This window comes from Carcharodon carcharias, chromosome 14 (assembly GCF_017639515.1).
Source record: "Carcharodon carcharias isolate sCarCar2 chromosome 14, sCarCar2.pri, whole genome shotgun sequence".
Classification (NCBI taxonomy): Eukaryota; Metazoa; Chordata; class Chondrichthyes; order Lamniformes; family Lamnidae; genus Carcharodon; species Carcharodon carcharias.
Genome location: NC_054480.1, coordinates 127,106,509 through 127,174,123, shown reverse-complemented (window position 1 = coordinate 127,174,123; position 67,615 = coordinate 127,106,509). Strand labels below are relative to the sequence as shown.

The 67,615-nt window shown below is 41.7% G+C and overlaps 1 protein-coding gene across 2 annotated transcripts; it reads left to right on the top strand.

The window, feature by feature from the left end:
• Positions 1 to 12,970: 12,970 nt before the first annotated feature.
• On the top strand, positions 12,971 to 64,176 carry LOC121286818 (hippocampus abundant transcript 1 protein-like). Of its 2 annotated transcripts, none has more exons than XR_005945071.1 (12): positions 12,971 to 13,166; positions 36,814 to 36,909; positions 37,951 to 38,013; positions 39,687 to 39,814; positions 40,976 to 41,090; positions 42,871 to 43,089; positions 44,538 to 44,651; positions 49,584 to 49,655; positions 49,863 to 49,975; positions 58,425 to 58,522; positions 58,719 to 58,907; positions 59,291 to 59,416. XR_005945071.1 is itself a non-coding variant. In XM_041203874.1 (12 exons), the coding sequence occupies exons 1-12, from the start codon at positions 13,086 to 13,088 to the stop codon at positions 61,382 to 61,384; spliced, it is 1,479 nt and encodes a 492-aa protein (XP_041059808.1). In that variant the 5' UTR covers positions 12,971 to 13,085; the 3' UTR covers positions 61,385 to 64,176. The 2 variants fall into 2 exon arrangements, 1 of the variants encoding a protein (XP_041059808.1); XM_041203874.1 differs by lacking the exon at positions 58,719 to 58,907 and adding an exon at positions 61,172 to 64,176 and having other exon boundaries at positions 59,291 to 59,457.
• The last annotated feature ends 3,439 nt before the right edge of the window (positions 64,177 to 67,615 follow it).

Sequence of the window (67,615 nt, the reverse complement as noted above, 5' to 3'; positions counted from 1 at the left end):
TTCCAAACCCAAGACCTCCACCATTTAGAAGGACAAGGGCAGCTGATAGATGGGAACACCACCACCTGGAAGTTCCCTTCCAAGTCACTCACCTTCCTGACTTGGAAATATATTGCCATTTCTTTGCCGTCGCTGGGTCAAAACCCTGGAACTCACTGCCTATCAGCACTGTGGGTGTACCTACACCACATGGGCTGCAATGGTTCAAGAAGGCAGCTCACCGCCACTTTCTTAAGGGCATTTGGAGATGAGCAATAAATGTTGGCCTAGCCAGCAATGCCCACATCCCATGAATGAATTTTTAAAAAATCTCCTGCCCGTTAGTAACTCTGCTAGTGAGAAACCATTTTGTAATGGTGAGGTTCGATAATTCAAAAGGGCTGGATTAAGGTTTTTGTTTTTCTTCAAAAAATCTTTGATGGTTCGTAACCCTCCCTCAGCTTTTCCATTCACTTGTGGATAGCGAGGTGAACTGGTTATACGAACTAAACCTTATTCGTTTACGAAATTGTGGAATAGCTCATTAGCAAATTGCAGCCCATTTTTGGACACTGCAATGTCCGGATGCCATGTGTTGCATAAATTCGCTTGAGTGATTCGGAAGACTGTTTCTTCTGAAATACTATGCAATCTGTTTACTTCAATCAACTATGAGTAGTGAACAGTGACAATCAGGAAGGTTTTCCCTATAAGTTCAAATAAGTCCACTCGCGTGCAGTCCCACAGTCTCCATGGAAAAGTAGAAGGTAATAGTGGTTCTTTTTTTTTCTTGGCTGCTTATAGAGCATGTAAGAAAGTTAAAAATCATTTCTTCAATACAGTGAGTAATGCCTGGCCACTAGGCTGATTGCTGTGCTTTAGCGTGACATTTTGCTATTCCTAGATGACCTCGGTGAAGTCTCTGCAGAATCCAAGCCAAAGTGCTCCTGGTATGACTATTCTCTCATTGAAGACCACTAAGTCCTCAATGACAGTGAGTGCTCGTGCTGTTCAAAGTACTGCCTTAGTATTGGGTTAGTGGGGTTATAGTCTGGCCATCCTTCTAGACAAATTTTTCGGACTTGGAGATATTCTTCATAGTTGCTGACTTGTTTTATTTCCTGCAACTTTTTTGTAGTGGCTGGTAAGTACTGAGTGATTAAGGGTGTATATGCCTTAACCTCCTTGATGAAATGTAATTCTTCTTGTTTGGTTCCTTCTGATGGGTATTCGTAACAGTGTGTCTGCCTTGTTTGATACTTTCCTTGCACACACTGTGTCATGGAATCATATCTTATCAATCTTAGTCTGAACCACTGGATTCTGGGCAGCATCTTCACAATTTCTTTGAGGTTCAGAAGGATGACTAGTGGCTGTTGGTCTGTATTGCTTTGAAGCGCAATCCCATAATGTAGTCTGAAATTTTTTTGCATGCCTACATTGCTGCCAATGTTACTTTTTCTGTCATGGTGCATCATTGTTCTGTGTTTGTTAGTGACCTAGAGGCATAGTAGACTGGTCTATCTTGCACTGTCTCTACATTTGAAATAAAACTGCCCCTAGACCTGTAGACGAAGCATTTGTTGCTACTATGGTCAATAATTCTGGGTCGTAATGTGCTGAGATTTCAGAAGAGATTAAAATTTGTTTAATCATTTCAAGAGTATTTTATTGGTCCACATTCCAGCACTACTGTTGACCCCATCTCAACAATTGTCTTAAGGATCATTGATCTCTGCTAAAAATTGATAGGAGGTTGCCTACTTGGTTGACCATCCCAAGGAATCTTTGGAGTTCTGTAATGTTCCTGGGTTGTGGAAATTCCTTGATGACTTTTGTTTTTTTATGGATCAACTGTGATTCCAGTGGCTTGTACTATGTGACCTGAAAACTTGATCATAGGTTTGGCGAATTCACATTTTTCATTCAATGTTAGGCCTACATCCTGTAAGACTCTCAGGACTGTAGAGCATGTGATCATGCTCTTCTCTTGTGGAGCCATGTATAAGTATGTCATCCATATGGCATGTTACTCCTTCCATGCCTTCTAGAGTGTGAGGCATATTTCTCTGGAAAATTTCTCAAGCAAACACTACTCCAAAGGACAATCTATTGGAACAATAATGATTGATTGGCATTATGAATGTGGTCAGCAATCTGGATTCTTTGTCCACAGGCAACTGCCAAAATCCACTGTTCACATCCAATTTGCTAAATAAAGCAATTTTGGCCAGTTTGGCAAGGCTCTTATCTACTGAGGCCATTGGGTCATCATGTTCCACTGATTTGTTTAGATAAGTTAAATCCTCGCAGATTCTTATGGAGCTGTTTGATTTTGGGATCGTAACCATTCCTGAACACCATTTTGTTAGCGTGATGACCGGTGAGATAATTCCTTGCTGGTGCATCTTTTCAATTTCACCCTTGACTTTATCCAAGAGTGGGTCAAAGAGGCAAATTGGTTAGGCACCAGCTCATATAGTCTTTAACTTCCCTAGGCCTAGTTTTGGAAATTCATTTTTGAAATGTACTGCTGTAGTTTTCATCAGCAACTTCATCCATTTTATAGATTAATTTCAGTTTTAGGCATGCCTTTCTGCTTAGTGGAGAGCACCCTTGATTTTGAATGACATAGAGTGGTTCAAGAATTTCTCGGTCTTTATATTCCAGTTTGACTCTTAAAGTTGTCCCACCAGGAACTTGTAATTTGATAGATGAGAGTTGCAATGTAATCTGTTTAAGCCATTTGACTTTATCTATAAAAACAAAAACGTCTGTTCCGGTGTCTAGTTTAAACTCTGTGTCCACTTTGAGCTTAGTACTCCAATACTTGTTTTCAGTATCATTTACCTCCCCCAGGAAGGGTAGTTCCATGCTTGTGCTTCTTCCACTTCTTGTATGTGGCTCTGTTTTAAAATTTTCTCCCCGTTTTTACAGGTTGTCAGTGTTTTCAAGTGAAACACAGTTTTGAAATGGTCTATTTTACCACAGTTGTGCTTCCGTCCTACCTTCCTCACCTGATCATAACAAGTGAAGTGATGCATTTTCCTATTTTGCACACTAACTGTGTCCAGGTGCTAAGGGATGGAACACTCTAACAGAAATTAACATCAAACACTCCCAGGACAAGTACAGCACGGGGCTAGATACAGAGTGAAGCTCCCTCTACAGTTCCAAAGGAGTGTGTGAAAGATGGATTGAGTGAGAGAGGAATCTAAATGGCTTCAATATGATGAAGAATTTTAACTGCAGGTGATCCATCCTGATCATAGTGCTTCTTGATAAGTTTCTGCTCACTGTGGGGTCAATGAATGGATATATTACATTCTGGATAGCTGTATATGATATGTATCTAGCAATAACCAGGCAGCCTTTGTGAGCTTAGTGAGCAGGCAATGTCATAATCACAAAGGGACAGTGATCACATCACTGTCTTGTGTTAGCTGTGGCTCAATTGGTAGCTCTCTCACCTTTAAACTGCAAGCTCTGGGTTCAAGTTCCACTCCAGGGGTTGAATGCAAAATCAAGGCTGACACTCCAGTCAAGTACTGAGGAAGCATTGTACGGTTAGAAGTGCTGACTTTTGGATGAGATGTAAAACCAAGGCCCTATCAGTCTGCTTGGGTGGATGTTAAAGGCTCTGGAGGACTATCTTGATGAAGAGTGGGGGATTTATTCCCGGTGTCCTGACCAATATGTTCCCTCAATCAACATGACAAACAAATAGATTATCTGGTCATTATCAAGTTGCTGTTTGTGGGATCTTGCTGTGCACAAATTGGCTGCCATGTTTCTGAAATTGCAACAGTGACTGCAATCAAAGTGCACTTAATTGGCTGTAAAGTGCTTTCAGACATCTAGTGGTTGTGAAAATCTCTATACGAATGCAAGCCTTTTTTTACTTTATAGCAGAACAAGAGAGCTGTTGTACATTTTGTTAATTGGAAAGCTAAAGAGGGATTCTGAGCCAATGGTTCTTTGACAATAGGACTGTCTTTCACGTCGAATTACAGAAAATTTATAGCACAGAAACAGGCCATTCAGCCCAACTAGTTTATGCTCCATACTGGCCTCTTCCCACCCTACTTTACCCATACACCAAAAAACTCTTTTATGTTATACAAGATCTGTGCTGTAGGGAGCAGCAAAATTACTTTTGGTTTGCAACTGCTGCATGGGACATGCACATTAGGAGCAATTCCAACTGACACAAAAACTCTTAGTACAATATAAAAGCAATAGTTATTATCTGTGTTTCTCTCTGTAATTGATGATGCCAATGCATTTTCTTTTTCTAATGTAATGAGGTGTCCAGTAGGAAACTAACCCTGATCAGAATATGGAAGAAACTAAGGCCATTTCAAATTTGTTTTCTGTTATGTGATTCATGTGAAAAAATGTGTACCGCACCAGTCAGACTTCCCTGAATATGTAGCTCAGTACCAGACATTGGGTACACTTACTGAGGCAGCCACCAGGAGAATCCATTCCCCATTTATCACTATAGGATGAGGGATTTGTAACTATTTTTAAGTTGGACATCATATAGCAACACATTTTTTTCCTGAAATTGAAAATAGTTCTGCTGGTCATGTATTATAAGTAAAAAAAGTGCACACAGTGGAATCTAAACCAAGCCAGACCTGAGGTGTTGGGAAATACAATCATGCACTCTTGTCAGTATTTATGAGGGGTCCCTGGGGAGTGTGTCAATTTGTACAGGGGGTCCCCAGGGAGTGTGTCAGTATTTACAGGGGGTCCTTGGGAACATCAGTATTTACAGAGGTTCCTGGATGAGTGGATCGGTATTTACAGGGAGCCCTTTGGAATGTGTCAGTATTTACTGGGGTCCCCAAAAGAGTGCTGGCATTTACAGGGGCTCTGTGGGAGTCTGTCAGCATTTACAGGAGTTCCACCACAGTGAAACCATACTACCCTGTCTGTGTTTGTGTATGAGTGTGTGTGTACGTCTGTGTGTATATGTGAGTAGTTGTGTGTGAATGTGTGTGTGTGTGTGTGTGAGAGAGTGTGTTTGTGTGTGTGTATATTGTGACAATGTGTTTGTGTGAGTGAGTGTGAGTGTGTTTGTTTGTGTGAGTGTGTGTGTATGTGTGTGTGTGTATGTGTATTTGCATAAGTGTGTATGTGTGAGAGTGTGTATTTGACTGTGTGTGTGTGTGGTTGTGGGTGCACATCCACCCTCTGGTGGCTAACTACAGGATAACATTGGCAATGTTCTAAGAAGAGTGAAGAACATAAGAAATAAGAACAGGAGCAGACAGATCATGTGGTCCAATAAGTCTCTTCCACCATTCAATAAAATCGTGGCTGATCTTTGACCGCAATTTCGCTTTCCTACCTGATCCCCATATACCTTAATTACCCCTAGAGTCCAAAAATCTATCAATCTCAGTCTTGAATATGCTGAATAAACGAGCAGCCACAGGCTCTGTATACAGAACCCCAAAGATTCCCTCCGAGTAAAGAAATTTCTTGTCATTTCTATCTTAAATGACCGGCCCCTTATACTGAGACTATAACTCCCTCTTCTAAGCTCTACAGACAGGGGAAACAACTTCTCAGCATCTACCCTATCAAATCCCCTGAGAATCGTATAAATTGCAATTAGATCACCTCTCATTTTTGTAAACTCTAGAGAATATTGGCCTAGTCTACTAACAGGACAACCTTCTCATCCCTGGAATCTCTCCCCTCTTTTTCACCTTTCATGCTTCTAAATTCCAGAAAGTATCAGTCCATTCTCTTCAACATTGCAAGGTGGGACAACCCTCTTATCCCAGGAATTGCTCAGTCTCCAAGGCAAGTATATCACTTCTCAGATAATGAGACCAAACCTGTGCACTGTCCTTGAGGGGCCAATCAATAGAGTTGTGAACCATCCAGGATTACCCTGGAGTCTCCGGGAGCTGAAGATTAACCTCCTGGACAGTGCTGCGAGAACATCTCAGAGAAAAATATCCCCGTGGAGAAAAAAAGATTGTGGATTTTTTTTAATGTTTATGTTCTTTGCATTAATATAGGCGAGTGGGTGCATTTTGACAGACAATCAAATATCATGCAATTGAATCATGAACCATCTCTTCGCTTTCCAATTGGTCAAAGAAGATGATGTGTCATAATGATGGATGTGTCAGGTGATCAATGGGGTGTGAGGCAGGGCAATAGGAGGAAGATATTATATAATAAAACCTCTAGGAATACATCCACCCAGAGTTGGCAACCCAGACCTAACAAAGGGGAATAAAATGTTAAAAGATAGGAAGTTGTTGTTTGTTCAGTAGCAACAGGTTACTACAGCAGTGCTCCCGATATTGCATGAAAACTAAGTTCGCTCATCAGCCCATACTTTTACTCATTTTTTGCCTTTGATGCTGCAGGCATAGAACCAACATATAATTCTGCAGCAGCAGCTTCTATCAGGTAGCCCAGTTGGTTACTCATTGTGTTTTGCAGTACTGTAAAGTGTGGAGTGTTCAGTCCTTTATTCATTTGAAACAGGCAGATGTTGAAAGCAGTGGCTCAGCAGGTAGCACCCTTGCCTCTGTATCAGGTGTTGAATTCAGGTCCCATTCCAAAGATTTGAACACAAAAAACCCCAGGCAGATACACCAGTGCAGTACTGAGCGACTGCTGCCTTGTCAGAGGTGCTGACTTTTTGCATGAGACATTAAAATGAGACCCCATCAGCTCTCTCAGGTGGACACAAAAGATCCCAGGGCCACAATTTTGAAGAACAGTGGAGTTCTTTTCTAAGTCCTTGTTAATATTAAGTCCTCAGCCAGCATCACTCAAAACAGATTAGTTAGCCATCACTGCATTGCTGTTTTTGGGAGTTTGCTGCGAGAAAATTGATTGTTGTGTTTCCCCCATTACAATGTGACAACACTTCAAAAATACTTTATTTCTATAAAGCACTTTGGAATGTCTTAAGACTGTCAAAGGTGCTATAGACATATCGACCTTTCTTTGATGCCACAAAAAGTCACAGGAGGGAAGCAAAGGAGGAAGTACAGAGGATAGATCTTTCTGGCCCAAGGCTGTGTGTAATGGTGGTCAGCACTGACACATGACCCTGGCAGATTGTGGGAAAGAGCATGATGCATCTAAAGAAATACTTTAAGATAAGGATGGGGGTGGGCCAGTGGGGTGGTGGTGATAATAACTCAACCTGAAAAGGCATGCAACAATATCAGCCTGCATCATATGTCCTGTCTGAGCAAGATCATCTAGATCAGTGGCTCCATAATTTTCACACTATTGGTACAAGCCTTGGGGGTCAAATGTTAAATGTGCAGTTTGTAACGCCAAAAGGAAGAGCATAGAATGAGAACAGTGTTGAGCTTGGCATGATGACCTCTGAAATAACCTGTTGAATGTCACTCATATTGTTTATACAGGAAGAATGGATACTTGGAATCCATACCCCAGTCAGAGTCAGAATCAGTGTGTATAGAACTCATACCCCACTGACCGTCAGTGTGCGTGTGAGACTGTGGGTGTGCCTACACCACATGGACTGCAGCAGTTCAAGAAGGCAGTTCACCATCAGCTTCTCAAGGGCAACTAGGGATGGGCAATGCGAGAGCCAATATGTGTGGAATCTGTACTGCAGTGAGAGTCACTGTATGTGGAATCCATATCCCAGTGAGAATCAGTATCTGTGGAACCCAAACCCCAGTGAGAGTCAGTGTGTGTAAAACCTGTACCCCAGTGAGAGGCAAATGTGTGGAACTTGTTCCCCAGGGAGAGTCAGTGACTTCAGGAGTAGGTTTTGGTGAAGAGATGTAACTTTTTTCTATTCATTCATGGGATGTGGAATCGCTGGCTGGGCCAGCATTTATTGCCCATCCCTAGTTGCCCTTGAGAAGGTGGTGCTGAGCTACCTTCTTGAACCACTGCAGTTCATGTGCTGTAGGTACACCCACAGTGCTGTTAGGGAGCAGGTTTCAGGATTTTGACCCAGCGACAGTAAAGGAACGGCGATATATTTCCAAGTCAGGATGGTGAGTGACTTGGAGGGGAACTTCCAGGTGGCATGCTACCATATGTCTGCTGCCCTTGTCCTTCTAGATGGTAGGTGTCGTGGGTTTGGAAGGTGCTGTCTAAGGTGGCTTGCTGGGTTGCTGCAGTGCATCTTGTGGATGGTACACACTGCTGCCATCAGTGCTGGAGAGAGTGAATGTTTGTGGATGGGGTGCCAATCAAGTGGCTGCTTTGTCCTGGATGGTGTCAAGCTTCTTAACTGTTGTTGCACTCACCCAGGCAAGTGGAGAGTATTCCATCACACTCCTGACTTGTGCCTTATAGATGGTGGACAGGCTTTGGGGAGGCAGGAGATGAGTTACTTGCCACAGGATTCCTAGCCTCTGACCTGCTCTTGTAGGCACAGTATTTATATGGTGGGTCCAGTTCAGTTTCTGGTCAATCGTAACCCCCAGGGTGTTGATAGTATGGGATTCAGCGATGGCAATACCATTGAATTTCAAGCGGCGATGGTTAGATTCTGTCTTGTTGGAGATGGTCATTGCCTGGCACTTGTGTGGCGCAAATGTTACTTGCCACTAGTCAGCCCAAGCCTACACGTTGTCCAGGTCTTGCTGCATTTGGACATGCACTGTTTCAGTATCTGAGGAGTCGCAGATGTTGCTGAACATTGTGCAATCATCGGCAAGCATCCCCACTTCTGACCTTATGATGGAGCTGCAGAAGCAAGTTCTTTAAAAATGTGTAAAGGATAGGTGATGTCCTGAGTTCTCTGAGATTCAATCTTCTGACTCAGAGGTGTAAGAATATAGGTCAAATTGGGATCCTTATGTTCAGCCACTCACCACCTTCAGAGTTGCTGGGTCATTCTTGGCCAGCATGTAGGGCAGTCAGTGACAAGAATTTAATAATGAGAATGAGTCTTTTCAAAGGAAAGCTGAAGTCCTTTTGCTCTGGCCCTCGAGATAAATTAAGCACAGAATGCTACATTAATTTATCTTGAATACTTGGCATAAAGTGATTAAGGCTTTCACATTAACAGGCTAGGATAACAGGACTACAACCAAGTTGGCCCAATTCTCCAATTGTTCTGCGCTATCTATTCCTGTCAGCTTTGTCCTGTCCCAAATTGGTACTTCAAGAAGGTCAGTAAGTTTGATTGGAATTTGGTTTCATGTCAGACTCCTCCACATTTGCAATTCATCCTCATATCTTGGCTTTCATTTTCTTGGCAATTATTTTAAATCTATGACCTCAGGTTAACAACCCTCCCGCTGTTTGGATCTTCTGTTTGTTATGAAAAGGGGGGTGTTTTCCTTTTGAAATGCAACAATACTACATGTCTTATCTGGGTTGCCATAGTCATGTGACCCCTGCCATGAGGCAATCTCTAAGCTGCCATTTTACATCAGTTCAATCAAGGCTCTCACTGAGAAAGCACTGGTGTCTTTGAGCATGAAACATGATGTCTAAAGTGGAGATAAAATGGAGGTTTGAAACCCTGAAAATGCCACAGCTCAGAAAGGCACACAGAAATGTTCAAATCTGCTAAAAGCTGCTGATAAAGGACAATGAAAAGCAAACTCAAACTGAAGGCTGCAAGTGAAAAAGGGTGAGTTAACATGGTTGTAAACTTCCCCCTCCCAGCTCCTGTCGAAATTAAAGGTGATAGGTGGCGGAACTAGCAGTTTTTCAGCTTGCAATGGCAAAACTATGAGCTGGCAATAGCTTTAATTAACAAGCCACATGCATATTGATGTCCCTCATCCCTGGGCGCATTCTGGTCAATCTACTGTGCACCCTTTCCAAGTGCTTGACATCCTTCTCAAAGTGTGGTGCCTAGAATTGAACACACTACTCCAGCTGGGGCCTAAAAGTTTACCACCACTTCCCTGCTTCTGTATATATGTCTTTTTTTTTATTTGGCTATTCCTAACACTGAGAAATTCTTTCTGTGAAACACAGATATTAGACATGTATCAAGCACAACATGTAGCCAGAGAGCAGAAAGAATATTGAGATGTTTTGGGGATGAAGCTATTTGCAGGTTATTCTCGCTATAAACTGCATGGGTTGCGGCAGCCAGCTATTATTACAGGTTTCTATATGTGAAGTTAATTAACTCCTCCATTATTCGGTGTTTTCCCTTTTAATCTCAATTACACAGATGAGTCCAATGTCAGGAATATTAATGGCTGTCATTGGGAGCCACATTTTCATGCAGGCAGTGATTACAGCTGTTAATCAGTAATAGGTTGGATTACGCAGCAAATTAATTACCAGAACAGTAATAAAATGTCAGATTAACTTTTCACATTTTTAACAACTTTCTTCTGAAATTCCACCTTCATTTCTGAAGACACTGACTTTCCCCGGGATATGGGTTCCGCGCACGCTGACTCTCCCTGGGGTACGGGTTCCACACACATACTGATTCTCACTGCTGTACAGGTTCTGCACACTGACTTTCACTGAGGTACATATTCTAAGTAACTCTTTCGAGTACAAACCCGTTTCCATCTGTTACAGATGAAGTTACATTGTTTCATAGTTTGCCATCGTGAGATTTGAACTCTTGATACTCTTTTGAGTAAACCTGTTTCCATCTGTTTCAGATGAAGTTACATTGTTTCATAGTTTGCCATTGTGAGATTTGAACTCTTGATCTTGGGGTTACAAACCCAGTACCATAACCACTTCATCCTATATCCCTTTAAACCGTTGGTTGACAAAAATCTATTCATCCCAGTTGTAAAGTTAACCACTGATTTAGTATCAATTGCTGTTTGCAGAAGAGTTCCAAAATTCTACCATGATTAAAAATGCTTCCCAATTTCACTTATGAAAGATCCAACTCTAATACTTAGGCTATGTTACCTAGTCCTAAATTTCCCAACCAGCAGAAATAGTTTCTACCTACCCTACTTTAACATCTTGAAAATTTCAACTTCTCCGTAAATAGACAGTTTGCTGTGAATTATGCCATAAGTCCTGCAGTGCCTCTAACTCATCAGGTGACATAGTGGTGTCCATAATACACCTTAAAAAGAGTCTATGAATTGCAGCAAACAGAACTCATGACCCAAGGAAGGATATGCTTGGTTGAAAGGATTGCAACAAAGGTTCACTAGATTGATTCCTGTGATCAGGGACTTGTCCTATGAGAAGAGATTGAGTGGAATGGGCCTATGCTCTTTGAAATTTAGAAGGAGAGGGGATCTTATTAAAACGTTTAATACTCTTAGAGGGCTGGACAGCATAGATGCTGAGGCTGTTAATCCCGGCAGGAGAGTCTATAATAGGGCCGTAGTCTCAGAATAAGGGTCGGCCAGTTAGGGCTGAGTGGAGGAGAAATTCTTTTCACTGAGGGTTGTGAATCTTTGGAATTCTCAACCCCCTAGACCTGTGGATGCTCAGTCATTCTCCAAGCACAATTGATGGAGGAATTATCCAACCATCCTCATGCTAACAGGGAATAGTTGTGTTTTATGCAGCCCTCTCGTTAAATAAACTGTTTTCTATGAGTCCTACTATAAGCCCTATTCTGCCTTCAAAACACTGGCTGACACAGTGATGTCAATAGTAACACTGGTATTGATGTGCCCTTCAATTGAATAAAACAATAGCTCAGAAAATAAACTGAAGATAAATGGTATTTGAGGAAGAGTACCAAACAACATAGGAGGAGATAGTTTAGGGACAATTACTTTATTGATGTGATTTATAGAATTAACAACTGGTTCAGTTGTGGAAAGGCATCTTGGACTTATGTCTGGCTTATCAATCTTCCTTAGCAGTTAGTTTGACAGCTTTTCCATAGCTTGTCTCATTGGTTAATCCCCACATGAGCAAATAGTTCCAATCACACTTACCCCAACCTGTTTCCATATTCCTTTAACCACTTTTATCTTCATCCATCTTTACAATCTAATTTTGGCATTGTTTCTGTTTTAACTACTAACTTTGGACGTGAATACTGGAAAGCCTCACAACACTCCCTCTGTGTGAAGTTTCTCTTGCTCTGTCCAATATCTCTTACATTTAGCCTTGTTGCTGAGACCCCTTGCTCTTAACCCCTGCACAAACAGAAAACAGTTTGCTTCTATCTCTTTAATGGCACACTTGATATTATTTCTGGTGGTACACTGGACTTATTTTACATGCCATTCTGGCCATGCCTGTGTACATGGATGTCATGAGACATCTCGCAAAAGGTAGCTTTGGTCTGCCATTCTTCAGTTTATGTCAAACAAGGCTGGCACAGAAAGATGCCTCAAATAGACACGATGTAAGAGCCATTGAGGGAGCTGACATGCACCAGTGTGAGTTGGTACTGGTGATTAGATACTGGTCACACACAGGATAAAATCTTTATCGGTTCAATTGGGCTCAGCAAAGGCTGCAAGAACCCTCAGTGCCCATGAATGGCCTCCACTCTGTGACACACTTGTAGAATTGTCTTCTCACACTGTGCCTGGTCTGTGGTAAAAATGGTAAGGTTTTCAAAGAATCAAACATCACAGAGGCCATTCGGCCCATTGTATTTGTGGTTTGCTAGCTCTTTGAAACAGTTATTCAATCAGTCCTCTTAGATGGATGTAAAAGGTGTCAGAAAGCAGGTGAGATGACCCCAATGTCTCAGCTTTTCCCCCATTGGAAGGCTTGTCCTTTCCCAAAATGGCGGCGATATGACGTCATTGTTTAATGACGTACCATTGTCGTTGCCCACTTACTTTCCAGTCCAGGGGCGCTGGGCCGGTTCTCGGTGATTGACGTCATTGCTGACCAATCAGCATCTGAGAAGTTCGGCCTAGCCATGGCATTGCGTGATCGACGCGGGCCAATAGAAGTGAAAGAGGGCGGGGTCGTGGCGGCAGGTAGGTGGGGTTAGGGCAGCGTGCCAGCAGGTTAGGTTGCGACACGCACGTAGGGGCCGGGAGCTGTGTGTGTGAACGCGGCTCGCGATTGGACGACCGGCGAGGTTTGGTTGAGGCAGCGGCTGACTACGGAAAATGGCGGCCGGGGTGTTTGGCGCCCGTCCGCTCCGGCCGTTTCTATGGCGATGAGGCGGGTCGGGCCGGCTCGGGCCTCGTGAGCGAAAAATGACCCAAGGGAAGAAAAAGAAGCGGCTGAACCGCAGCGTCCTGCTGGCCAAGAAAATCATCATCAAGGACGGAGGCACGGTAAGGATCAGGGTGTGGAGGGGCGGCGACACCTGGGGGAGGCCCGAGAGGGGATATCGGAGGTGCGGGGTGAGACTAGGGCGAGGGGACGTATGGGATGGAGGAAATTTGGCGAGGGGGAGGTGTTTTGTGGTGGCAGTGGGATAGGATATTTTGGGAAATGGTGAAGGTGGGATATGTATTTTAGGAGTAATAGAGGAGGTCGGTTACGTTGGTGTCTGAGTAGAGGGTATGAGGTATTTTTGAGCTGTTTGGTAGGAACGTGGTTTATAAGAACCTGAATTGGGAGGTCGACATATGCTTTGGGGGGAGCAGTAGAGTGAGTGCATATTTGGGTGGGGAGTTAAAGGGGATGAGATATCTTAGAAGTTGATGGAGGAGGTGGGATATAATGTGGGGCCAAAGAGGAGACGTTGGAGTGTGTAGGGGCTAGATAGGAGGTGGGGTATGCTTGTGGGTGGAGGGGAGTGGAATCTGTTAAAGAAGATGGATTTTTTTTTTGGTGAAGGGGTATAATGGGGAGGAGGAGTATTGGGTTGTGTGCAGATTCTCAATTGGATGATTGTGGGAGTTGGTGACAGTAGGATTTTTTTTGGGGGTGGTGAAGGGGTGAGATATATTTTGTGATTGTGGAAGTTGGATATATTGGTGCCTGATTGGAGTGTGTGAGGTATTTGGGAACTGAAAAGGAGGGGTGAGGTATAAGGGTCTTATTTAGAGGTTTGGCATTTGTTGGGGCATTTGACTGGATGGGTTGTTTTGGTTGGTGTTGAATGTCATGTGATATGGATAGGTAGGCGGAGTGCAGTATATAAAATATCAATTGCAGCAGGGGTGTGGCATCTAAGGGCTGGAGTAGAGTTCGTACTGGAAGCTACCGCAGCTAATAAAGTTTTTAGAGTTGGGGCTGCAAGTGCTGAGGGTGTGGGATTGGTGGTGGAATGGAGCGAGTCAAGTGAAGACAACAAAGGAATAGAAATGAGTAACAGTGGTCAAAGAGAGTGGAGGTCACGAGGCAAGTGCAGGGAGCTGAGGCAGAACAATGAAGACACTGAAAAAGTAAGGATATGTTTGCACCCAAAGGGACTGAGGGGGTAAAGATGGCACAAAGAACAAGGCAAAGGTGGCTTTTGAAGATGAAGGTAGGCTGAGAAGTAGCAGGCAAAGGAATATAGGGAAGGCCAGGCCAGAGTGAGCAAAGGAACTGAGAGGTTGAGCTGGTAACAATGCATGTGAATTTGGAATGAGGGGTACAGAGAAATGGGTATGTGGGTTTAGTGGTGAATGAGCATAAGAAAGTACATTGGTGGACTTGGTACAAAAATAAAAATTGCTGGAAAAACTCAGGCCTGACAGCATCTGTGGAGAGAAAGAATTAATGTTTCAAGTCCAGATGACTTCTTTAGAACTAAAGAGAAGTAGAAATGTGGTGAAATATAAGGGGGGGGGGTGTTGGGACAGATGAAGCTGGATAGAAGGCCAGTGATAGGTGGAGGCAAAGGAGAGATTGCAAAAGGTCGAAGGGGTGTTGATGATGGTGATACTGGCTAAAGGAGGTGCTAATGGTGACATTAAGAGTAGAAAGCAGAATGAGCCAGTGACAGATGGCCCTAGTGGGTGTGTGGTGGGGGAAGGGGACGGTGTGGGAGCAAGGATCAAAATAGGCTGGAAGGTGGGGATAAAGCAGTGAATGGAAATAAATTTTAAAAATAATAATAGAAATAGGTGGGGGGGATGTGTATATATATAAAAATTAAAAAAAATAAATATTTGAAAAAAGGAAATCAAAATGGAGTGAGGATGGAGGAGAGAGTTCATGATCTGAAGTTGTTGAACTCAATGTTAAATCTGGAAGGCTGTATAGTGTCTAATTGGAAGATGAGATGCTGTTCCTCCAGTTTGCGTTGAGCTTCACTGGAGCATTGCAGCAGGCCAAGGGCGGTCTTGAGAGCAGGGTGGTGCGTTGAAATGGCAAGCGACAGGAAGATCTGGGTCATGCTCGCGGACAGACTGAAGGTGTTCCAAACGCAGACCACTTTGCGGAACACCTTCGGTCTGTCCGCAAGCATGACCCAGACCTACCAGCCGCTTGCCATTTCAACACCCCATCCTGCTCTCATGCCCACATGTCTGTCTTTGGCCTGCTGCAATGTTCCAGTGAAGCTCAACACAAACTGGAGGAACAGCACCTCATCTTTTGATTAGGCACTGTACAGCCTTCCAGACTTAACACTGAGTTCAACAACTTCAGATCATGAACTCGCTCCAATAACTTCAGTTCCTTTACCATGTGTACCATTATCTTTAAGAATTCAAAGTCTTACTGTTCTTTTTATAGCTAAACATCTCCTTCACCTCTATGCTCTTTATCTCTTGTAAGCCTACTAGATTTTGGCTTGTTAACTTTGTGGTTTGCATATTCCTTGCCTCTGGACCAACATGTTAGTGAGGGTGGTTGCACATAGCAGCTCATTAACTTTTGACTTCGTGGAGAACACTGTTCCGTGTGTTAGGAAATTGCATTTAGGAATATTTGATTCCTGCTTTTTTGGAATTTTGTGATCTAAAAAGAACGATATTCACTTATATGTAGTAGCGCCTTCCATAACCTCAGGACATCACAAAGCAATTTACAATTAATGAAGTACCTTTGTAATGTAGAAATCGCAGCAGCCAAAATGCATTTAGCAAGCTGCTACAAACAACAATGACCATACAATGTCTTAATGATGTTGATTGAGTGATTTGATATTGACCAGGGCACTGAGGAGGACTCCCCTGTTCTTTGAACAGGGCCATATTTTGCATCCATCTGAGAGGACAGACAGAACCACAGTTTAATGTTTTGTCTGAAAGAAGTATTACACAGCAGGCTGTGGCCTGGTATGTGCTGCCTGAAAGGATGATGGCAGCAGAGTCAGTAATAACTTTTGAAAACAGAGTTAGATAAATAGTTAAAGGAGAAAAATTAACAGGCCTGTGGGGAAAGCAGGAGAGTGAGGTTAACTGGATTGCTCTGTCAAAGAGTCGGCACACTGAACTGCACAGCCACCTCCTGTACTGTACCATTCTATGATTCTAGTCTTGTCTGAGAGCTGGATAACCTGACCAGTGATGACTCTAAGAGCCTGTTTGTAAATAGTTTTGTGTCAGGATCTACTACTAGAATTGCCAACTCAGGTTGCATTATTGTTTAATAAGAGCAAAGGAGGATATGCTGATCAGGTGGGAGGAGGCTCATGTGGAGCACCTAAACTGGCATAGACCAGTTGAGTGGAATGGCCTGTTTCTGTGATGTTCAAACTATATATTGCATATCTGATTTGGAGTATATATTTAAAGAAAACTAAGGTTATTAAGTACTGAAATTAAACATGCTAAGTACTGGAAGCATCCAGCTGAGGCAGCATTCGAACAAATAAAAACAGTATTTTTAATAGTACCATTTTATAATAAGGAAAAGGAAGCAGTGCTGTAGGAATAATTTTTTCTCATCCTCTAGGGTGACGTATTTGGCCTCTATCTCCCAACAGTGGCATGATTAAACTTTCAATGTAAAATATTCCATATTTTCCTGCATCACTCAGCCTCCGTAATAACTAATAAACTTGGAAGGAAACACCTAGGCTAGTAGATCTGGTAACACCTGTGGAGAGAGAAACAGTTAACGTTTCAAGTCCTTATGACGCTTCTTCGGAAGAAGGGTTATACCGATTCAAAACTTTAACTCTGTTTCTCTCTCTCCAAATGTTGCCAGAACTGAGTTTTTCTAGCATTTTCTGTTTTATTTCAAATTTCCAGCATCTGCAGTATTTTGCTTTTTACCTAGCTCGCAGATGTGTTTTGGACCTGCTTGTCCCCCTATTTTGCACCATGGTTCCGAACTGAGAAGCCTTTTTAGTGGTGTCATAGATGAGTTCAGTCACTGTGTGGATTAGCAGTAAACCAGCGGGGCTGCATTTGTGTGGGTTGCTAATGAAAAGGAATTCCCGCAAGCAGGATTCACTACTGACCCAATCTAGTCTTCAGTCTATATGCCTTGTACTAGGTTGCAACTTATTTTCTCTCTCTCTCTCTTCCAATTAAAGATCAAACAATTAAAGGGAATTCTGATAAAGGCTGATGGTCTTTGTCTATCTGAGGTTGTTTTTAATATTGTGGTTTAGACAATTCTGTACTAACAGTGTAACGGGATTCAGTTAATATTAGATGAAAACAAAAAACTGCGGATGCTGGAAATCCAAAACAAAAACAGAATTACCTGGAAAAACTCAGCAGGTCTGGCAGCATCGGCGGAGAAGAAAAGAGTTGACGTTTCGAGTCCTCATGACCCTTCAGCAGAACTGAGTATTAGGACAGGGGTGAAACGTAAGCTGGTTTAAGGAAACCCTTAACTCGAAACGTCAACTCTTTTCTTCTCCGCCGATGCTGCCAGACCTGCTGAGTTTTTCCAGGTAATTCTGTTTTTGTTTCAGTTAATATTAGCATAGATGAGGTTATTCATGTGGTGTGTTGCAGTTTTGTTATATCAGTTCCACAACCTGTCCAGTTGAATATTCCAACAATCTCTTCATCACCCTTGAACAAAAAGATGCGTAATAAATTAAGCGACAGGAAAAGTTCAAGTACATTAAAATTGTTGTGAAAGGGCCATGTTGATGAGACCCCCTCTGTGTTGGAAAATTCAAATATTTAGTTGCTCCATTGGGATCAGGTAGGGGAACAGAAATCTTTTATTTTGGGTGGTGGTGGAGAGGGATGTCGGGTGCAGGAATTGCCACTGATTTAGAAACAAAGCAGACACACTCAATAAGTTGGATAAAAACAAAAAAACTGTGGATGCTGGAAGTTGGAACCTGTTTCTGCTGTTGATGTTGCTGCACAGCATGGAGTGATGCTTTGCTTCATCTTGCTATGGATGTTGGGTAAAATTGCCTCATTGTTGCTGGTATTGTACTCTCTCATTTACTCCAGATATCGGGTTCAGATTAAAAATATTTATCCATTTGTTTTACTTAATCTATTCATTCCGGGGTGCCGGCATTACCCTGCTCCGCATTGCCTCTTGAGAATGTGATGGTGGTGAGCTGCTCAAGTCCATGTGGTTTAAGCACACTCACAGTGCTGTTACATAGGGAGATCTAGGATTTTAATATAGCCATGATGAAGGAATGGCTGAGGTATAAATAAACCAAGATGATGGACTTGGAGTTTATGTTCCCATGAAGCTCCAATGCCCTCATTGTTCTAGATGGTGGATGTTGTGGGATTGGGAGTTTTAGTTACTTGGCCTAAAATCTGCAAAAAGCAGTACATCACAGTCCTGCCTTTTGATAGATTTATAAAACAACCTGGCTATGCTCCATTACTGTGGACAGTATATTGCAAAACCATGAACTTTATGCAAAAACACCAACAACTTCCACATTTACGTTGATGGCACACAACCAGACTTCACCACTATCTCTCTGCACCCTTTCACTGTCTGATTTGTCCAACATCCAGACCCAGATGAGGTGAAATTTCCTCCAGCTAAATATTGGGAAGACCAAAATCATTGCCTTCAGACCTGTCACAAACTCAATTCTCTAGCCATTGACTATACCCCCTCTCATGCCACTGAGGTTGAAGCAGACTATTTTACTCTGAACTGAGCTTTCATACACCGCTCCGTTGCCGAGACCATCTATCTACTTCCACCTCTGTAACTGCCAGCCTCCATCCATCCCTCAGCTCATCTGCAGAAACCCTCATCTATGCCTTTTTTTAACCTCTAGTATTGACTACTTCAGTGTTGTCCTAGCTGGCCTCCCATCTTCCACAGTCCATAATCTTGAACTTATCCAAAATCCTACTGTCTGTATCCGCATCACCCCAATGCTTACTGAATGGCATTGACCCCTGGTTAAGTAACATCTCAAGATTTTCTTTTCTGGCTTTCAAATCCTTCTACAGCCTTGCCCCTCCTTATCTTAAAAACACCTCCAATGTGCCTTCAAATTCTCCACAGTCCTTCAGTTTTGTTCTCTCGGGCCTCCTTAGTTTTCATGGCTCCACTATTGGTGACTTCAGCTTTCTAGACCCTAAGCTGTGGAATTTACTCTGTAAATCTCTCTACTTCCCTGCTCCTTTGAGACACTCCTTAAGCTTCTTGACCAAATTTTTTTTTATCACCCATGCTAATATCTCTTCATGTGGCTCTGTGTCAATTATTTTTGACAGTGTTGCTGTGAGGAGCCTTGGAATTTTTTGCTACATTAAAGATGCCATATAAATACAAATTGTTATGCGTTGAGGGGCTTAGGAATATGACAAGCAGCTTACATGGTCACCCTAAGCTCCACAAGGATATTTCCACACAATAAACTGTCCGTACCCACACCCAACTGTCCCTTTAAAGGCTTTGTTCTTGAATTCTGCCTGAGACCCATTCAAGCACTAGGAGGCACAAGATGATAGTGGTGGGGGTGGGGGGTGGTTGCAGGCAGGAAAGTGGAATTAAGGCACAGTCAAATCAGCCATCATAATGAATGATGGAGCAGTTTCGAGGGGCTTAATGGCCTACTGCTCCGATTTCTTATGACCTTAGTATTATAATGCTCTGCAAAAGTGTACACATTTCTGGAATGACAAGGGCCTTTGGCTAAACAGTTCTACTTACTTTTAATTGATCAAGCATAATACCTAATTTCCTCTCCAAAAATTATCTAATTATCTATTGAGCCAAGTTGCACTGTCTGCTTCAATAGATTTCCTAGTTATCTATTCAGTAAATCCTCCTGGCTCTGATTATTCTGAAGTTTCTGACTTTTTGAAAAACAAATCTTTCCCTTCATGGGAAACAACTTGGCTTGCTTTGCTTTATCAATTTCTTTCCTAACCTTGAAAATCTTAGCTCACATCTAAGCTTCCCTTATACAAGGAAAAACCCATTTTAGTCCTGATTCCTGGAGTTGTTATCGCTTGCCTCTGCTTTCTAAAAGGCGGTGATATTTTTCCCATGATTAGGTGATTGGAATTGCATGTAGAACACTGTATTGGGTCTTGCCAATCTTTAAATCTTCACATCAGGTGCTAATATTTGCAAAGAGCCCAACCTGATTTCTCATGCTGTAGGAAACGGTCGTGACTCCACCTAGCATCTGCTGAAGTGGTTAGCGTAGGTCAGGAACTAAGCACGCTGGAATTGAACCCATGCCCTCCTGCTCAGTGTTACTTTTTGTTTTTGCTCCAACTCTCAGTGCTGCCCATATGTTGAACAGCCTTGAACTCCGTCCTTAAAACAAGACATTTTCAAATAATATTTGCACAGCTTCAACTTTGTTTTCCATTGGAGAATCAACATCAAGGTTCTATCTCGCTGGTCACTGGGGCCAAACTGGTAGCAAGAGGGGATATGTTTAAACATGAAGCTAGGCATGCTCCAATTGACTGATATATGGCAAACAATTACAACTGTCTAAAGAGCCATGAATTTCTCTGCAAATCTCTCTTAACTCGACCACTGAATCTTCTTGAATCACATCTCATATCATCTAAATCACCAAGAAAGTGACTTTAACACTACAGATATTACAGTATGCCACTTCATAATAAAGAGCTCCATTTCAACCAAACTCTTACTCTGCCAATAAATTTAATAATTTTCCACACAAATGTGTTACATATGCATAATGAGTGGTAGAGACTGAATGTAAAATTCCTGAATACCAGGATTAACACTCAAGTTAGTTGTGAATTATGCAGTTGCTTTTTCCTAATCTAGACACTGCAAGTTAAGTGCTAAGGGAGTTCTACATTCTCAGAGGCGGTATTTTTCTAATGAAGCATTAAACTAAAGCACCCTCTCTGCCTGCATGGGTGGACCTTAATGATTCCATGATACTATTTGAAGGGCATGAAGTTCTTCTGGTGTCCTGGTCAGCACTACTGCCTTGGCAATGTGCGTGGCAACCCCCCCCCCCCCCCGCAAAAGTAAAAACAGATCAACTGCTGTTGTGGGACCTTTCTTGTTTAGCAACTAAACAACAAAAATTGGCACTTCAAAGATCATGAATTGGCTGAGAGCTGCTTTGGGAGACCTGATGGTCATGTAAGATATTGGAGAAGTGTAAATTTGTTGCTTGCACTCTTCACCCCGCTGCACCCATCCCCCTCCAAAAAAAAACCACCACCACCAAAACAAAATTTTATTTGAAGAGCCTTTAACGTTTTTGGAAGCTGTATTGAAGCATCATACAAAGACAATTTCTTGATTTTTTTGCTTCCTTCCAGAATCATGTTTTTCATTGTGACTAGGGTGAAGGGCCATGGATGGAATGAGTCAATAATGCCATGGTTGTATTTAAAAAGCCTGAGTTACAGAGTTTTGAGGAAAGAGTAAACTAGAGTAGGAAGCAATGAGGATGCAGGGAAGACTGAATATGACATGTTTGGAGCTTACAATGAACAAAAGAGTTCCAAAGAGCACTGAACATTGTCATGTTCTGTCTTAGGATAATTCCTATCTCTCGTACATGATTCTTAAGCCACTTACTAAGCAAGAGTAGCCAAAGTTATTTCCCCCTGCCTCCGTCATGGTTTTTTTAAATCTTGTGTCCCTTCACCCGTCTTGGCTGCAACCAAGATTAAAGAGGAGGCAGTGCCATATTGGTATTGTCACTGGACCAGAGACTCAGGGTAATGCTCTGGGGACCTGGCAGATGTTGAAATTTGAATTCAATAAAAATCTGAAATTAAAAGTCTAAATGATAATCCTTAAACCATTGTCAATTGTTTGTTGTTAGTGGAAATCTGCTGTCCTTACCTGGTCTGGCCTACATGTGACTCCAGACCTACAGCAATATAGTTGACTCTTAACTGCCCTCTGAAATGGCCTCTCAAGTTGCAATTGTATCAATCCGTTGAAGTCTAAAATGAATGGAACCGGACGGACCCCCGGCATCAACCTAGGTACCGGAAACAACAATACCAAACTCAGCCTTGTCAACCCTTACTAACATCTGGGGGCTAGTGCCAAAATTGGGAGAGCTGTCTCACAGACATAGTCATACTCACAGAATCATACCTTACAGACAATGTCCCAGACACCATCACCACCATCTCTGGGCATGTCCTGCCCCAATGGCAGGGCAGACTCAGCAGAGGTGGCAGTATACCTACCCATGCACCCTTAGCTGATGAATCAGTACTCCTCCATGTTGAACATGGTTTGGAGGAAGCACTGAGGCTGTCTTGGGTGCAGAATGTACTCTGGTTGGGGGACTTCAGTACAAGGCAACGAAGTCCAGTTTTCACATTGAGGATACCCTCCATCGTGTTGTGTGTCGTTACCACCATGTTAAATGGGACAGATTTTGAACAGATCTAGCAACTCAAGGCTGGGCATCCATGAGGTGCTGTGGGCCATCAGTATCAGTAGAATTGTACTCAACTACAATCTGTAACATTATGGCCCAGCATAGCCATTACCATTACCATCAAGCCGGGGGATCAACCCTGGTTCAATGAAGAGTGCAGGAGGGCATGCCAGGAGCAGCACCAGGCATACCTAAGCATGAGGTGTTAACCTGGTGAAGCTACAACACAGGACTACTTGTGTGCCAAACAGCATAAGCAGCAAATGGTAGACAGAGCTAAACGATTCCACAACCAACAGATCAGACCTAAGCTCTGCAGTCCTGCCAGTTGTGAATAGTAGTGGGCAATTAAACAACTCACTGGTAGAGGAGGCTCCACAAATATCCCTATCCTCAATGATGGGGGAAGCCCAGCACATCAGTGCAAAAGATAAGGCTGAAGTATCCTCAACAATCTTCAGCCAGTGGTGTGGAGTGGATGATCCATCTCGGCCCCCTCTGGAGGCCCCCAACATCACAGATACCAGTCTTCAGCCAATTCGATTCACTCCACGTGCTATCAAGAAATGGGCCCTGACAACGTTCTGGCCATAATACTGAAGACTTGTGCTCCGGAACTTGCTGTGCCCCTAGCCAAGAGGTTCCAGTTCAGCTACAAGAAGTGTTACCTACCTGGCACTGTGGAAACTTGCCCAGTATGTCCTGTACACAAGAAGCAGGACAAATCCAACCTGGCCAGTTACCGCCCCATCAGCCTACTCTCGATCATGAGTAAAGTGATGAAAAGGGTCATCAACAGTGCTATTAAGTAGCACTTACTTAGCAATAACCTGCTCATGGATGCTCAATTTGGGTTCCATCAGGGCCAGTCAGCTCCTGACCTCATTACAGCCTTGGTTCAATCATGGACAAAAGAGCTGAGCTCCTGAGGTGAGGTGAGAGTGACTGCCCTTGACATCAAGGCAGCATTTGACTGAGTCGGGCATCAAGGAGCCCTGGCAAAACTGGAGTCAGTGGGAATCATTGGCGGTTGGGGGTCAGAGGCTAGGAATTCTGCGGTGAGTAACTTACCACCTGACTCCCCAAGGCCTGTCCACCATCTACAAGGCACAAGTCAGGAGTGTGATGGAATATTCTCCACTTACCTGGATGAGTGTAGCCCCAACAACATTCAAAGAAGCTTGACACCATTCAGGACAAAGCAGCCCGCTTCATTGGCACCCCATCCACAAACATTCACTCCCTCCACCACAAAGGCACAGTGTGTACCATCCAGAAGATGCACTGCAGGAATTCACCAAGCTCCCTTAGGCAACACTTCCAAACCCATGACCGCTAGCATCTAGGGCAAGGGCAGCTGATAGATGGGAACACAACCACCTGGAAGTTCCCCTCCAAGCCACTCAGCCTCCTGACTTGGAAATATATAGCCGTTCCTTCACTGTCGTTGAGTGAAAATCCTGGGATTCCCTCCTTAACAGCACTCTGACTGCAGCGGTTCAAGAACGTAGCTCACCGCCACCTTCTCGAGGGCAATTGGGAATGGGTGAAAAATGTTGACCCAGTCAGCGATGCCCACATCCCATAAATTAATTTTAAAAATGACAAATTTACTTAGCCATTTTGCATTATAGATGTGGATACAAGAATGTGTAATAAAAATATATAATAAAGTCAATAAATATGATTTTAAAATGGGATTTAAATTATGCCTGTGTTCCCTGGTTCAACTATTCCTTATCACCTAAGCTCAATTCATCTGAAGCCAACACCTTGATCTGCTGTTTCTTTGTTTGCCATGGGAAGTTGACTAGTGCTGCTTAAATCTTTTGAGTTTTATTTGCAAGGTTTATGCTGATGTGCATACTGCCACACCATGCTGGAATGGAAAGTGGCCAAACCACTCTTATCTAAAATGTTTATTCCTCTGCATTGTTTGAATATTGGATAGGGATTATATTATAATCGGCTGTGTGTCTTGAGGCTGTAGTACATTTGAGAGATTGAAGCTGAAGTAACTTTGTGCTGACTCCCCATCCTCCTGAGCAATTTACAATCTTGGGCATACTCCCAAATATTTATTGTTTGAGAATTATCCTTTTCTAGATTCATTGAGACCGAGGAGCATGTATTTGTATTTTAATGTTTTGAAACAAGAAAACTGATGTCTTCCAACTAGATATGAGTGAGTGAGCTGGCAGCAAGTGCAGCTTTTGCAGAGAAATTATGTACTCTGACGCTGTTAATACTTCCCTTCATATTAAATGGAAGATGATATAGATACCTGGAAGTGTAATTCAGGGATGTGTCAGATTGTAAACTAGAAGAGCAAACATTTGAATGGTTTGTAGCTGTCATCTGAACCTGCAGATTGGATTTCTGCTCTCGAATTGCTGTAGGTTATTTATTGCTTTTGACAATCTGTGAATGCTATAGAGCGGTTTTATTAAATTCTTCGGCTGCTTTAGTGGTGGCAGTGTGGATATTGGCTCTTCAATGTTGGTGTGCTGTTATGTTTGTACTGAATAATTGCTAACCACAATACTTACTGGAAGCTTAAGCGCAATGGATGGTGAGAGGTCATCGACCCGAAACGTTAACTTTGTTTCTCTCTTCACAGACCCTGCATGATCTGTGTATTTTCAACATTTGTTGTTTTTGTTTCTCTGATTTCCAGAAACTGCAATATTTTGATTTTGTTCCTTTGTAACCTGCTCATGTCACCATGCCCTTATCTTCCTGTAATATTCCTCCACTGAGATATCATATGGATGATAAGAGCCTAATTTTTATTTTGGGCAGCCTCTGAGCAAACCTGAAGTGGCTTAATGTTCTACCTCAATGGGAAAATGGAGTGGGTGTGCAGTACAATTTTTAATCATTAATTTTATGCTCCCTATTCTTTCTGAAATTGACTGAGTTATAGTTCCATGGTAGCTGGTTACTTTCTAGAAGTGGTCATTATTCATATTTGCATGCAGACAGTGTGTGATTGCAAACTATTCAGATCCCAGCAATCCTAACTGAACCAGGACTATGCTGCTCTTACTCAACATTAAAACCCAAGAGTATGTACAGACTTTTTGTCGCAGAGATCATTGCATATGATTTGGATCTTGGGACCCTGACAAATTTGTACCCTTCCTGTCCCAGAGCTGTTGAAGCTAATTTAGCATTCCTATAGTCCCCTGAACAACAACGGCTAATTGAGCGTAGGTCAGGGATTTAAGTTGGGACTTTGCTAGTACTTGAGTCTCAGTTACTTACTGAGTTGTTGGACAGGTAATTTATTTTTGGTGTTTTAAATTGAGAGCGAATATAAATTGAACTACTTCTGAAGCTGCAGTGATGGACGAAACTGGAGGGTGACAGCATAGGCTCTATATCCTTCGCTCCACTGCCCTTCTCATCTTGGTCATGCTGGTGTGTGCAAGCAGAGGCCAGAAGGGAGGCATGCTTGGGTGCCCTTGCATTCCTACAGTCAGTGGTCAGTTCAAGTTGGCATTGATGAAGGTGACTTCACCCTTCTAGACTGCAGATGCTGTGTAGTACAAAGGATCAAGGGAGAAAATTAAATATAGCGAAAAATTGAGTAGGGGGGAAAGAAGAGTAGGATTACATTTTTGAAGGGGGGAGAGTTTAAAATAGCAGGAATTTATGCAGATTTTTTTCACACCGATTTTAGGCAGAAAGACTTGCATTTGTAGAGCTCCTTTCATGACATGAATGTACCAGGGAGCTTTACAGCAAATTATGTACTTTTGAACTATAGTCTGATGTAATGCTGGAAACAAGGCGACTAATTTTTACACGACAAGAGCCCAAAAACAGTAATGAGCAAAATCATGTAATCCTTTTCCTAGTATGGTTGGTTAAGGGATAGGTATTGGTCAAGAAACCCCTGAGACCTCCCCTGCTCTTCAAAACGCGATCTTTTACTTCTAGCTGAGAGAGTAGACGGGGATTTCCATTTAGTATCTCGTCTGAAAGACATTTCAAATAAGTAATAACTGTATTTAATATTTGTGATTTTCTTATTTTGTTTTTAAAGATGCAGCACTCTGAGATAATTATGAAAATTCAAGTTGCAAAGACTGTCAGTTTTAGAAATCTAAAAAGAAAAAAAATTGGGGGAGGATTTTAAAATCCAGAAATCTATTGGTGATATAGTTTTTAAAAACTCAATGAAAAAACATGGGCTCCAACTACCCAGTACATTGTTACAATATAGCCAAGGATAACATGGGAGAGTGCATTACAAAATTGCTGTGTAGTGGTTTTAAGCTTGTAATACACTCTGCAGGACTTCATAAATACATCAGTAATTTACTGTGAGTTGTATAGTTTTCCTCTCCAGATTCAGGCAGTGGTTCTCTTCACCTTGGAATCAGTGCCTTAATGGTTAATTAATTTTTAGTAATTGTGCTACCATCAGCTGTAACTCACTCAGAATGTGAAACTCCTCTACTCCCTTAGTCTCCCTGTCCTTCTACCATCCACAGACTTTAAAAATCCACACTTGGCATTACTTATTCACCACTCTTGATTTACTATGCCCTTTGACTTAATCATTTCATCATTATAATAGTCATGCAGTAAATTACTTTTGAAGTGCACCGACTTATTCTGGCCCCTTGCACATCCCCAATTTTAATCTTGCCACCTTGGTGGCTGTGCCTTCAACTGCCTGGGGTCCAAGCCCCAGAATTCTCTCCGTAAACCATACAAGACTTCTTAGACAGTGCAGTACTAAGTTAGGTGCTGTAGCCTGAGATGTTGGTTAAATCCATAGAGTTTGGACCCAAAGGTGGAAGAGCTGACTTGAGCTGATACATGACATTCTCTATAGTGAGCTCTGGATCTTTGCCTGACTTAATCAGTTTCAAAAGAGTGTCTTTCCTTGACCATTTGAATTATTGTACCATGCATGTGCCTGAATGAGGATCTTATTTTGGTTCATGATTTACAATAGGTGATTGGATGACAGGTGTGGCCAGTGATACCTTTTCTCTCTTTGAAACCCCCCTCCCTCTCCAATGTTCTTGTATTGGTGCTCTCTTTGCAGATCTGGTGTTTACTGAGCTGTGATCTTGCTGCTTCAGACGAAGAGCTCATTTTGTGGGAAATTGGTGTGAGCTGCAAGTTTTTGATATGGCATCTAGGAGCTCCAAAGAGTTGCCCTGTTGTTTTGGGCTGTTCGTGTGAGCCGTACTTTAATTGCTGGTGTACTATACTGCTGAATGATGGCCTTTATGGAAAAATATAAATGTAGAGTGAAAGACATTAATTTGTTAGAGGTGCTGACCTTCAAAATCCAACATTTTTATAAGTTTGTTAGTAGATTCATAAGCTTCTGTTTTGCTGCTTGTTGTTATAAATTAAAGTAGAATTTCTTCCACTTTATACACTGCACCACAGTGATTTTACATGTCAATATGGAGGTGCTGCCAGCAGTTTCATAAAATAAGATGCTCAATTTGTTTCATGCACCTCCACTTTCTACTTCTGCCCTGAAGTCACTTGCTTGCACTGGGGTATTATTTAATAGACACTGGCTACAATATCTGAACCACGAGACTGTAGTAATCATCGAAGACCCCATGGCGATTGAATGTGGGAGCTTCTCGTCTATACAGTTTGATATTACTTATTTTGGTATCAGCTGTGGCTCAGTTCGTAACATTGTCATCTCTGAATCACAAGGTTTCAGGTGCAAGTCCTACCCCAGGGCTTGAGCACAAAAATCAAGGTTGACTTTCCAGTGCAGTGTTGAGGGTGTGCTGCTCTGTCTTTCGGTTAAACGGAAGCCCCATTTGTCTTTTTGAGTAGGTGTGAAAGATTCCGTGTCAGTTTTTCGAAGAAGAGCAGAGGAATTATCACAATTTTTACCCCTCAATCAACATCACAAAAACAGATTATCTGGTTACTATCATTGGCTGTTAAGCACTTTGAGACATTGTGGTCAAGTTTTTTTTTGTATGCTGGGTATCTCATTTAACAATACTAACATTGAGTATTTCTAGAAATTGTAAAATATGCATTTGTAATTGAAATGGAACGTGTGACTTTTAAATGTTGAGTATAAAATTGATGCCACTCGGAGCTATTCACCTTAACACTCTTTCCTGTGCCCATGGGAATTATATATTTGGTGATCAAGCACAGTATTCTATTTACTGTCTGCAAATACTTCAGTCTGCAGTGGAATTAATATTATGCTGATTAGTTACAGCAAGCAGCATGTAAAGTTGTTTTCCCTTCTAGAACAGGAGCGCTGGTTGATTTTAATCCCATCCCCCTTCAGTTGGTGGAGTGAGAGGCCAGTTGCAGCCAGCGACCTCTGCATGTACCAGGGATCAAACCATTATCTTGTGGATATGTATGGCCCAGTGTCACACCATGCAGAGGATTGTTTTAATACATTGCAAACTGAATGTTTTTGTGTAATTCTAGATTCTGTTACCTGAAAGGTCTAACTCGCTTGCAGAGACACTTGAACTTTTGTATAAAACTACCTTTCAGCTGTAACTTAGGGTATGTAGATGGATAGAAGTTTGTTAACACCAAGGTGTTGGATAAATTTACCTATAAACTGTTCCACATGATTTTTTAAAAATGCTTTAGTATTTCTAGGGGGGTGTGATTCTGCCTGTTCTTCACAACAATTGACTGGGACATCGGGCAGTTTTGAAACATTTTGTCGGAGGAAACAAAAGTTGTGATATGCCAAAGAAATTTGAAAGTTTTTTTTCAGATTTCTCAGCTAACAAGCTGTACCCATTTTGAAAATGTATGCCCCTTTTCAAAAAATAACTAGCAGTTTTTATGTAGAACGATATTAGAGGAAAACCAAATGTTAGCATTAATGAGGTTTCACTGAAGCAGAACAGTGCAAATACAATAGTGATGGTTGCTGTTAAGTTTTTTTATATTTATTTCACTTTTTTGCTCAGATTTTATTGAATCTGCTTGTCTGTGCTGGTTCGTTGTTGGAACTGACTAAACTAAAAAAAACCCAAAGTAAAGAACCGATGTTAAGTTTTAGTTGAATTCTCTTTGACCCTTTGATTTGTTATTGATTATTTCTGTTCAAGAGCAAATGTCCAATCTTAGTTTAAACAGAAATGAACTGGCTTTATATGACCTGTGAACTGATTGTTTAGAAGTCAGGATCCTTCAATCATAGTGCAATGCACCTTTACTGGTGCATGTGAACCATTATAGTGCATAGGTGGATTCCTGTTGTTGGCTTTTTACTCTGTAAAGACACTGTTGTGTCAGCTAGCTGCTGTCATTTATCAATGTTTTCATGGTTCAAAATGTCAGAGTGAATGACCTTTTTTGCAATTTCCAGCACAATATTATAGAGGTAAAACATGAAGAAAAATGGCTCAAGCATAGCTCTTTCACCACTGTGACCTGAGTTCCAATCTCGGTCGAACAGGAATGATGAAAGCTCTGAAGAAGAGTCATATGGACTCAACATTAACTCTGTTTTACAGCATTTTCTGTTTTTGTTTTAGATTTCCAGCATCCGCAGTATTTTGCTTTTATATTATTATGATGAAAGTCTCCCCTGTCTGCCTGATGTAGGGGTTGCTTGACACTAAATTTGTCATCCCAGACCACAGAATGCTGATCTGGGAAATACTAAACTTAAATTCCTTTGGCTGAGGAGTCTAGAGTTAAGAGTCACAAACACAGGATAAGAGGTATGGCCAATTAGAATGAGAATTTTTTTTTCACTCAGGATTGTGAATTTTTAAAATTTTCTGCCCAGAGGTCTGTTGATGTTCAGTCATTTGAGTATATACAAAAGGGGTCAATGGATTTTTGGCAAGAAGGGAAGCAAGGGGTAGGGCTGGAAGATGGAGTTGTTGTGGAACATCAGCCATGATCCTATTGAATGGTGGAGCAGACGCGAGGGGCTGTATGTCCTACTCATTTTATGTACTACATTAAGTTAATTTTCCATTATTATTCTTGTGCTTCAATTTAAATTGATTAGTCAACTCACAACTTGAAAACCAGTTTTCTTTATAATTGGAATATAGTTATTTGTACCATTTGCTGTCTTTTTTTAAAAAACTCCTTATTGCTGTTCAGACTTTTTCTCCTCTCCCTGCACTTCGCTCACCCATTTTTCTAAACTAATCTGGTCCTGTTATCATACTGACTTTTCCTTTTTTTAGTTTTAAATTAAACCTTTATTGTTATCGTGGTCACTGCTCTCAGATTGCTCACCCACATTTGGCTCATCTGCTTGATTGTTTTAATTTCTCATAAGCACATCTAACAACACTTGTATTCTGTGGGCTGACTAAAATACTGCATGAGGAAGGATTCCTGTACACGTTTTAGGAATGCATTCCCCTTTCTCCATTTCCTCCCCCTCTATCATCAAGTGAGTAATTAAAATCTCCAGAACTTTTATTATTCCCACCTTTTCTTCAGTCTCCTCCCTCTTTATAACTACTCTCTCCAGCTAAATTTTCCCTATCAATTTCTTCCTTTGCTATTCACCTATCCTGGTTGATTTTATGTTCTGAGGCCCCAGCCATTTAAAATACCCTGTTACTTCCCTAATTAACCTTTTTCGCAAATGTTAGCACCCTCCTTCAAATGTAACCCACCTTTTCAGAATAACTCCCAGAATTGGTGTCAATGTCCACCTGAAGTGGCATCTCTCTTCCTGGAAGCACATCTTTAGCCAGGTGTTAATTTTCCCAATCTTACTGTTCTAGCGAATGACTGCGGATGTAACCCTGAGATTACCAGCTATGCAGTCCTCCTCCTGCAAAACATAGGAAATTTACAGCACAAGAGACCATTCGGCCCATTATGGCAGAAAACTAGCTATCCAACCTAATCCCACTTTCCAGTTCTTGGTCTGCAGTTCTGTAGGTTACAGCACTTCGAGTGCATATCCAAGTACTTTGTACTTTGATAGTTTCTACATCTATCATCCTTTGAGGCAGAGAGTTCCAGACCCCCTGATCAGTTTTGATGAAAAGAAATTACTCCTCAACTCCCTTCTAATCCTTCTGCCAGTTAATCTATACTCTCTGGTTAATGACCTCTCTGCTAATGCAAATAAACCCTTATAATCCTCCCTATCTAGGCTTATCATAATTTTGTATATCTCAATTAAATCAGTCTTCGGTTTGCTCTGTTCCAAGGAAGACTACCCTGGCCTGTCCAATCCTTTCTCATCACTAAAATTCTTTATTCTGTGCACCATTCTTAAACTTGCTTTGTGGCCTCTCCAGTGCAATCACATCCTTCCTGTAATGTTCTGACCAGAATTATATGCAGTACTCTAGCTATGGCAGTTCTGGAAGAACCTCCTTGGTATTATATTCTACGTCTTAGTTAATGAAGGAAACTATCCTATAGGCCACCTTATCTACCTGTCCTACTTTAGGGATCTGTGGACATTCACTCCAAGGCCTCTTTTGCTCCTCTGTACTAGGTACCTGGGAAGGCATTAAAGGCAAAGAAGTTTCAGAATTTAAACTGAAAATGCTGAGGCCAAGCATCATCTGTATGGACAAAGACTAAAGTTAGCTCTTTCTCTCGCCATAAGTGACTTACCTAACCTGCTGAGTAATTCCAGAATCTGCAGCATTTTATCTTCACAGAAGCTAAAGAAGTGAACCCTAAATGGCAGTGTAGAGGGAAAAGGACAAACAATCGTCCAGAGTGCAAATGGTTAGAGAAAATTGTTCAGTTATAGGACATGTCGCTGAAGTGATTTGAAAATCAGGATAATGACCCTAAAACCTGTGTATAGGGGAACAGGCAGCCACTGGAGCTTGGGTGGTGACTGTGTAGGACTTTGGGAGATGGAACTTGGAGACATGGAAATAAGTCACAGTTTGAATGTTTGTTTTTATTTTGGGACAACAGATTTTATTTTGCACCAATTTAATTGCTTAAAAGGAGAGATTTTTGGTTCCATTTCACAATAACCTGTTTGTGGTCTGATTGTTGTAGCTGGGCTTACTGGGTTCTGTTGTACAGTTCTGTTTCCTTATCTTGAAGTTCCTGACGTTTGTGTAACTTTATAACTTTATAATTTAGTCTTTTAGTATCGCTATTTAAGTTGAACACTTATAAAACTTGTTGAACCCAGGAAAACTCAAATCTCCAAAGCCTGTTTGATGGTGAATCTGTGACTCAATTATTTATGGCTTGTGAGGAAGGTGGTGTTTGGTGAGGTGCTTATCTCTTACAGAATGTGGTTCTATAAGGCATGCCCTGCACTAAGAAAAGAATAATATGATTAAAAAATCCAGCAAATAGTTTTAAGATAAATAGTGAAGATTTAAGTTGATTATGGACCCCCCCCCCCCCCCCCCCCCCCGATTTATGTAGGACTGTGCTGTTGATTCAAGCTAATGGACAGAAAATGACTTTCTTGTGATTAAGTCAGCTGCCAAGCGCATGAGCTGCTATTGTGCGCATATTTGAGTTGCTTGTCTGGACCCTGTTTGGCAGAAAGATGTTGACCTTATTGCATAGACAAAGCAATTTTTTTTTGTGTATGTTCTTGTTTTACATTCTTGCGGTAGCTCGTTGCCAGACATGTATTCACTACTGAAAATAGGAAGCCTGAATTTGCTTAGATCACTGCTTAGTCAAATTGCTAGCACAAGGATAGAGTGCATTCAGCACTCTACCATTGATGTGTTAGGGATTTAGCCTTGCTCTGACACTGCACCTATAGAATCTGGAGTTAAGGGCAAGCCTGACCAACCGAAGTGAAACAGAATGACTTTACCTGGAGGAGGGAGCCTCGTTCAACTGCATTTCAGAGTTGTAACAATTGAATTGCACTTAAAGGATTAGCAGCGGTGTCAAGCTGAAACTGCTTATAAACTTGAAATGATGATGCATCATTAGTGTCAGAGATTGACTGCAGCAATGTCATTTCAACTCTGAAAAAAACACTTGATGTAAGCTCAATTTTTTGGGGCCTCTCCAAAAGCTTGTCATTCATGAAAGGTGACTAGTTCATTTAACTTGTGCAACAAAAAATAGTTTTGTCACTTTTTCAATAATTCAGTAATACAGAATTAGAACTGGGAAGGCCATTCAGCCCCTTGAGCCTGTCCTGTTGATGTTTCTTAACTCCATCCATCCAGTTTGTTTCAGTTCTTTTAATTTTTGCCCAACAAAAATCTATCAACAGAATTACCTGGAAAAACTCAGCAGGTCTGGCAGCATCGGCGGAGAAGAAAAGAGTTGATGTTTCGAGTCCTCATGACCCTTCAACAGAACAGATCAGTCTGATGCTGCCAGACCTGCTGAGTTTTTCCAGGTAATTCTGTTTTTGTTTTGGATTTCCAGCATCTGCAGTTTTTTGTCTTTAAAAATCTATCAATCTCAGTTTTGAAATTTTCAATTGATTTTCAGTTTTAACAGAATTTTTGGAGGAAGGATTCTAGATTTTCATTACTTTGTGTGGAGAAGTTACTCCTGACATCACTTCTGATCAGCCTGGCTCTAATTTGAAGATCATACTCTTTCATCTGGACTCCATCACCTGCAGAAATAGTTTCTCTCTAACTACCTTCGCGACTGCTTTAAAAATCTTGAACCTCTCAGTTACATCACCCCTTAATCTTAAATACTCAAGGGAACTTTACTAAAGCCAACTTTATGCAACCTCTCTACCTAGTTTAACCATTTCAGCTCCAACAGATAATTCACTTAAAAAAAAAAATCCAGCCTCATTCCAGGTCAGACTGGATATGCTACCATTGGGCCATAACTTGGCAAAGAGTCGATCTCTTCCGAAGAGGGAAGAAAATTCTTTGAGTCTGTATTGTTCAGCAGTTCACCATAACACCAATTCTGTTCACGTTAAATTTATTCATTCATGGGATGTGGGTGTCGCTGGCAAGGCCAGAATTTGTTGCCCATCCCTAATTGCCCTTGAACTGAGAGGCTTGCCACACTATTTCAGAGAGCAGTTAAGAGTCAACCACATTGCTGTGGGCCTTGAATCACATGTAGACCAGACCAAATAAGGATGGCAGATTTCCTCCCCTAAAGAACATTAAGTGAACTAGATGGGATTTTACGATAGTCGACAATGGTTTCATAGTTGCCATTACTGAGACTAGCTTTTTAATTCCAGATTATTAATTTAATTTAAATTCCACCAGCCGTAGTGGGACTTGAACCCATATCCCCAGAATATTAGCCTGTTCCTCTGGACTACAAGTCCATTGAGATTACCGCTACGTCATTGTCTTCCCCAGAGTGAGTTCATGTTAGAGTGTTGCGCCTGTGTGCAAATGGCATCTAAAAATAAACAACTGTGAGAAATTTGTCTTAAATATAAGCATAATTTTTGCATGTGAGTAGTTATTTTGTGGGCAGTGTCAGAAACCCTGAGAATTGGAATTGCAAAATCGGGACATGACAAAACGTGGTCACCAAAAAAGGATGAAAAAAGGCTTTGCAGTCATAGTTGCAATAGCTTATTGTGGGAGGCGATTGGGTGAGAAAATTTAAGAACCACACAGGTTTACGAGACAGAAGGGGACCTTTCAGTCCTTAGTATCTGTGCTAGCTTTTCCAAGAAGAATTCAAAACTAATTTCGCTGTCCCACTCTGTCTTCGCAGTCTTTAATCTTGCTCTGTTTCAAATATTCTTTAAAAAGGTTGCTTCTGCAACAGATACCCATGGCAAAGCATTTTCTGTTTCAACACCCCTCCATAGCAAAATTCTCCTAAGCCCTTTCCTCACTACGTGATTGACAATTTTAGTTGATGACTGCTCGCTACTGACTCTCAAACCTGAGGAATTGGCTCTTCCATATTCATTCTAAGAAAGATGTTCATAGTTTTAAAAAGCTCCATTAAATTCCTTGGGTTTCTCTATTTCAGTGCAAATAGCCCAGGTAACTTGAGACTCTCCTCATAACTCTAGCTTCCCATCCCTGACTTTACCCTAGTGAAATTCCCCGTCCTACAATGGATAGCCCAAAACTTCACCCAGAAATTCAGCTCTGGCCTAATCAATGTTTTGTACAAATTTATTATTCTTTAATCTTGTACTCTTGATAAACCGTTGCCTTTTTCAACGGCTTTATTTACCTGCACACTCGCTTTGGCAGAATCACTCGGTGTCTTTGTTCATCTGCACCCTTAATTGTCTTTCTGTTGAGAGTATGCTTACCTACCTTGTTTCACCTCTCACATTAAATTGCACCTGCAACTTGTCTGCTTAATTCTGACCCCTCTGTAATCCTCCTCGTCATTCACCAAAGCAAACAGCAACTTCTGTTCTCCCTATACCCAAGTCCAAATCATCTCTACCAACTGAGAACAAAACTGGACACAGAACTTGAGATCCTACTGCAATGCGGACAACTCCCACCCTATGTCTTTAATTCTTGTCCATTAACCAGCATCTTGAGATACCTTATCTAATGCCTTTTTTAAAATAACCTATATATACTACACCTATTGCATTCCTTTTTTCAGTTACTTTTCCCCAAAAAAACTCCCAATTTGTCAAGCATAACTTGCTTTCAACTGAAGCAGTTTGGCAAAGTTTCATTAACCCATGCATTCTATATGTGCCCTAATTTTATCTAGAATTATGGATTCTAAGAGTTTACCCGCAGCTGGTATTCAGCTTGTTATTTTTCTCTAATCTTTCTTCTCCCATTTACCTTGAATGTGTGTTACTTCAGCTGCTGTCCAATTCATCGGCACAATTTGCGGATTTAAGGAAGATTGAAAAATTGTGGTCAGTCTCTTTGCTGAATCTCCTCTCACTTCTTTCAACAAATTGCTGGCTTCTTGGATTTACTGGGAGGGTGTCACTGGGAATATTTCCTGTTTTAAGTATTTTCATTGTATAGTTCATGTTTGTAGGACCAGTTAACTTGGTTGGTTAGAGTGTGGCACTTGGTAATGTCAGTGGAGTGGATTCAGCCCCCGTACTGGCTGCAGTGGTTCTTGGGCCCTGCCCCTTCTACTTGCCCCAATGTGGTATCATGGCAATATTGAGCCATGACTAGTAACCCTCAAGATAATGAGGATATTGCATGACGAAAGAGAGAATTCACATTCCTTAAGCCACCAAACTGGCAGAAGGGGCTTCCATCAGCATTGCACTCTTTCATTCTTGGATGTGCTGTTAAATTATATGCCAGTCTGAGGCTCTTGACTCCAAGCAACTTGTGACCAAAGTTGATGTTCCAATTGGGAGTTATGAAAATTGTGGTGTTCCTTTGGATTGATTTTTATTTTTCTTTTGTTTTCAGCCGCAAGGGATAGGTGAACCGAGTGTTTATCATGCAGTGATTGTCATCTTTTTGGAGTTCTTCGCTTGGGGATTGCTGACAACTCCTATGTTAACTGTGAGTACAATGTTTACCATTTATTTTTCTTTAAAATGGTAACCCCCCATTCAATGGTTCAATGCAAAAATCCCTAGCAGGTTGTTAACTAAGCCATGTGCATTTAGCAAGCCCCATGTTCCATCTCTGGTTTCTCAGCTGAGATGGAGAGCTATTTGCATCCTTGGAGAATTGATGCCACTGATTGCTTTGCCCCAACTTGACTGCTGCTGAAACATGCACAAGTAACCAGCTAGCATTCACAGACAAGACTGGGGAAGAATGGTGGGTTGGGTAAGTACTGATGGGCTATCGGTGCCTGTAGAATTACACCACAGTCTTATTTATTCATTTTATTTTAAGCACCAGTGGCTGTATGTAACTAAATTGCTACAATGCAGCTGCCCATGTTGGGATGTCAAGTTTTCGAAATCTCTCAATACTGTGCACCAGCCCCTTGTGTCAGCTGGCAGAGCGGTGAAACCTGTAACTCAAGATCCTTCCACTCCCAGCCACTGTTCAGTGATCCCTGACGGAAAATGCATTGTGATAACTGCTGGGAATGAGAACGTAAACTGCTGTGATACCCCCTCTGTGGATTCTTCCACAAACTGTCAAATAGTGCTTCAAGAAAGATAGGGAGAGGAGAAATTTTGCAGTGGATTTGAGGGGGGTTAAATGCTAGAGGTAATATTTTGAAAAACTGTTATAACTTGAATGTTTTGTCTTGCGTCACCCTGCCCCCCAGAATCCGTTTATTCACATTGTAGAGTAAAACTTTGAGAATAGTAATGCTCTGACTCCTGTCTTTTGTTAGGAAAAAGAAATCTGTTACACAAGTGCAATCTGCTTCTTACTCGTGTTGTGTTCATCTAGTAGCAGCACCAAAGTACACTGACAGCCTTAGTTAATGTGGCAAGGATACTTTGATTTTACTGTTGGCTGCAAGAGCCCTGTGTGTCGTCAGATTGTATCATCACTATATAAACGTGACTTAGCAAAGAATTATGCCCCTGCAACCCAGCATTATAACTTCATGAGATAACATTTAGTTTTTCTTAGGTTTTGCATCAGACATTCCCTCAGCACACGTTTCTAATGAATGGACTTATCCATGGGGTGAAGGTAAGAACTACAATTGCACATCCTTTACTGGAAGCAAAATATATTGATGTTCTGTTTGACTCAAATGGCTAACTCCAAACCACACTTGCCTTATCTAAAGAACCAGCAGCAGCTTTTTGTTGGCTTGCACATGTGAAATTGCAAAACAAAAGCCAGCCCCCTTGTCAGTCTGTCAAGTTTACCTTCACACCCAGTGCCATTCTGCATCAGACCTCAGTAGTGTCAGTGAATCTGGCAGAAGCTCACAAGACAAGGGACACAGTGAATCTCTGCTGCTGCAGGAACCGGAAGGATCAGAACTTTATATTTACAACTGTAGTGAAGCAGACATTTATCATTGGCTGTGTTTTTATAAAGTAAATGTGCCTTTAGTGTTACTTCTAACAAGCTGTTTTGATGCACTGTCATTGAATGTACCTTTATCCCCATGGATTGCAGCGATTAAAGAAGGTGGCCACCACCTTCTCGAGGGGCATCTAAAAGTGGGTAATGAATGCTGGCCTTGCCAGTGACACCCATATCCTGACAGTAATAACTAGATGTTTCTTACATACTATTCAGGAACTGGAGTGGGTCATTCAATCCCTTGAGCCTGTTCCTCCATTCAATAAGATCTGATTGTAGCCTCAACTCCACTTTCCTTCATTCCCCTTATACTCTTGATTCCCTTGTCAATCCAGAATCTATCTAATTCAACCTTAAAAATGTTTGATGACCCTGCTTCCACCAATTTAAGGAAGAGAATTCCACAGACTCGCTATCTTAGAGAGAAAATTTCTCCTCAACTCTCTCTTAAATAGGAGACCCCTTATTTTTAAGCTGTGTCCCCCAGTTCTAGTCTCACCCACTAGGGTGAACATCCTTTCAGCATCCTCCCTGTCAATTCCCCCAGGATCTTTTATCTTTCAATAAGATCACCACATTCTTCTAAACTCCAGTGGATACAGACCCAACCTGTCCAATCTTTCCTCGTAGAATCAATCCCAGGAATCAATCGAGTGAACCTTCTCTGAACTGTTTCTAATGCAATTATTCCCCTTTCATAAATAAGGAGACCAAAACTGTACACAGTACTTGAGATATGGTCTCACCAATGCCTTGTACAACTAGCGAAACACCCTTACTTATAAATTCCATTCCCTTGTTATGTGAGAAAGTAGAAAAATCACAGTGCAGCTACTCAGTCTTTCAGTTCAAAAGACAGGAGTAGTGACGGCCTTAAAAAGGGACTTTCCATCAATGACCCTTTATCTATAGGACATTTGTTTTCTTGCTTTCAAAAATAGTTTTATTTAGGAAGTTGGCTGAGCATGATGATACGAGCAAACTTAATTAATTGAGATGCTACCATTGCCCTTGAGCACTTTGGTTGTAATTCCATAAACACATTCAGAGTTCCCTAATGTGGTCAGGTCAATAAATCTTCCCAGCAGTGGCATACATCCTTTGCTTCTGCTGTATCACTGCTTTGGATGGGTTCTAGTGAAGGATTTCCTGTCTTTGCTCTATCCTGTTACTGACAGGCCTACTGTGTGCTTCCAGCATGTTCAGTTTTTCTGTTTCAGATTTCCAGTATTTTGAGCCTTTGTTTGCAGTCTAGAAACAGCTTCTCTGATAAAACCGCGATGTGCATAATATTTTAATTACTTCTAATGACTTGTTTTGATCTGCAGGGAATATTATCATTTCTCAGTGCTCCTCTGATTGGAGCTTTGTCGGATGTTTGGGGCAGGAAGTCCTTTCTTCTCTTAACTGTGTTCTTCACCTGTGCCCCAATTCCTCTCATGAGAATAAGCCCCTGGTGAGTGTCTGCAAGTTGCTGTATTACATTACAAATCAGAGCAAAAACAAAAAAAATCTGTCTGAGACACCTTTAGCAGGTTTCCAAGGCATAATGTGACAGTAAGTTCACATCTGATTTCAGGAAATAAATAAAATTAAAAAGTCGATTTTGAAAACTTATCCTGCACTTCAAATTGTTACGGTTGACAACTAAACTCCCTTCTAGCTGCATCAAGAGGGTGGTGAGATACAGGCTTATGCCTGAGTCTTTTATGTAGCATGTTCCTAATCTTGCCTTCCACCATCGAACCTGGAGTTTGCTGGCTATCCACTTATGACAAGGTCATTGCGGGTATCAAGATCTTAAATTACAAGGGAAAGCCAATGATGTTGCACTTGCTTTAGAGGCGATTTTGAGTTAACGTAATTGAAGTTTTCAAAATTGTGAAGAGAATTGACAAGTTGAATCAGGTAAAATTGATGACTCTCTAAGGTGAGTTCAAACTTGATTGGAAAAATAAGGAGGATAAGATTTGGAGAAGAAGTCAAATGAAACTTGTTCTGTGGGACATTAAAGCCCACAGTACAAAGGGCCTTGAGCCAATTAACTGTTCTTTTGGAGAAAGAAGGGAATGAAGGGACATGGTGAATAGGTGGACCTGGGGTAGATCCTTGATACAGGGACAGGATACTTCAAGTTCCTCCGTTAATACAAGTTTTTCCCCCATCTCTACCTTTTCATTGTTCACCACATATTCCTCCAACCAAATTTTCCCCCTCTTAAATGCTATAATTTGTGACACTAGTGTCAGTCTTCGCGTACTTCCCCCAAGTTGCCCATTCTTCGTATATGAGTATGGGTGCTAAGTATCCAAAGGCTGTCTGGCTAGTGGGGGGATCTTACCACTAAACATAACTCTGTCCCCCACCCAAAGCCCAGATGTTCTCAGGAGGGCTCAATGGGCAAAAATTGGAAGCCATAATCCTGCCTCAAATTATGTCTAATACACTTCGAGCTAAAGTTATTCCATGTGTGGTGCTGCTTGTAATTGTATATTTATAGCTTATCGTGCTGAATGTCGTTCATTTTCAAAGCCAGCTGTTTTTCTGTTCTTCCTTTTGTATTTGGAGTTCTAACAATCTGAAAATTAGTTATTTCTGTGTTTGCTTTCCTCCACAGGTGGTACTTTGCAGTGATTTCTATGTCTGGAGTATTTGCAGTCACATTTTCAGTGATCTTTGCCTACGTAGCAGATATAACTCAGGAGCATGAGAGGAGCACAGCTTATGGACTTGTAAGTCTTAAAACCGGAGCTAAAGAGGACATCTCTTATTCTACTGTGATGGTTTGTTCATGATTTAACCCACCAAGGGCCCTTGGCTAATTATTATTACTGGCAATTCAACTCTTATCTCTTCTGCGGCAATGAACACTTGTTCAAGAGCTATCATTCTGGCATTCTGAATCAGAAGGTTTCAGTTCATGGACTCATAGAAACTTACAGCATGGAAGGAGCCCATTTGGGCTGCCGTGGCTGTGCTGACTCTTTGAAAAACATTTGCGCTTATTCGCATTTTGTCTGTTACCCTGTGATCCTCGAGTACCTGCCCAACACTCTTGTTAAAATTGTTTGTGGAATCAGCTTTCAATTAAATCATTCCTGATCCCAACAACAGTGAGTGGGAAACATTTCTCTTCGATTTTTTTTGCCAATGATTTTAAATCTATGACCTCTGATTATTGACTCACTTACCAGAAGGGATAGGTTTTTCTATTGAAGCCTCTCATCATCTTTTAAAAACTTCTTTTTGTTCGCTAAGCAGGACAACAGTCTTAGCTTTGCTGACATTTTCTCATTAATGAAGCCCCACGCATGCCTACAGCATGTAATCTAAGTCAACTCTCCAAAGCAGCATTGGAAGAATATTATGTTCTCCAACACAGCATTCTTTAGATGAGATTTTAAACCAAGGTTTCCTCTCTTCCTTCCTTATCTCTCTCCCCGCCCCCCAAACCCAGTTAAGCAGATGTTAACAATTCTATGACATTACTTGAAGAGCAGGGACCTCTCCCTTGCGTCCTGGCCAGCATTCCTCCATCAACCAACAGTGCCAAAATGACTAATCAGTTGATCGTTAATCATATTGCTGTTTGTGCAACATTGCTGCTAGTGGTCTGTGAAGCACTTTGAGGCATTTGAAGTGATAAGGCATTACATAAATGAAATTATTTGTTATTGCTCTATCGGGTGTGACATTTGTAAATGTTGATGTTTCGAGGGACTTGGGACTTGCACAGAAATGCTAAAAGTTAGCATGCAGGCACAGCAAGCAATTAAGAAGGCAAATGGTATATTGGTCTTTGTTGCAAGGGAATTGGAATACAAGAATAAGGAAGTCTTGTTACGATTGTACAGAGCTTTGGCGAGACTGCATCTGAAGTAGTGTGTGCAGTTTTGATCTCCATAATTAAGGAAGGATTTACTTGCCGTGGATGCTGTAAATGAAGGTTCACTAGATTGGTCCCTTGGCTGAGAGGGTTGTCCTATAACAGGCTGAATAAATTGGACCTGTACTCTGAGTTTAGAAGAACTTGTTGTGGAAAGGCAGCACCTAAATGTATTAATTGCTGCTGTGTCACTTGCTGGTGTTAGATTTTTTAATCTAATTGAGCAGCAAGTGTCAATTTACTCCATTCTCGCTTGCTCATCCCTTTGTGGTACACTGAATCTTTTATTTCTCTCCTCATGTTGACTGGGCAAGTAGAAACTCAGCTCATGGGCCTCAACCAATGCTGTCCTGAAAAAGGCATTGGAAAGTGCGCTCCTTTTCTCTTCTCCCCATAGTGAAATGGCTCTTAGTTTAGTAACTTTGTGGTGTAGGTTGATTGGATTTGAACTGTACATTCTTTCAGTTTCTCTAGTTCCCTATTAATGTTAGTTTGGTTGAGCTAAAGCAATGGTGCTTTGAGGAGCCTTAAATGGAAAGTCTGAATGAGCTCAAAATTTACCCAGATATTTAAAGAAAGTCTCCAAAAATGGAAATTAGTCAGAATTTTTCTTCTCCCAATCACAGGTATCTGCAACGTTTGCAGCTAGTCTTGTAACCAGTCCAGCCATTGGAGCATACTTGGCTAGAGCGTATGGAGACAACCTTGTGGTAGTTTTGGCCACTGCTATTGCCTTGCTGGACATCTGTTTCATTCTTGTGGCTGTGCCAGAATCTTTACCAGAGAAGATGAGGCCTGCTTCCTGGGGTGCACCAATTTCATGGGAACAAGCAGACCCTTTTGCAGTAAGTAACCGTATTAATTCACCCGACCATCCTAATGTTTTGGTATTGTTCTTTATCTTGCTTTTTGTTGATGTCGTTCCAGACTTTCATCGTTGGCATCCTATCCTACCATGGTGTGCAGATCTATTATACCACTGGCTCCCTGCGCCCATTGCATTGATTTCTGTCCTCATTCACAAATCCTTTCATGGCTTTGCTGCATCCTCTGGCACTACATTAGCCTGAAATTTTCAGCCTGAGCTCCGCCATCTTCTCATGTCTTCACTTACCTTGAAAAAGCTTGACTTCTGTTCCTAATCACACCTCCAGTGCGCATTGGCCTGGAATTCAATTAATATTTTTGATGAAGTGCTTTGGGAAATTTCACTACTTTAAGATGTTAACCAAAAGATCTCATCACCTCTTAATCCTCTCCTCTCCTGAAGATAGCACTTCATATTGGGCTGCATTTTCATATGATGGCAGCCCTTCTGGATGTAACTTGAGAGATTGCTCTTCACACGTAACCCTTGACATTGAGTGTCAGCATGCTGTTTGACCACGGAGTCTGAGACCAGTCAAACCTCATCCTCACCTCCATCGCAGTCTACATTCACTTTCCAGCATAGCTGACTGAATACTATTTTGGCAGGAATACCCCCTGCAGCCCAGGGATCCCTTGGCTATTGTAGCACATCTAACTAATTGGGCAAACCAAGAGGTTAAAACTGGGTCTTGTATGGCCTGCTTAACTCAGCCTCAATCTGACCAGTACCTTTGCCATCAGGAGAGCTCGTTTGGTAGCCATGAATCTCTTGGAGATGATGATGCATATAAAGCATCCACTGCACTTTGTGTAGACTCCGCTGAAGTACTTTGGGGGAGTGGTAATGTCGCTGGACTAATGATCCAGAGACCCAGGCTAATTCTCTGGGGACATGGGTTCAAATCCCACCACGGCAACTGTTGGAATCTGTTATTACAGATAATAAATCTCGAAAATAAAAGCTGGTCTCAGTAATGGTCACCATGAAACCATCATCGATTATCGTAAAAACCCATCTTGTTCACAGATTTCCTTCCCTGAAGGACATTAGCCATTCTTACCTGGCTGGGCCTACATGTGACTCCAGACCCACAGCAATGTGGTTGACTCTTAACTGCTCTCTGCAATGACATAGCAAGGTCAGTTCAAAGGCAGTTAGGGATGGGCAACAAATGCTGGCCTTGCCAGCAATGCCTACATCCCATGAAAGAATAAAGGAAAAAAAAAGTATTATCAAAATTGTTTTGAAAAAGTATAAACTTTCAATGGGGTACAATTGTCTTTGGATACTGATTTCTTTCAACTGAAATTGAGATCTGTAATTTTAAAAAGGTGGAGTCGTCACACACTGATGTCCTTTGAAAGGATTTGTCTCAGTTTATAATTTTCATTAACTTTCTCTCTCTATCCCATTTTATTTCAGTCTCTGAAGAAAGTGGGTCAGGATTCAACTGTTCTGCTGATCTGTATTACAGTGTTTCTCTCGTACCTGCCTGAAGCAGGCCAGTATTCCAGCTTCTTTCTTTATCTCAGACAGGTAAAGTGGCCCTGTAATATATAAAAACAATCTGTTATCTCTGAAGCAAATGCTAATGGTTTAATGACAAGAGATTTCTTCTCTCTCTCTCTCCTTTTCTCTCCTCACTGTCATATTATTTTCTCACTTCCCTTCTTGCTGAGAGTGTTGATCTGCTCTCAGGCTGATTCCACATCAGAATCACCCAAGGTAACTGTTGCTCCTGTTTTATCCTCTGCCTGTCTTTCCCTCCCTGGGAAAGATAACTGACTTGTGCTCCCTCTCCCCCATTGACAGATGAGTAGATGAAATCAGAAACTCACCATAGAGAAACAGGAATGCAAAACTGCATACCATCTCAGTGGTGTAGTGTGTTAGGACACAACCGTGTTCCAAAGCTACTGCACAGTCAATGCTCCATCTGTTGAGTCTACTTAGAAATACCTAAAGCAGATTTAGGCTGTGAGGTAATTTGCCCAGAGGTTCATTTCTTTGAGATGAGTGTTGGTTTGTATATGTACAGGTTTGATAAGAGTACTTTGGGTTGATAATGCTTCCACCCCATCAGCTCTCTGAAACTTGCTTTGGAATGTTTTGCTGCATTAAAGGTATGGGTTAAGTGCAAGAGAGTTAGTTTTCATGCCAGAGGCTGTTGACCATATGTGCTGGAGGGTGAGTTTTTGGTTGCAGGATTTCGACTGTGATATTGGGGTGGGGTGTAGAGATCAATGTCTGGAACAACTTGCGCAGGTCATTACAAGGATTGCAGCTGGAGAACTTGGGATGGGAGGAAGTGGAGTAGAGCTAACTGCTGGTTGGGGGAGTGGTAACCTGGGAGGGAACAGAGATTGGACAGAGTGAGTAAAATCCATAGAACCCACAGAAAAGTTATGGTGCAGAAAGGGGCCATTCAGCTCGTTGTGTCTGCGCCAGCCAAAAAGAGATAAAAGAAACCAGCTGCTCATTTTAATCCCACTTTCCAGCACCTGGCCTGTCCCTTTTTGTAGGTTACAGCACTTCAGATGCAGATCCAGGTACCTTTTTAAATGAGTTGAGCATTTCAGCCTCAACCACCAACTTAAGCAATGAATTCCAGATGCCTGCCACCCTCTGGGTGAAAAAGTTCATGTCCCTTCTAATCCTTCTACCAATCACCTTAAATCTATGCCGCCTCGTAATTGACCCTCAGGTGGAGGATTAACAAACTGTATGGGAGTTAAAGCAATGGAATTAGGTTGAACTTTCTCCACCTACATTTTTTTATAGATCAATATGCCTTTAACACCCAAGTCTGAATTGCTGTTAATTTGTTGATGATTTTGGAATGGTTTTAGGACCAGAAGTAGTAAAACCAGTTGTTTCAAAATTGAAGAGCAAGAAATTCGAGTTGGAGTCATTGAATTCTAAATGCGGTTTCCTGAAATGTGTCCAGATCGATGTCCTTGATGGTTGTTCTGTGGGATTGTCTATTGCTTCATTAACAGTGCAGTTCAGATACACTGGGATCTCCTTGTAGTGTATCTGTTCTTTTATTGCCGCTGCTAGCATGTCTAGCCTCCTTCAATCTGATCACAGGTAGCCTTTGTTTTCCTCTTTTTATGTTGGCTTGGCTCAGTGGGTAGCACTGTCACTTCCAAGTCAGAAATTTGTGGGTTCAAGACCCCACTTTGCATACGCAATCCAGGGTGACATGCCGGACAGGACTGAAGGGATTAAGTGCTGTATTGGCAGATGTGTCTCTCTGGTAAGAGTCTGTTTGCTTGTTCAGTTAGACATAAAAGCCCATGGCACTGATGAAGAATAGCAGTCTCTCTCCCAGTTCCAGCCTATAGTCTCCTGGAGTACTAAAATAAAAACAAAAAATGCAAGAAAAGTTCAGGTCTGGCAGTTTTTTTGGAGAGAGAAACGGAGTTAACATTTTGAGTCTGTATGCCTCTTGAGAGCTAAAGAGAAGTAGAAATGTGATGGATTTTATACCTTTTGAGGGGGTGGAGCAGACTAGAAGATCATGGATAGATGAGAGCACAGGAGAGATTGACAAAGATGTCATGGACACAAGACAAAAGGAGTGTTAATGGTAGTGTAAAAGGCGAAAGAAGGTGCTTCTGGTGGCATAATGGTAAGATAGCAGAATGTGTTAATAGCAGAACAAAGGTCAGGTTCTGTGAAAGCACAATATAGCAACAAGTGGCAGATGGCCCGGTTTTTGTGGGGGAGCGCTTGGGGAAAAAGAATTAAAAATTTAAAAATGAATAAATAAATACAAAAAATTTTTTTTAATGGATTTAAAACAGGGAAAGATGGAGGAGAAAGTTCACGCTCTGAAGTTGTTGAACTTCGTGTTGAGGCTGGAAGATGAGGTGCTGTTCCTCCAGTTTGCGTTGGAACATTACATGGATGGGCGTGTGGGCCTGAGAGCAAGATACTGAGTTGAAATGGCAAGCGACAGGAAGATCTGGGTCATGCATGCGGGCTGAGCGAAGGCATTCCACAAAGCAGTCACCCAGTCTGTGTTTAGGCTCCCCAATGTAAAGGAGATTGCATTGGGAGCAGCGAATACAGTAGATGAAATTGAAGGAGGTGCAAGGAAGCACTGCTTCACCTGAAAGCAGTGTTTGGGGCCTAGGGTGGTGAGCAGGGAGGAGGCAAAGTTGCAGGTATTGCACCTTCTGCAATTGCATGGGAAGGTGCTGTAGGAAGGGGATGAGGAGTTGAAGGTGATGGAGGATTGGGTCTCCTACAACTGGAGTACTGTATGCACATTTAAGAAAAGATATACTTAGGAGGCTGTACAGTGAAGGTTCACTAGCTTGGTCCCTGGGATGAGAGAGTTGTCTGATGATGAGAAGCTGAGTAAATTGGACCTATAGGGCAGAATTTTCTGCCTGGTGGGCGGGCCCAACCCAATCTTCGGCGGGCAGGGAGCCAATCCCTGCCGCTTTTTTATGTGGGCGGGCCAATTAAGGCCCACCCAGTGTGATGTCTGCAGGGAGGGGATTCCCAAAAAGCGAGAGTGCGCTCTTCTGCGCATGCACACGAAAGAGCGCACATCTCCCTGAGGCTAAGTGCTGCCTCAGGGAAATCGCTGACACTTTTTAAAAAATATTAAAAATAGAAAAAAAAATTCTTAACATGTCCCCCTCATGAGATGGGACATGTTCATTAATAACACTAAAACTTTAATAAACTTTTAAAATCCCTACATGGAACCTCATCCTGCTGGTGGATGAGGTTTCATGTTTTTTCTATTGCCCACTGGGGCTCCTGGCCTGCCCGCCAACCGTAAGGTTGGATGGGCAGGTCCTTTAATTGTATCAATGCTCCTGTCAATGGCCTCAATTGACCATTGACAGGTCGGCGGGCCCGCAGTTGATTTTGCTGTGGGCCTACCTTCCTGAAAATTTAAATGGGGCGGGATGACGTTGGTGGTTCTGCCCAACGCCATCCCGCATTGGTGAGCGGACCCCGCCCCCTGCTCGCCGACGGCAAAATTCAGCCCATAGTCTCGAGTTTAAAAGAATATGAGAGATGATCTCATTGAAATATACAGGATTCTGAAGGGGCTTGACAGGGTAGGCACAGAAGTTCTTCCACTCGGGGAATCTAAAAGATGGGGGCACAGTCTCCAGATAACGGGTCAATCGTTTAGGACTGAGATGAGGAGAAATTACTTCACTCAAAGGGTTGTTAATCTTATCTTTGGAATTCTTTACCCTAGGGAGTTGTGAATGCTCTGTTGTTGACTATTTAAGGCTGGGATAAGGAGATTTTTGATGTCTCGTGGAATCAAGGGATATGAGGTGCAGGCAGGAAAGTGGAGTTGAAGCCCAAGATCAGCAGTGATCATTTTGAATGGTGGAGAAGACCTGATGGACCATATAGTCTACTCCTGTCTCTTGTGTTCTTGTCTATCCATTCCTCAAACAAAAACAGATTAACTGGTCATTCATCTCACTGCTGTTTTTGGACCCTTGCTGAATGTAAACCAGCTGCCATGTTTGCCTATAAGTTCCTTCAAAAGGTAACTCACTAACTATTAAGCAATTCAGGATGTGCTAAAAATGTGAAGGTTGTTCTGTAAGGGAATGTTTTTTTCCCTTTTCTTGAGGGCTGCGATCAACACCTCTTGGAACGTGTAACTTGAGTTTGATACCCATGATGTGCTCAGTTAACTACTGTCTGGTGGCTGCAGTAAGGGTGTGACAGTTGGCCTCAGTATTTCTGGACTCTGCAAGGTTTAAACATTTAATTTAAAAAGACAAAGAAATTTAAGTTAAAAGCAAAATATTGCGGATGCTGGAAATCTGAAATAAAAACAGAAAATGCTGGAAAAACTCAGCAGGCCTGACAGCATCTGTGGAGAGAGAAACAGAGTTAACGGTTTGAGTCTGTATGACCTCTGAAGAAGGGTCATACGGACTCGAAACGTTAACTCAACTTTGTGGAGAGAGAAACAGCCCTCAGTGTAGTTCTGCCTTCTCCCAAGTAGGCTGAAGTGTTTGATGGCCTGAGTTAAGAATCCATAACAACTCTGAATTAGCACATCCTGTCTGATATGAATTCAGCTCCCCAGCAGTAATGGGCTCTAACTCCTGGCTTGACCTCTGCTGACGTGAGCAGTGAGCTCTCTTGATGAATGGAGTTATGATTACAGAGTCACCTGACATGTTCCATGTAAGAGGTGGTTGGAAACTGGAACTCGCAGCCACAAGGAGCAGTTGCAGTGAACAGCATGGATGTGTTTAAGAGGAAGCTAGATATGTGCATGAGGGAGAAATGAGTAAAAGGATGTGTTAGCAGGGTTAGATGGAGAATGGTGGGAGGAGGCTTGTGGAGCATAAACACCACCTGTTGCACTGGCCTGTTTCAGAACTTTAAACACTTTAAGATGCATGTGTGTATTTTTTAAAAATTATTCATTCTTCTATTTATTGTGATTTTTGTGTTCTCTAGGTAATTGGATTTTCCTCAGAAACTGTAGCTGCCTTTATTGCAGTCGTGGGAATCCTTTCCATTTTAGCTCAAGTAAGTGCCTGCTACTTAAAATAGGAGTATTTTGAGTGTGATCTGCTTAGAGCGAGTCAGCTGTGAGAATACTGTAGTTAACTTCGTCAGCAAATAATGGAGGAAATAAGGATTATATGCTGATGCCAACTGAGTTTTTCCAGCATGTATTTAATTTCTTTTCCTTTTACTGATCAAACGTTCATTTCACTTGTATTTGGTTTGCAGACTGTGGTGCTTGGCATCTTGATGAGGTCCATAGGGCATAAGAACACCATCCTCCTGGGCCTCGGCTTCCAAATTCTCCAGCTAGCTTGGTACGGCTTTGGATCTCAGCCCTGGTAAGTGTGTGTTTCCTTTGAAGGATCACTCGAACATCACTCGAGCAGGCGAATGCTATACACCCCCTCAAACCTGCTCTGTCATTCAGAAAGACCATGGATGATCTTTGACCTCATCTCACTTTCCTGACTGACCCCAAATCCCTTCATTCCTTTAGAGTCTAAAAATCTATCGATATCGGCCTCAAATAAACTCAACATCTGAGCACCCGTAGACTTCTGGGAGAATTCCATGGATCTACTTCCCGAGTGAAGAAATTTCTCATCTTGGTTCTAAATGGCCGACCCTTTATCCTGAGACTATGTCCCCAAGTTCTACACACACACACTCCAGGCAATTGTCGGTGTCCTGTTTATAAATCAGCATTTTTTCAGTGAGGATGCCCTGAAGATGCAAGCAATTTCCAGTTTTACTAGTTTAGCATTTGCATGGAGATCAGAGAGGCTTTTTTAGGGTTCGAACCATAGAAAAGTTATGGTGCAGAAAGAGGCCATTCAGCCCATTGTATTTGCGCTGGCCAAAAGAGAAAAAAGATACTAGCTGCTCATTTTAATCCTGCTTTCCAGCACCTGTTCCATAGCCTTGCAGGCCACAGCAGTTCAAGCGTAGATTGGGTACCTTTTTTAATGAGTTGGGCATTTCAGCCTCAACCACCAACTTAGGCAGTGAGTCCCAAACACTCACCACCCTCTAGGTGAAAAAGTCCCTCACTTTCTCAACCCCTCTCAATATCTTCCCATTTGAGTATTCCCTTTCTTTGTTTGCTCTCCCCAAATGCATTGTGTCTCACTTTTCCGGATTTAATTCCATTTGCCACTTCTCTGCCCACTCAGCCAAACCATTGATAACATTCTGGAGTTAACAGCTATCCTCATCACTATCAACTACAAATTTTTGTGTCACCTGCAAATTTCCCAATCATGCCTCCCATATTTAAGTCTATATCATTAATATCTACAACGAACAGCAAAGGCCCTAAGCACTGAGCCCTGTGAAACCGTTTTCCTTTGCAAAAACATCCATCGACCATTACCCTTTGTTTCCTGTCACTGAGCCAATTCTGGATCCAACCTGCCACCTTCCCCTGTATCCCATGAGGTCTCACTTTCCTGAGCAGCCTGCCATGTGAGACTTTGTTAAATGCCTTACTGAAATCAATGTAGACATTATCCATTGCATTACCCTCATCAATCCTCGTTACTTCCTCAAAGTTGGTAAGACACGATCTTCTCCGAACAAAAGCATGCTGACTATCCCAGATTAATCCGTGTCTTTCTAAGTGACAGTTTATCCTGTCTCTCAGAATTATTTCCAGTAATTTTCCCACCACTGAAGTCAGACTGACCAGCCTATAATTTTCTGGCCAATGCCTTGCACCCTTTTTAAATAATGGTACAATGTTCACAGACCTCACCTATATCTAGTGAGGATTGGGAAATGATCCTTGGAGCATCTGCTATTTTGTCGCTGGCTCCCTTCAACAGCCTGGGATACAATCCATCTGTCCCTGGTGATTTATCCACCTTCAAGGATGCCAGTCCCTACAGTACTTTCTCTCTCACTATGCTTTTGTATCTAATATTTCACACTCCTTTTTAACTAAAATGTCTGCAGCATCCCTCTTCTTAGTGAAGACAGAGACAAAGTACTCATTGAGAACCTTGTCCACATCTGCATCAATCCCCAAGTTACCATCTACATCTGATAGGCCCCACCTTTTCTTTAGTTATTCTCTTGCTCTTAATGTACTGGTAAAACATCTTATATTTATATTATAACATATTAAATTATTAGGTTATAATATATATTATACATTAAAAATTATTAGGTTATATAAATTATAGAAAGCTGTATGGAGAGAGTGGAGAGGAGATTGCAGCTTTGTGCATGCAGAAAAAGTAGGGGATGTAAAGGTAGTGAATAGCTCTTCAAAGCCAACATAGGCACAATTGACTGTATGACAGCTTCCTGTATCATTCTATTTATTAGAATAATACCAGGGGTTCTGTGGAGAAACTAGAGAAGTTGGAATTTTTCACCTTGGAGCAGAGAAGGTTAAGGAGACATTCAGTGGAATCATAGAATGGTTACAGCACATAACACAGCCACTTGTGCCTCTAATGTCTGTGCTGGTTCTCTGAAGGAGCAATTCACTTACAGCCACTCACCTGCCATATCCCATAGTCCTGCACATTCTTCCTTTCCATATAATAACCCAACCTGCCTCCACCACACACTTAGACAGCACATTCCAGATCCTAACCATTTGCTGCATGAAAAAGTTGTATCCCTCATGTCTTCATTGCTGCTTTTGCTAATTACCTTAAATTTATGCTGTTTGGTTCTCTAGCCGTCACCAGTGTGAACAGTTTCTCCCTATTTACTCTGTCCAGGCCCCTCATGATTTTGAATACCTCTATCAAATCTCCCCTCAATCTTCTCCAAGGAGAATAGTCCCAACTTCTCCAGTCTATCTGCGTAACTAAAGTTCCTCATCTTTGGTGAATTTTCGTGAATCGTTTATTCACCCTCTCGTCTTCACATCCTTCCTAAAGTGTTCCCAAAACTGGCCGCAATACTCCAGTTGAGGTCGAACCAGAGTTTTATGCAAGTTTATCATAACTTCCTTGCTTTTTTACTCTATACCCCTATTGATAAAGCCCAAGATGGCACGTGCTTTATTAACCATTCTCTCAATTTGTCCTGCTACCTTTAGTGGCTCCTGCGCCTCTTTTAGAATTGCACCCTTTGATTTTCTTGTGTCTGTGTTCTTCCTACCAAAATGAATCACTTCACCCTTCTTTGCATTAAATTTCATCTGCCAATTGTCTGCCCATTCTACCAACGTATATGTAAGAAGTTCTACACTATCCTCCTTTCAGTTCACAATATTTCCAAATTTTGTATCATATGCACATTTTGAAATTCTGCCCTGTACTCTAAGGTTTAGTCCATTAATATATATCAGGAGGAGCAAGGGTTCTAACAGCTGACCCCTGAGGTGGCACTCTATAAACCTTCCTCCTGTCCGAAAAACTGTTTACACCCTTTCCTGTCACATGATTAATCTTATATCCATGTTGCTCCTGTTCCTTTTATTCCATGAGCTCTAACTTTGATGACAAGTCTGTTGCGCAGTACTTTATCAATGCCTTTTGGAAGTCTAAGTGCACTGCATCAACAGCATTGCCCTCAACCCTCTCTTTTACCTCGTCAGAAAACTCAAACAAGTTAGTTAAACATTTGCCCATAACAAATTCTTGCTGGCTTTCCTTAATTAATTAATTGCATTTGCTCAAGTGACTATTAATTTTGTCTTGAATTTTCTAGATGCTTCCCCATCACTGAGGTTAAACTGACTGGCTTGTAGTTGCTGGGCTGATCTTTGCACCCTTTGTTGAACAATGAAGCAATGTTTGCAATTCTTCAGTCTTCTGGGACCACCCCGAATCTAAGGAAGACTGAAAAATTATGGCCAATACTTCCGTAATTTCCATTTTCACTTTCCCCAGTGTCCTTGAATGCACCTCACCTGGTCCCAGGTAATTGGCTTGAAGCACAGGCAGCCTATCCAATATCACCTCCTTATCAATTTTAAACCCTTCAAGTGTCTGAATTAACTACTCTTTAACAGTGACTTGCACAGCATCTTCCTTGGTAAAAACAGATGCAAAATGTTCATTTAATATCTCAGCCTTGCCTTGTAAATCCCCTTTTCGACTGTAATTGGCACCTCCCCATCTTTTGCCACCCTTTTACTAACTTATTTATCCCGTAGAAAATTTTGGATTCCCTTTTATGTTAGCTGCCAGTCTCATCCCATACGGTTAGAGGTGTTTTAAAATAATGAAGGTTTTTGAGAGAGTAAATAAGGAGAATGGTTTCCTCTGGCAGGAGAGTTAATAATAGGACAGATTTAAGATAATTGGGAAAAGAACCAGAAGGCAGCTGAATTTTTTACGCAGCAAGCTGTTACTATCTGGAACTAAAAGGGTGATGGAAGCAGATCCGGTAGTATCTTTCAAAAGGGAATTAGATAAATACTTGAAACAGAATTTTCAGGGTTATGAAGAAAGAAATTGGGTGATGGACCTAAGTGAATAAATCTTTTCCAGTAGCTGGCACAGGCAGAGAGCATAGAATGATCACATTCTGTGTAGGATGATTCTATTTCTGAAAATGACTGGGAAAAATATACTAAGGGTGTTTGCCTAGAGAGTGAGAATGGTTTCCGGTGTTGAACACTGGTCCAAGAAGCGAATGGCTAAACCGCATAGAACGGGAAAATCCCAGTTTTAACGTCAGCTCTTTAAGTTACCTGATCTTCCCTGGGAAGAGCACAGAGGAGCTAGCTGCTCTGAAGAAGGCTCATATAGACTCGAAATGTTAACTGTTTCTCCCTCCATAGATGGTGTCATACCTGCTGAGTTTTTTCAGCATTTTCTGTTTTTATTACAGGGGAGCTAGGGTTGGACTTTAGCAAGCCTTTTTTGAGGAGAAGATAAGACTGGATTTCTGTTCCTGAATGGTATCCAGTGACCCTTGTTAGTGTGAGTGGACATTGAGCGGGGGCTTGTGATGTCCCCAGCAGCTCAGTGGCTTGGGTAGCATGAAAAATGACTTCCTGGGAGAGGTACTGTAGGACAACTAGTGTTTTATCAAGGAGGTAAACAGTGGCACAAACATATTTAAAAAGCTCATTTAAAAAAAATAAATTGGCATTTCAGAGGCATAAAATGTGTTGATTAATAGAGGAAAAAAAAGCTTTCTTGTACAGGAGCAAATATTAAAATACTCTGGAAAGGAGATAATGAAGTAAAAACAGCCCAGAGTCCAGCTGAACCAGATTTTAACATTACTGGGAAACCATTTGCCTAATAATCAATATACTATTTCTCAGTTGAAACCTGCACCAATGAAACATCAACAACATCAAGTAAACTCCACTGGCAGTGAGACCAGCTGTCTTCTGAGAAACAGGCTGCAAGTGAAATAAAAAGAATAAATTACAGTAAAACAGATTCACACTGCTTTGCTCTTGACACTTTTTGTGCACCTTGATTAAGTGTGCTATTTGGTGTTGGGCAGAATACATAGAAAACAGCAGCAGGAGTAGGCCATTTGGCCCTTCGAGCCTGCTCCGCCATTCATCATGATCATAGCTGATCATCCAACTCAATAGCCTGCTCCTGCTTTCTCCCCATATCCTTTGATCCCTTTCGCCCCAAGAGCTATATCTAACTCCTTGAAAACATAGTGTTTTGGCCTCAACTACTTATTGTGGTAGCGAATTCCACAGGCTCACCACTCTCTTTGGGTGAAGAAACTTCTCTTCATCTCAGTCCTAAATCGTCTACCCTATATCTTCAAACTGTGACCCCTGGTTCTGGACTCCCCCACCACTGGGAACATCCTTCCTGCATCTACCCTGTCCAGTCCTGTTAGAATTTTGTAGCTTTCAATGAGATCCCCCCTCATTCTTCTGAACTCCAGCGAAAATAATCCTCAATCTCTCCTCATATGTCAGCCCCGCTATCCCAGGAATCAGTCTGGTAAGCCTTCGCTGCACTCCCTCTATAGCAAGAACATCCTTCCTCAGACAAGGAGACCAAAACTGCACACAATAATCCAGGTGTGGTCTCACCAAGCCATGTAGAATCCCTGCTCCTGTACTCAGATCCTCTCGCAATGAAGGCCAACATACCATTTGCTCCCTTTACTGCCTGCTGCATCTACATGCTTACCTTCAGCGACTGGTGTACGAGAACACCCAGGTCTTGTTGCACATTCTCCTCTTTCAATTCATAGCCATTCATCTGCTTTTCTGTTTTTGTTACCAAAGTGGATAACCTCATATTTATCCACATTATACTGTATCTGCCATGCATTTGCCCACTCACTCAGCTTGTCCAAATCACACTGAAACATCCCTGCATGCTCCCCACAGCTCACCTTCCCACCCAGCTTTGTGTCATCTGCAAATTTGGAGATATTACATTTAGTTCCCACATCTAAATCATTAATATATATTGTGAATAGCTGGGGTCCCTGCGGTACCCCACTAGTCACTGCCTGCCATTCAGGGTAAAAGACCGTTTATTCCTACTCTTTGTAACCCTTGCCCATTACAAATGCCCAGTGGCAGCAGCAACTAATCCCAGATCTGTTACAGCACTATTAGAAGTAGAGTGAAGCTCTCTCTACGCAGCTGCCACCACCGCCCCCAGCCAGGTGTTTTGGCCCTCAGCCTCAGAGAAACATCTATAATTGCACCATTAAGACGTAACAGTTGGTTGCTGTGATTCATCACTAACTCCATTATTATATCATGTGACTACTAGAATGGTAAAAGGTGAACTAGATAGACCTTGGTCTTTTTTCAGCTAGTATGTTCCTAAGGACGTTTTTGCATGTAGTGATGTTGCTTACGTAAGTAGTTTTCTGCTGTGGCTCCAACCTGAAGGAAAGACTTGCATTTTTATAGCATCTTTTAAAACCACTATCCTGGGATTAGGAGCAGCCAAAGTGTGGACCATGCTGATATTTATGCTCCATGTGAATTTCCTTCCATTATGCTTCATCTCACCCTTTCATCATACCTTATTCTTTTCTCTCTCATGCTTATCTTGCATTCTCATAACTATATCTATGCTATTCATCTCAGTTACTCTTTGCAGTAGCAAGTGCCACATTCTCACCATTCTCTAGGTAAAGAAGTTTTTCCTGAATTCCTTATTCACTTTAATGACTCTTGGTTTCAGTTTATGAATGGACTATTGAATATGTTTATTTGCCATTAATTCTCAGTTTGCACCATCACATTTGTTTCCTCCTCCATCTTGGTTCCTTTCTGGATAGGATGCCAAAACAAAATATACACTTAGCCTGACAGCAAGTTAACTAGCTTCCAGCCTATTTGAAGTACAAAACACTCTTTCCTCCCCAAACAGCTCAGCTTGTGTTTTATCTCCTTTCCCATCCAACTTCTTGACATTGCCAGAGCAACCTGCTCCTAAGCCTCTCCCTTGAGGTCAAAGGAAATGATGAAGCAAAACTGCCTGAGAACATTTGCCATGGCAACTTAAAAACCGCAAGGTCTTATTGGGTACATCTTACGTCATGAAGTCATGGCTGACTGGATATGAGCTCAGTTGGTCTACAGTCACATTTGCAGTCCCAGCTGTCTGTACAGAATTAGTGATAAAGTATAGCCTGCTAAACAGAAAGTAACTAAAACAAATGAGCATATGTGCCTAAATTATGTCCGCTTCATGCAGAGCAACCAATTTTGGGGAAATGAGTTTTATTTACAATGATAATTGGATAGGCTAGGATTGTTTTCCTTAGAAAAGAGGAGGCTAAAGGGTGACCTAATTGAGGTGTACAAAATTGAGGGGCCTAAATAGGGTAGACAGAAAAGACTTGTTTCCCCAACTGAGGGGTCAATTACCAGAGCATTGATGTAAGGTGATTGGTAGGAGGATTAGAGGGGACATGAAGAAAAGCTTTTTCACCCAGAGGGTGGTGGGCATCTGGAATTCACTGCCTAAGTTGGTGGTTGAGGCTGAAACACTCAACTCATTTATAAGGTCCCTGGATCTGCATCTGAAGCGCTGTAACCTTCAAGTAGACCAGAATCTAGTTAACATGCTGTTAGGTTTAGTGTATGTTTTATTTTGGCATCTTATCCAGAAAGGAACCAAGATGGAGGAGGGCTGAGTATGAACCACTTTCTTTACAATGGGCCATGGTGGGGGTAGCAGTAGAGGAGGAAACAAAAGGGATGGTACAAACTGAGAATTATTGGCAAATAAACATATTCAATGGTCCATTCATTCCAGGTGCTGGAAAGTGAGATTAAAATGAGCAGCTAATATCTTTTTTCTCCTTTCTGGCCAGCGCAGACATAATGGGCTGAATGGCCTCTTTCTGCACTGTAACTTTTCTGTGGTTTCAGTGATAACAGCAAAGCTCGCAAATCCCTTTAAATGAGCGGTGTTCTTTTTATTTTTTAGGTGTCTATCAAAATAGTTTTAAAATGAATATGTGAAGTTGTCATTCATAGTGATATGTAGCAGATCTGTAAGCACATAATCCTGTGTTTTAAGGTTGATTTGCTAAAGTTTGTATAGGTGCTTCTATGCTGTCTATTTCCTACACTTGGAACAATATATAAATATAATGGATATTGATGCTCTCTGATGCTTTACCATTTCACTTTACTGTCAGCTACAATAGCATTAATAAAGGTGTACTCGCACAGTGCCATGGGAACTGGTGCCCTGTGCTTACATTCCTAAAATCAGCTTTCTTATTCTAATGCTGCACCTACATTTTCAAGGGCCCACATTGCCAGTTTTCTGAACTGTAGAGTGCTAGAACATGGCCTGGAGAACTAGCATTCGCCATTGATATGTTGGCACTGAATGTTTTTTGTTGATCCCGCAGGATGATGTGGGCAGCAGGAGCCGTGGCCGCCATGTCCAGCATCACCTTCCCAGCGGTCAGTGCCCTGGTTTCCAGGAATGCCGATCCAGATCAACAAGGTAGGCCGTTTTCTCCTCCTCCTCCTGAGTCCACACTCGTTGTGTACAGCAGGTGCAAAATGATTTTGAACCTTCCCAAGAATTGCAATCTAAATCACGTGAATGTTATAAGCAGTTGATAAGGGGTGAATTTGATGTTCCTATCTCCACATACCCACTTTGTCATCAGGTGAATGTGAAATGCCATTTTCTGTAGGATTTCTGTTTGGAGGATCACTGAGGCAATAAACTAAAGCCACACAGAACAGCAGGTCTCTGGTCAAATACCTTTACTGCATAAACTGATCTCAGCATCACTACAATTGGTCTCAATGCCCATGGAGTGGGCCAGAGTTGAGGGGAGAAGGAAGAATCAGTCAAGACACTGATTTCAAATTGTTGTCAGGTAACCATTGCGTACGTGTGAATTGTTATGCCTTTCATAGCCATACAGACTCAACCATAAAACCAAAAGGCAAATACTGCAACTGCTTGAAATTGGAAATATAAACGGCTACAGCCTGTCCGCATTTGCCCATGCTCACAGTTGGGAAACCATTTCCCAGTAAAGCTCCAGTCTCCCTAGGACATGAGGGGAGGGGACAACTGATTGGTACATGCAATTCTAAAAGAGTTTTCATTGTTCAAATATAGTTTGTGATTAGTTTTAGTTTGGGCAAGAGTAAATTCATCCCATCTGCTCAATCCTTGATTAACAAATAATAGTTAAAATGTGAAGTCTTCATTCCGAGGATTTACATTTGAGATGGCCTTTCCTTTTTCCTACAGGAGTTGTGCAAGGAATGATCACTGGAATCCGTGGATTGTGCAATGGCCTTGGTCCAGCGCTGTATGGATTTGTATTCTACCTTTTTCACGTGGAGTTAAATGAAATGGGAGATGTTGATAACCCAGGCAAAGTTCCAAAAGGAAACATGCAGAATCCAACTGATGAGGTAAAGAAACAATTTTTGTGTGAACCTAGCTCCCTCATACCTTTATGAGGTGCAATCACCTACGTTAATGCTGTTGAAAAAAGTTATGGGATCCTTGGCTTTATAAATAGAGGCATAGAGTACAAAAGCCAAAGAAGTTATGCTAAACTTTTATAAAGGGACTGGTTAGGCCCAGCTGGTATATTATGTTCAATTCTGGGCCCCATGCTTTAGGAAGGAGAAACTGCTTCCACTGTCAGGTTGATTACTAGAGCACAAATTTAAGAAACTTGGCAAAAAAATTGGATGGCAGTTGGAGATAAATTATTTTATGCATCAAGTTATGATCTAGAAACGCTACCTGAAAATAAGGGAGAAATTTGTTGCAATAGTAGCTTTAAAAGAGCTGGATAAGTACTTGAAAAGGATAAATTTGCAGGGTCATGGGGAAAGGGCACATGGGACCAATTGGACAGCTCTTTTAAATAGCAGACACGGGCAAGATGGGCTAAATGGTTGTCTTCTCTGTTGTATGATTCTATTTCCATACCAGGTCTAACACTGTTCTGACCTCAGCACAAGAAAGCTGTAGGTCCACAGATGAGCCTACTTGTGATCAGTAGAATATCAATAACTTCTGTGATGTCATTGGAGTTGCTGTCTTTCTGATAAGACATTAAACCAGCGCCCAAATCTGCCTGTTCAGATGGATTTTTTTTTTTATTTTGAGATGTGGGTATCACTGGCAAGGCCAGCATTTGTTACCCATCCCTTATTGCCCTTGAACTGCTGGGCCATTTCAGAGGGCAGATAAGAGTCAGCCACATTGCTGTGGGAATGGAGTCATGCACCCATGGGCCAGACTGGGTAAGGTTTCCTTCCTAAAAGACATTAATAAACCAGGTGTTTTTTTTTTTCCTGGCGGCTGATAATATTTTATGGTTACCATTGCTAAGACTAGCTTTCAATTCCAGATTTATTAACTATAATTGAATTTAATCTCAACCAACTGCTGTGGTGGGTTTGATCCCATGTCCCCAGAGCATTAGCCTGGGCCTTTGGATTACTAGTCCAGTGACATTACCACCACAATGCCTTTGGAGCAATAGCAGCAACAGCAATTTGCATTTATATTTTGCCTTTAATGTAGTAAAACATCCCAACGAACTTTTCAGGATGTGTAATGAAACAAAAATTGACACCAAACCGCATAAGATATTACAATAGGTGACCAAAAACCTGGTCCAAGAGAGAGGTTTTAAGGAGCACCTTGAAATGAAATAAAAGAGGTGTGGAAGTTTAGGGAGGGAATTCCAGAGCTTAGGGCAGGCAGCTGAAGGCAGGGAGTTCTCTTGGTGCCTTGGCCTTCATTTCTCCCTCAAACTGATGCCACTAATAGGAGATCAGGTTATAAGTGTGTGTGCAAACTGACAATGTGCAAAACTGTCATAATTCCATACATAAGTCGCCATAGTTCAAAGTTTTTTATACCTGAAGCATTTCGAAATGTGATGTTATGCATGTACCTTGCTAATTTTCCTCTTCGTTAATGGACATAACGCAAATGAATATAAGAAAAATGAGAATTTTGACAAGTTCCCTCGCGTGAAATCTTTTCTAGAATGAGTTTTAAAATTAAGCTGTTCCCCTTGAGTTAAATTATTTTTAAAAGGCTTGCAAGTTTATAACTTCAGTAATTCGATGTATTTTTTTCTCTCTCACTTATTCTCCTTAGAGTACCATAATCCCAGGACCTCCTTTTCTTTTTGGTGCGTGCTCGGTGTTGCTGTCTCTGCTGGTCGCCTTATTCATCCCCGAGCACAGTGGCCTCCCTCTGCGCTCTGGCAGCTGGAAGAAACACAATAATGGATCCCAGGGCCACCCCCACAGTCCACAGAGTGCGAGTCCCGATGGCAAAGAGCCTCTATTACAAGACAGTTGTGTATGATGGTCAAGAGCTGCCCACTCTCGGGTAGCTGGAAGTGGAATTAGAGATCAGGCACGGCTGCAAAGCCAAGGTTTTCATTTTGGGAATACTAACATTGGTATTTTTCTTTCTGGATTGTTGGAAGTTGAAAGGTTTGTCTTGTCTTTTTTTTTATAATTTAATGTGTTTAAAAACAATTCCATTCATGCCACTTTCTGGTCCAGCTCCTGATTGGCTTATTGAAGTCAGGATGCTCTTGGGTAGCTTTCAGCAGTTGGCACAATCCAGAGTCCCTTAATTACAGGATGTCACTCCTCCCTATTTTGCTGTCTTCTGCAAGACACCAGAAGTCAGTTACAATCAGTTGATAAACTTTTGTGCTTCTTCAACCTGAGTTTTTTTTAAATTGCGCTGTTGCTAACGTTTCCTGGAGACGTGAGTATCGTGTGGATGACTGCCAGCTAAATATAACACTGCCAGGATTTGCAGAGAACACAGCAAGGATGATCCACTTAAACAAATATATTAAAAATGGGTCTACTGGCAGGCTGGCTTTATGAAAGTCCTGGTGGTTTTGAATTCAGCTTGTAGCTAGCTCCACTAGACCTACAATTCTTGGATCTGATGGCAATCAACTGCAGGCTTCTTGCAGTATAAAAGCAGTTTCAGTCAAAGGGGGGGCAATGGTTTAAAGTAGCTGTACAAGCTTAAACCTGTCTGGTCTCGTGGCTAAGTTACTAATTATTTTCAAAAGTAGCAAATTGGCATGTAAACCTCAATCTCTGATCTTCTAACTATGCCCTAAGGTGGTCATAGCAACTTCTGAGTTTCTCTCTTCCTTCACCTTGCCCTAATCCTTTGTTATTTTTTCTGTTTGGACTCTTCGTGCAACTGAGGTCCACCCAAGACAATGTTGTACCTGTTGCTGATGGGCCATGGGGGCTCACCGTGATTTCACCTGTGCGGTGACTTCTTTATTGCAAACAGGCTGCTGAAGGTGCTTACCCCTTCACATAATTGAGCTTTGGGGGGAGGGAGGTGTAAATAATCCTAAAAGACCAACTATTTTATTTGAAAAGCACTCGTTCTTTTGTTTTATAGAAGAAAGGAGAACCCCACCTCCAAACCACAATCCCTTTGTTTTTTTGGGGGGCTGAAGTGCAGGAAAAGGACTCAGAATGCACTAATTTCCAGGCCACTCGTGGCCTACATATGGAGAGATCCTGAATTAAGCCACAAGTTAAGGGCAAGTTATCCTCTAGGTCATGAGCACTTCTGCCCTTGCATCACATCATGTTTGTTAGCCATGGAAGCTGTCTGTAAGTCCAAGGACTGAACAGCTGAAACAAACCTTTTGTGTTCTCTCCAGTTACTTTTTTGCTGTTTCGTTGATGCAGGACAAATCGGGTGCAGTTGTATATCCTAACCAACCTGTAGCACACAAGTATTTTGCTGAGGTTTGTATTGTACTAATCCAGACCCTAACAGAGTTCTAGAGTTACTATTCATACAGACTCCTGTCTTAAACAAGCTGCATATTTAGATCAAATGTATCCAACTTTGATGAAGTGACCCAATTCACAGCCCTTCACACCTGTGGGACACTTTGAATGTGGAAAGGATCTAAAGTAGTGGCTGCCTGGTGTTACTCCTGCAATTAGCAGATAGGTTTTGGAGGATAGTTTGTAGCTGGTTTACCCTGCAGTGCCTCCAGCTTCATTCCAATAATGAACTTAATCTATGATATTAGCTGTATTTTTGCAGGCACTTGGATTTTTACACCTGTCTTGTATTTAGCCCCAAGGGCATCATTGTAAATCAATTGGCTGATTCATCTTTATTTTAACCTGTGTTCTTTACGATTTGGTTAAGGGTACTTCTAAACTGTGCCATACAGATCCCAAATTCCACTTGCAATCTTTTTTGTTTAGTAGATTTTCACAATGGTGGAGGTGTTGGAGGATGATAGAATCATGTTACAGTTCACCTTGGCACCCTTGGGCAGAGGGGAAATCAGCCGGAGTTGCCACTCCTGATCACCAAATAGCCGCTGCTGCTAAAAGTATGTTCTTGGCTATCTGGGTGAGGGCAGAACTTACCTTTACTTTGTCCCCTGAATTCACATCACCTGCAGACTCAGACTGTGGGCATTCACACATGAACAATGCCATTTTGGTGAGCTGCTAGAGGGTGTACAGCACCTGTAAAATGTATACCACCAGAGCCTCGGGCAGGAGGGAGAAAAGGAATAAAGATAATCTTTCTGATCTTGTTCAAAGCTAATTTCCTAATTTGGATATTCATACAGGTTAGAACCTGACAAACCTATATTGCCTAGGAATAGGAGTAGGGGGCAAAGGATTTGTAAACCAGATTACTAACAATCCAGAAGCAATTTGCATTTGTGCGGTTCTCGCTTTGTAATGGAAATGGGGCACAGAATATTTCCAGGAGCGCAATGAGTTTGGACTGATGCAGTGATTATCACTGCTTCATCTTTGGAAATGTTCTAAGTATGTATTCTGTACTTTCAGAATCCTTTTTTTTTTTTTAACCCCCTACCCAAATACTCCGTCCCAACTGAAGTAAAATTCCTGTGCCAGTTTCTGTCTATACCCTGACAAGATAATATCAAAATGTGGTTCTTAATGAAGGAGAAATATATCACCAACTGCAGAGCCCCTACTTTCCCTTGCAAGCTAACACAAGGATTAAAACTCTGCTCATGACATCTGGTCCTTTTTTTAATGTGCCATTATTTTGTTTTCCTGTAATGTGCCCTGTTTTATTTTGACTAAACTTTGTTCAACTTTGCTGTCTGCATTGCCGAGAAATACGCTTTGTATTAAGGGATAGGGAGGGGAGACAGGAATTACCATGGGTGCCTTTTTTATAAAATTAGTGGTCACTGTTCCTTTCCTTGTCAAGAGGTAAACCATTTTGTGAAGAAAGGAGGAAGGAAAGATACTGATACTCAACCATGTGGCCATTCAGTTTTTATTCCTCTTCTCCTTTCTCACATTGATCGATGGAAGTGATGTTCCACTCCACTGTCACTGCGGTATGACATCTTGCAGAGAGTCCGTTAAAAGATGGTAATCTGCCATAGTCATGATGCATCACTTGCAAACATGGTTGTGGGTTTCCTCATTTCTGCTAAAGCCATCTAGAAACCTCACAGCCTTTTCATCACCCCCCCGACCGCCCCAGCCCACCACCACCAAAAAAAATCAACCAAATCTTGTCTTTGCCATGGACTTGTTTTTGGATGAAGTCTTGGAGACTGTGATGTTCAGCAGCCAAGTGATCCAACCATGATGATGCCTTAGCACTTATTGTGATGTTCAGGGTGACAGGTAGAAGTAGTTTTTTAATATAAACCTGTTCTTACAAAGAAGAATCTTGGGCAGAAGAATACCCTGCTGAATATTTGCAAACTGAGGCAAGGCTGGAGCCAAGTAGGCTACAGAGAGAGAGAAAAACAGGTGATGCAGCTCCTACTGAAGGTCCAAATCAATTAATTTGCCTGCCATGTGGTTACAGAGCACCCTGATTCAAAAGGTGTATTCAACAAAAAAAAATTTGCAACTTAGACAAATTATGACTTGATTAATATTTCATTACCTATATGACGAGTACAATCTGATGGGATAATCAGCTTTATTGACGCTCCAATGTGAGCATTGAGAGGTTGTTATAGGCCTCAAAGGATAATCATTATACTTGTAACAAAGTACACTCAAATTCTACAGGATAGTTTATATAACATTTATTGCAAAAGTTTATTATTTAATTATAGATATATATATAAATAAATATATACTGCCATCTCTAGCTTTTTGTTGGCAATGGGCACTAGTCAACTTGGCCTTAAAGTGTTTGCTGTATTCAACTTATTCTGGGATTAGCGTTGGGGTTTTGTCAGGACTGGGGTAATGTTTGTGGCAAAATACAAAAAGGTTTACTAGTTTGGCTAATGTTTCCCAATAGCCTTTACAGACTGTCCAGTGACCTTGGAATAGTGGTCGGGTGGGTTCTGTGGGTCAGACTCCCAGTGAGTACAGGGGAATGATGAATGGTATTTCCTTACTTCCCATCATACAAGATGTGTCTCGGTGTAGTCAGGCCATAATAGTATTGGTAAAGGTGGTCATGCACCTTGGAAAGTTTCAGCAAAAGTCCTTCATCTGCAGCAAGATGACTAATCGCAGCCAGGTCAGATGTTTGGAGCACAAAGTCTATGGTTGAGCTGAGTGTCAACCATTCTTTGTTTCCCCTCACTGCTATGCATTGACCCTGCTGGGGATGTTAGGTCGGGAAATTATAATGCTCTGTTGTGTTACCCGACACAGCCAGAGGTTTGTTGACAATCACTGTCTCTAGAATCATGCATGATGACTTGTCACTTGGTTGAGGTACCAGTGTGACTAAGAAAGAAACTTTGTGTGTAGACCTTTAAGACTTTGTCAAAGTTATCTTTAAATATAGTTCAGCTCTGAGATCTTCTAAATGTTGGCTTTGAAATGCTGTTATTAGTTTGTAGATATGCTGAAAGAATGATTTGACACTAATTTGTGGGGAGGCAGAAAGGGTTGTGCACTCAGTTTGGAGACTGATGTTAAGGTCTAGCTGGGGCTTTGAGGTATTGGTTAGAATTTGCTTTGCATAGAGAAGGGGCGGTGGAAGCCATTTCTTGCTCTTGTTAGTAACGGACTTTGGAAAATCTTCATGCAAATGCTTCCTCCAAAGGCCATGTTTTGGCCATCTCTGGTGGAGTGTCTATTGACATCACTGTGTAAGCTAATGAGTTGGAGCAAGGGTGGACTTGTAGCAAACAGTCTATTTGTACAACACACTACAGCAAACACTCTACAGAGTCTATTTTAAAGATGTCATTGAGCTAAAGGAGGTAAAATGAATGATCAAAAATACATAACTTCCCTGATAAAAGCAAGATTATTTCTCCAAAATGCAATGAGTAGAGAAGAATTGCGTAATTGTGTGTGAAATGAATCCTAGTTACTTAAAGGCAGGGGCAGTCTCTAGGCATGATTGGTGGGAGAATTACTCTGTCATCTCCATTATGGCTGCGAGTAGCGATGTTCCTATATGCAGTCATCTCCAGGATAGGACTAGTCTCTACTGCCAGGACCATTCCACACAGCAGGAGGATTGCACAGCTGAACGCATTGTGTAGCCATACTAAAGGAAGTAGTCAATGCTTTAAAAGGAAATACTGAATGGCTTTCCATTTCCATTTCCATTTTTTCCCTCTTTACCCCCAAAATGGAAATGTCCTCCCACCAGCTGGGAGAGCATAGGCTCCAGGCATGTACTTTACATCACGTTTAAATGGTGCTCAATGATTGGAAGAAGGAAATTGTTCTCCTAAATCTACCCCACCCGCCCTCTTACTTTTTATAATTAGAGAAACAAGGAGTTTTTTATTTGTGCTTGAAGATCACTTCTCACAAGTTGCTGAGATCTCACTGCGTTTATCCCATAGAAGATTATTCACAGTATTAACTAATCTTCCATCTATAGGCATCCAAGAACAATTGTCTCACTGAGACTTCTATCCCACCTAAAAATATTTAAGCATTATTAATAAGTTGAATGGTAATTTAATCATGCACTCTACAGAAGGAAATATTTGGTCCATAATTAAAACTTTGCTAATTTAGAAGTTATGAGAGTATTTGTTGCTTGTGCATTCACAATGAATTTATATACCAGTGGCATTTTCTTAGTGGGAGAGTTCAGTGCCTTGAAAAATGAACTATTGTCCTGCTGCTGACATGGCTTAAGATTTTTTAATGTGTAAAATAGTGGGTGACACCCCACTGCAGTGCTAAGGGAGTGCTCCAGTGTTGGAAGTGCTGATTTTCAGGATGAGACATTAAACTGTGCCTGTGCTCTCAGTTGGATGTAACGGTTTCCACGGCACTGTTCTGATAAAGAGCAGGGGAATTATTTCCCGTGTCCTGGCCAGTAATTACCCCTCAACCAACATGACTGTTTTTCAAATTAAAAAAAGAGATTCTTAAGTAGTTATCATGTTGCTGTTTGTAGGGATTGTTTGGCTACCATGTTTCTTACACTACAATGGTGATTATGCTTCATGAATACTTTGTTGGCAGGAAAGAACTTTGGGATGTCTTGAGGTCGTGAAAGGTGCTACATAATGCAAATCTGGTCTTACATTGCGCCCGTTTCAGTTAAACAAAATATGTACATGTTATGTCTGCAAAG

What these genes read in the sequence shown, in the direction of transcription:
- LOC121286818 (XM_041203874.1), top strand. Translation starts at nt 13,086, where the DNA reads ATGACCCAAGGGAAGAAAAAGAAGCGGCTGAACCGCAGCGTCCTGCTG. An exon ending in AACAAGCAGACCCTTTTGCA is followed by an intron (nt 43,090 to 44,537) that starts GTAAGTAACCGT and finishes ATTTTATTTCAG; the next exon opens with TCTCTGAAGAAAGTGGGTCA. An exon ending in TCCTTTCCATTTTAGCTCAA is followed by an intron (nt 49,656 to 49,862) that starts GTAAGTGCCTGC and finishes TTTGGTTTGCAG; the next exon opens with ACTGTGGTGCTTGGCATCTT.